This window comes from Crocuta crocuta, unplaced genomic scaffold, assembly GCF_008692635.1.
Source record: "Crocuta crocuta isolate KB4526 unplaced genomic scaffold, BGI_CrCroc_1.0 scaffold175, whole genome shotgun sequence".
Lineage (NCBI taxonomy): Eukaryota > Metazoa > Chordata > Mammalia > Carnivora > Hyaenidae > Crocuta > Crocuta crocuta.
In genome coordinates this window covers 509800-577412 of record NW_027530988.1, presented here as the reverse complement: position 1 = coordinate 577412, position 67613 = coordinate 509800, and the positions used below count along the sequence as shown (strand labels likewise).

Below are 67613 nucleotides of genomic sequence, written 5' to 3'. Positions count from 1 at the left end.
ACAAAAGGGATGTGTGGGGAAGGGAGGAGGCCTCGATGGTATGTATTTTCTGATTCCAGCAGGACCTCTCTGCCAACTCAACCTGCAGCCACTGTCTCAAAAGACTCAGCCCTGCTTCCTCTAGATTTGCCTCCCTAGGTGAGTCAACGGGTATCTTTCTCCATTGCTTACCCTAAACAACCACCCCTCAGGCTATTCTTTTGCAGACTAACTTCTCTTTCAAGATGGCTTTGAAGTTCTTTTTATCAAATTTGTTTGCTGTAAGTGGACCAGGGGATGCTCACTGCCGTGTTCATCTAGTTCTCTATGTCCACCCCCCACCCCCAGTCCTGCTTTGCCCTGCAGACAAAACTGCATATTTTATCAGTTGCCCATTTGTACTGACCCTCTGAGAAGCTAGGGCAGCCAGTCCAGAGAGGACATTCAGTGCGTCAGCGCCGAGACCCAGCCCCAAGGTGTGTGGGCGAGCAGACAGACCCCCCAGTGTTCCGGGGACCGGCTAGCGCAGAGAGGGGCGGGGGGAGAGTGGAGAGGGGAGGGGGTGAGGCAAAGCGGGCTGTCCGGAGGCCAGGAGGGGGTAGCTAGAGCTGGAGCAGCGAGGCAGCTGCAACCCATTAGGGGCGGTGAGCTCATGGCTGAACGAGAGTCTCAGCCACAGGAAACTGCAGCGGCAGGAGGGGAGGAGGGGTCTGGGGTGGGAGGCGGCGGGCAGGAGCACAGAGACCGGCCCTCCAGTCGGCCAGTACCAAAAAGGAGACCAGAGAGACTGAGTCAGCTCTCCCTGGCCCAGTTCCTCTTTTTTCTTGCTCCAGCTTCCCTGCCAGGGGGTGCCCTTCCTCCTGTAGGAAAGCAGCCCCGGTAGTGCTCCTCCCCCTCCTCCTTGCAGTGAGCGCCCCCTGGCAGGGCCTCCCCCCTCCTCCACTCTGCAGTGAGCGCCCCTTTAGCCTTGTACCCCCCCATCCTCCTGCAGTAGAGTGGGCGCTCTCTCTGGCAGTGCTCACTCCTTGGGATGATTCTTCAGAGAGAACTTCTGCAGTGAAAGTTTCCAGAATAGTGTCCACTCCTGTTGGTAGGGGCTCCCCCTTAACAGTGCCACCCTGCTTCCTGTGTCTCAAATTTCTGCTTCCAGAGTCCCTTACCTCCTGCGGGGAGCTAGTGTTCCCTCCCTTCTGCAGCCGAGGACTCTGAGACAGTGCTTCTGTTCCCGGCAGAGAAAGCTCTGGGGCACTCTCCCCACACACCCCCCCCCATCTCTTGTCTGCTCTGGCAGCGTCACGCCCCCTGGCACTGTGAGTCCCCCTCCCCACTCTGTCCACTATCCTGAAGCAGTCCCTCTTTCTCCACGGGAATTTCCCTCTTTGGCCACGTCCCTGGCCCCAGCCCAGCCACAGCTGTGGCCGGTCCCCCAGGGCCGGATGGGTGGGCCCAGCTCACCGGGCTGGGGACTGGGATGGAAAATGGTGGTTCCAGGCAGGTCAGTTCTCATGACCCGAGGCCGGGCCCCTTCCAGGGCCACTGCAGCACCAACCCGCAGGGGTCTCCCGCGGGTAAGGAGCTGGGACCCGGAGGGGGATGGAAGATCCTGCAAAGGAAGGCACGGGTCGGGACAGAGGAGGGCGGGGGTGAGGTGTGTGGACAGGGGGAGCGACCAAAGGGAGGATGGGGGAGGGGGCGGAGAAGAAGGAAAGAAAGAGCAATACCCGGTGGGGACAGAGCCAGACAGTGGGGCAGACAGACAGATCAAAGAAAAGAAGGGGGGGGGATGGGAGGGAGGAGAGTCCCAGGAGCGCTCGACAGACCGAGGCAGGCGCCGGAGNGGCCGCGGGGCCCAGCCAGGGAGGGCCGAGACGGCCGCCCCTCCCCGCCCCGCCTTTCAGTGCCCGCCTCCGCCTGCGCGCCGGACCCCCTGCCGGGACTCCCTCTCCCGCGTGGAGCCTCTCCGCAGCTTCCCCGACGTCCTCAGCAGACCTGTCTCCCTCTCCCGCAACCCGCTTCCTCCTCCGCCCCGCCTTCCAGTGGGTAGCCTGGACCCTGGCCCTCGGATGCCCGCCGTGCCGAGGATGCCCCCTCTTTTCCCGCCAGCGCCTTGCTCCCTGTGGGATCAGTTTAGCTTCCGCAGGGGACACTCCAGAGGGCGGAGCGTGCGCGAATTTTCTGGGGTACCCAGCCTAGGACTGGGGTCCTTTGGCGGGCAGAAGCCTCCCGTCTGTAACTCGCCTGGGAACCTGTTCTCGTGGTTGCCAGACTTCGGCAGCACCTGGCGCTCAGAAAAGACCCCCAGGCCCCTGCCAACTCGGGTGGAGTTGAGGGCAGGGAAATCAGGGGATTCCTTCCACCCTCCAGGGGCTTGCCCGCCCTCTGTCCCTCCCTTCTCCTTCGGCCTCGAGCCTTCTGGCTCCGACAATGGGCTCCTCTGTGCGGCCTGGGGAGGGCGGGGAGGGGGGGTAGGCGGAATTAGGGAGCTGGGAAGGCTTATGGTGGGGGCTGGGGGGTGAACATCGTGACGGAAGGGGGGTCTCCAGGGTCTTGGGATCAGGATTCTCCTGCAGGGATGTGCACTTTGGAAGACGTTTTCTGAGTTCTTTCCTCGCTGCCCCTTCCCCTCCGCATCGTGTCTCTCCATTTTTGGCTGGCAGAGGGAAGTCATCAGACACCCCGCCCCTTTCAGATCCCATGATTCAAAAGACCCTTCCTTCTTATGGGGTGGCGATATGAGTCTCCCAGTGTCGCTAGGGCTCAAGACAGTGAGGATGGCTATCTGACGCAGCAGACAAAGAGGGGTAGGCTAGTTAAGAAAGTACTAGTCTCATCCATCCTCCACTGCGTCTGAGTGTGAAATGAAGCGCCTGCGAGGGCTTCCCAGGAGAGCTGGGGAGGCTTAGGCATAGAAGGGAGGTGCTTTGTTCTTCCTGTGAGCAGGCACAGGGGGTGGGAGTGGACATTTGAGAGAAGGTCGGAAAGCCAAATAGTCCCCAGAGAGGGGCATGAAGGCATGTGCCACTACGGTTGGGGTCTGACGTTTGGAAAACGTCCTGCCAGTGGATGCAGCACCTGTGAGGCCAGGAGGCTGGAGCCTCTGGGTAGTGGTTGGAACCGCTGGAGAGGAGGGCGTCGCCTAGGTGATGAGCTCTTCTTTCACCTCCTCAGAAAGCTAAACTCCATCCTCTCTCCTTTCCACTGCGTCTGGAAAAGAAGAGAGAGAAATTGTTCATTCTTCTTGGGGACAAGATGATCCCTCTGCTCCATAGTGTCAAAGAAAAAAAATTGAGGGCAGCAAACTTCAGTGATCATCTTCCCAGTAGAGTTAGAGGTAGGGAGCTAGAGTTCATTTCCATCAATGGGTTATCAGCCCTGAAGTCAAGGAGACACTAGCTTTCTTGTAATTAGTGCTGGGGAACTGAGTGAGATTTTGCTACCCCCTGGTGTCCACTCTATAAATGCTGCCCAGTAGCTAGTTACAGAGGCCAGCACTTGGGAAACTTTCATAGAGAACATATTACGAACCTTATTCACTTGTTTCAAATTCAACTGACCCATTTCCAGTGTTGGGAGAGTCTGAACTTTCCCTTACAGGGTCTTACATTCCTTATACTCAAGCAATTGTTTGGGAAACATTTGGTAGAATCCAAGGTTCCCACAATTACAAAGTGGAATATAAATTAAGCTGGCTCTGGAAGTCCATGCATTCCTGGAAAAAAACAGGGGTGGATCATTTTTTTTCTATGGAAAAATGGGAGCCATTAAAATTTTTTGAGCCTGTGGGATGATGGAGTTTGGATGCAAGGTCTGAGATCCAGTTACTCCTTTCCAGGAGGGTTTTTTTTTTAATGTTTGTTTATTTTTGAGAGAGATCGTAAATGGGGGAGGGACAGAGAGAGAAACAGAGACACAGAATCCGAAGCAGGCTCCAGTCTCTGAGCTGTGATCACAGAGCCTGATGCAGAGCTTGAACTCAGGAGCTGTGAGATCATGACCTGAGCTGAAGTCAGATGCCCAACTAACTGAGCCACCCAGGCACCCCCAAGAGGCGTTTTAATCTGTACTAAATGAGAAAGGTTTATTTTATTAAGTAAAGTGAATTTGCTTATAATGGTTAAATACCCTTTCTCCACGAATGCAAGCTGTCATCTAAGTGTGTGAATGTGTATGGTATGCATGTGTGTCTGTGCAATAGAGTGTACATTGATTGTTGATGTGTATGTTTTCGGGAGATATGAAGGGGACAGATGATGGGTGGGGGGAGAGGGGGAGTTTGGAAAAGCCCAGGCTTCGAAGCCTTCTCTTGCATTCACAAACAGTTCTCATCATATTTCACCAATTTCAAAATCTTTGGAGCTTACCAAGCTTCCATTTTACAGATGAACTTCTGGCTTATTGAAGTTAAATAACTTGCTGGAAGTAGTAAGTAGAAAAGCCAGGATTTGAGCCCAGGCAGTCTGGCTCCAGAGTCTTCACTCTCAACCACTAAGTTATAGGGTTTTATCTATGCTGTCAGAGTCCATAAAAGAAGCACGTTGAACACTACATCACTTTTTCTACCACCTAACCATCAGCTTAAAAGGTGTTGATTTTTGGGGCGCCTGGGTGGCTTAGTCGGTTGAGTATCCAACTTTCGCTTAGGTCATGATCTCGCAGTTCGTGGGTTCGAGCCCCGCGTCGGGCTCTGTGCTGACTGCCAGCTCGGAGCCAGGAGCCTGTTTCAGTCTGTGACTCCTTCTCTCTCTGACCCTCCCCTGCTCACGCTGTCTCTCTCTCTCTCTCCTAGAAATAAATAAGACATTAAAAATAATAAAAATAGGGGCGCCTGGGTGGCTTAGTCGGCTAAGCATCCGACTTTCGCTTAGGTCATGATCTCGCGGTTCGTGGGTTCCAGCCCCGCGTCGGGCTTTGTGCTGGCTGCCAGCTCAGAGCCTGGAGCCTGTTTCAGACTGTGACTCCCTCTCTCTCTGACCCTCCCCTGCTCACGCTGTCTCTCTCTCTCTCTCCTAGAAATAAATAAAAATATTTAAAAAAAATAATAATAAAAAAAATAAAAGGTGTTGATTTTTGTAATAGCCAGTGCTGTAAGAGTGTTTAAAAGTGACAGATACGTCTCTGTGGGTCAGAGAATAAAAATCCTTTTTTCCTATTTGTTATAGAATAATAGTTAAAATAATCCTCAAGAAATTTCCAATATGGTTTTTATAGGGAAGTAGTGTTATAGAAACATGAGAGAAAATGGAGGAAACATTTGTATCTGTAATGTTTAATACCTGCCTTCTGTGCATCAAGAGATGTAATTGGCATTCTAGGTGGGGTTGGGGATATAGACTCCTCACTCTTTGTCCACTTGGAGTGTAGCAGTGACCAGGGCTCTGCTTTGGTCCCATGCTTCCAGACAAGGAGGAGTTAATGAAGGACCACAAAGGGGGAATTTTAGAGACAGAAAGGGACAGACTTGAGAGAACATGTTCTTGTTACCTGTGCCTTCCAAGGAAACTGGGGCCAAGCTTTAGTTATTTTAGGATAAGAAATCTGTATAGTATATAGTACATATGTTAATTCTGTTTTTTGTTGAATTCCCCCTTAGTTTTGGCTTTATTTTATTGGTAATATGCCTTTAAAAAGTACAACTTGTTTTCTCTGAGCTAGGTGTCATCAAAGTCCACAACACCACCGTCTTGCCTGTGCTGGTAAATTGGTTTCCATATGGTTGACATTCTCTACTCTTACTTTCTAAGAACCATTCTCAGCACACACCCTCTCCCCAGGGCCTCTTCTAAAAACTCCAATCAGATCCCCTTAGCCCCTTCTAATGGTTTTCCACTTGTATATGGATCCTTTCCTGCCTATGTCTCTGGCCCTGTCTCTCAGAACTACCCTCATGTGGGAACCCACTAAGTGACCCTCCAGCCATAGTGGCCTTCTTCCAGTTTTTTAAACATGCCTTACTTATTCCTAATTTGGGTCCTTCTTATTCTCTTTTCCTTATACCTGGAGGCTTCTTTTCACAGTTCTAGGGGGCTGGCTCTCATCCTTCTGGATTTTACTGAAATGTTGCATTTTCAGATCTCCTCCATGACCACCTGGCCTAAGGTGGTCTCTCACCCATCTTCCCTCCCAATGATTTTATTTTGTTTTGTTTTCTTCACGTGGTATGTATCTCTCTTTAGTTATGTATTTATTTATGTCCTGTCTCTCACAATAGGTCGATCAGCATCACCACATATCATTTGAAAATAAGTTCCTCAAAGATAAGGACCTTTGTCTATTTTGTCCCTGCTGTATACTAGATTGTGTCTGACTAGGTCCCAAGAGATATTATGAATCCAGGTGAAAATGGTAAGAGGAGCAGAAAGACCCACAGGACAGGAACAGAGGTGGGAACCAGTGAAAGGTGAAAAGCATACCCAAGTGGTGCCTGAGGCCTGGAGTCTGCTGCTGAGTTTTCCTTTCTCCCTGGACTTGCCCCTCACAAGTTCTTCGTTCTGTGGTTAATATTTGCAAGTGGATGCACAGGACAGAATTAAAACCACATGTGGGATGCAGCAAACATCATGGAGGTTCCCCCAAAAATTAAAAATAGAATTAGCACAGAGTCCAGCAATTCCATTTCTGGGTATTTATCTGAAGAAAATAAACCCATGAATTTGAAAAGATACCTGTGTCCCTATGTTCATTGCAGTGTTATTTACAATAGCCAAGGTATGGAAACAACCTAAGAGTTCATCAGTGGATGAATGAATAAGGAAAATGTGTGTGTGTGTGTGTGTGTGTGTGTGTGTGTATGAATATTATTTAGCCATAAAAAAATGAAATCTTGCCATTTGCTACAACATGAGTTGATCTTAGGGGTATTATACTATGTGAAGTAAGTTTGAGAAGGTCAAATACCATGTGATCTCACTTATTTACAGAATCTAAAAAAAACAAAACAAAACACCACACACACACACACACACACACACACACACAAGCACACAAGCACACAGATAAAGAGAACACACTGGTGGTTACCAGAGGTGGGGGGTGGGCAAAATGGAGGAAGGGGGTCAAAAAGTGCAAACTTCCAATTATAAAATAAATAAGTAGTGGGGCTGTAATGTACAGCATGGTGACCATGGTTAATAATACTGTATTGCAGGGGCGCCTGGGTGGCTTAGTCGGTTAAGCGTCCGACTTTCACTTAGGTCATGATCTCGCGGTTCGTGGGTTCGAGCCCCGCGTCGGGCTCTGTGCTGACTGCCAGCTCAGAGCCTGGAGCCTGTTTCAGAGTCTGTAACTCCCTCTCTCTCTGACCCTCCCCTGCTCACGCTGTCTCTCTTTCTCCTAGAAATAAATAAAACATAAGAAAAAAAAAAATACTGTATTGCAGGGGCGCCTGGGTGGCTTAGTCGGTTATGCGTCCGACTTTCGCTTAGGTTATGATCTCGCGGTTCGTGGGTTCGAGCCCCACGTCGGGCTCTGTGCTGACTGCCAGCTCAGAGCCTGGAGCCTGTTTCGGTCTGTGACTCCCTCTCTCTCTGACCCTCCCCTGCTCACGCTCTCTCTCTCTCTCCTAGAAATAAATAAAACATTAAAAAAATAATAATAATACTGTATTGCATATTTGAAAGTTGCTAAGAGCAAATCTTAAAAGTTCTCACCACAAGAGGGGCACTTGTGTGGCTCAGTCGGTTAAGCACCCAGTTCTTCATTTTGGCTCAGGTTATGATCTCACGATTCAAGAGATGAAGCCTCATGTCAGGCTCTGTGCTGATAGTGTGGAGCTTGCTTGGGATTCTCTCTTCCTCTCTCTCTCTCTCTCCACCTCCCCCACTCGCACTGCCACTATCTCACTGAAAATAAATAGTTATACTTAAAATTTTTTTAAAAAGTTCTCACCACAAGAAAAAATTTTGTAACTATGTGTGGTGACTCGTTAACTAGGCTTATGGTGATCATTTTGCAATAAATATAAGTATGGGATCATTACACTGTATACCTGACACTAATATAACTATACTTTGGTTTAAAAAAATGGGGTGCCTGGGTGTCTCAGTTGGTTGAACATCCAACTTCAGCTCATGTCATGATCTCAGGGTTCGTGGGTTCCAGCCCTGACTCTGGCTCTGTGATGAGAGCTCAGAGCCTGGAGCCTGCTTTGGATTCTGTGTCTTCTTCTCTCTCTGCCCTACCTCTAATCACGCTCTATCTCTGTCTCTCAAAAATAAATAAATGTTAAAAAAATAAAATAAACAAAAAATAAATGTGGAATGTCTTCCAGATCACATTTAGGTTCACTGAGCTAGATGAATCTGGAGGAAACATGGCTTAGAAAGGATGTCCTGGAAGGACCCCAAATTCACTTATGGCCTTTTTTTGATGGACAAAGCCAGAGACTCTTTTATACAGTTGTAGTTCATTTGAAAGTACAGTTTTAAGGGAGCTTGGATGGCTCAGTCAGTTGAGTATCTGACTTTGGCTCAGGTCATGATCTCATGGTTTGTGAGTTTGATCCCTGCATCAGGCTCTGTGGTGATAGCCTGGAGCCTAGAGCCTACTTAGGGTTCTGTGTCTCCCTCTTTCTCTGCCCCTCACCTGCTCGTGTTCTCTCTCTCTGTCTCTCTCAAGAATAAATAAACATTAAAAAAAGTTAAAAAAAGAAAGTACAGTTTTAGGGGTACCTAGGTGGCTCAGTCGGTTGAGCATCTGACTTTCGATTTCAGCTCAGGTCATGATCTCACAGCTCATGTGTTCAAGCCTCACATCGGGCTCTGAGCTGACAGCGCGCAGAGCCTGCTTGGGATTTTGTCTCCCTCTCTCTTGTCTCTCCCCTGCTTGCTCTCTATCTGTCTCAAAATAAATAAAAATAAACTTTAAAAATCTCAAAATAAAAAAAAAAATTGTATATTCTGATTTCTTCAAATAGCATTGCGCATACACATTTCCCTGCATCAGTATGGTTTTTGTGTGTTTGTCTTTAGTCAGAGTGATGACTCTTGCTGCTTCAGTTAAAGCACTAAGTAGTTGCCTGTCATTTATTTAAGTCACTCTCAATTTTAGGAATTTGTATTATTTCTAACTTTTCTCTGTTACAAAAAGTATAAACAGATATGCACCAATTTCCTCCTCCCCACTTCAAGTTATTTCCATTGAGCATATCTTACTAAGTGGAATTATTGGATCAAAGAGTGGGAGCCATTTTATAGCTCTTGTTATTGTCTGGTGAGCCAATATTTGGAGGGCAGGGGTCATGAAACTCCCTTAAAATATTTAAGAGGTTGAGCATGAAGAACAATTGGATTCATTCTGTATGGCTCATAGTGACTGGGCATCGGCAAACTGCTGCAGCAACAGAGATACAGATTAGTTTCTATATAGGACCATTTAAAATATTTAGAGCTGCCAGAAAAAATGGCACAGGCAGTTTCCACAGGTAGTAGATTCCTCCCCTTGGAAAATGTTAGGCATAATGAGAGACTTTAAAAAAAATTTGTTTTATAAGCTTTCCAGATTTGCAATCTGTATATTTTCTTAGCCCCATTCCTTTGCTCTGAAAACAAGTTTTGTTAAACAAACACTTATTAAGACCGAATACGTGCCAGGTAGATCCAGGGGCAGCCCGAACCCTTCCGAGCAACTCCCAGCAGAGTCCTCCAGGCGCCCGCAATCTGGGAATTACAACAGCATGAAGTCATACATCCACCCCACCCCCAGCGTCAGAACTGCTAAGCAGGTGCATGCAGATTTCTCTCCAGTTCCTTGACATCTCCTTTCCTGTGCTCATTGTCTACTTCCAGGCCTTTGCCCATATGCCACCCATTCGTAAGACCCCTTATTACAAAACTTTCTCTCTATACTGTTTCATGCCTCCAAACCCACTACCTAACTGGTGGATTCCAAGTAATTGTTACATTGTCTTGTTTTTTTTTTTCAATTTCTGCCAAAAATATATCTGAATTTTAAATTGGGATTTTTTTAAGGAATGGGGAGTTTTTGTCCGCACAGTATCTGTAATTGGTGGACCATAGCACTCTTGAATCCACTCATATACCTTCACTTCATCATCATGAACATAATGGGTATTTTTTACACATACAAACTCTCTCTCTCTCTCTTCCAGGCAAGCAGCCTGATATATTGAAGGAACCAGTTGCTTAACAATCTGTTTTTTTTTTTTTTTGTCACCTTTATAATAAAATGTAGTCTTAAAATTCCAAATTTGGCCAAGAAGGAAAAACTCTAGTTGAGGATGAAGACTCAACCATAGTCTCTTGGGTTTTACTTTTCTGTGGAGTATACGTTGCTGTATTTCTCTGCCTGTGTCACACTGGCCTCAGGGGAGTCCTGCTCCCCTTTCTCAGTTTCTCCAGAACGCAAGTCTGCAGAGTGAGCCACAGGGAGGCAGCGCCGGGCAGAGGAGGAGGGCACTAAGGAGAGATACATTTCCAAATTTTGTTCTGGTGCCGACACTACCAGCTGTAGGCCTTGGGCCTGAGCCTCGGCCACTGCATCGTCGCTGTCCACCCTCCCTTTGAAAGGCTCAGTAAACCCACCAAACATGGGAACACCAGGAAACACAATTACCAAAGCTAACGGTTCACTGTGTAGATGAAAACTGCAGAAAATGGACGGTCCTGTAATGTCAATGTGAATTTTTAAAATGTCCTTTGGGTTTCCAGAAAAAAAAATCAGAGGGCCACTAGGGCTTTTTAAAATGTTCCCAGACGCCTGGGTGGCTCAGTGTTTAAGTATCTGACTCTTGATTTCGGGTCAGGTCACTATCTCATGTTTTGTGAGATTAAGCCCCACGGTGGGCTCTGTGCCGACAGAGAGGGGCCTGCTTGGGGTTCTCTGTCTCCCCTCTTCCTCTGCCCCTCTCATGCTCATGTTCTCTCTCTCTCTCTCAAAATAAGTAAACATTTAAAAAAACAATAAAAGGAGGCGCCTGGATGGTTCAGTTGGTTGAGCATCCGACTCAGTTTTGGCTCAGGTTATATCTCATAGTTTGTGAGTTTGAGCCCTGTCTGTATGGGGCTCTCTGCTGACACTGCAGAGCCTACTTGAGATTTTCTCTTCTCTCCTGTCCTGTGTGAGCGAGCTGTCTCTTTCTCTCTCTCTCTCTAAATAAATACACATTAAAAAATAATAATAAAATAAAATTTGTGTTCCTTATATTAAAGGTGCAAATTAGAAGCCCAGTTCTTCCTTAAGCTTTTCTGTTTAACTTATAAACAAATATAATTTTTAAAAGGTTCTTCAATTTTATTTATTTAGTTATTTATGAGAGATAGAGGGCAGGAGTGAGTGAGGGGGAGAGAGAGAGAATCCCACAAGGGGCAGAGAGGTGGGGGTGGAGAGAATCCCATACAGGCTCTGTGAGGACAGTGTGGAGCCAGGCTCAATCTCACGAACCATGAAATCATGACCTGAGCTAAAATCAAGAGTTGGATGCTTAACCAACTGAGCCACCCAGGTTCCCCACAAACATACATTTTAGTAATCACTTTATAAGATTGTATTTGATGACTATTTGGTACGATTTATACTTTTAATTAATAAGACTACTTTAAACATTAAAAAATATATTTTATACATTCAACATGTTCCATATCCTTATAAAGTAATTCAGTCGTCTGGCAAACCAACAAGGCATTCCTGCATACCTAAAACACTAAAATCTAAACAACTTATAAATATGTTGATTCAATTTTGTTTCCTTCAGTGTTCCAAAACTAATTTTATTTTATTATTTTTATTTTTACAGTTTTCCAAAACTAATTTTATTTATTATTTAAAAACATTTTTAATGTTTATTTATTTGAGAGAGAGAGAGAGACAGAGCGTGAGCATGAGCATGAGCATGAGCAGGGGAGGGGCAGACAAAGAGGGAGACACAGAATCCAAAGCAGGCTCCAGGCTCTAAGTGGTCAGCACAGCACAGCCTTGAATTCACAAACCACAAGATCATGACCTGAGCTGAAGTCGGACCCTTACGTGACTGAGCAACCAAGGCACCCCTCCAAAACTAATTTTAAAGGAAAGTTCTACTTCAAGTCACCCATCTAAACCAATGACATATTTTAAGTTAGAATTGTAAGGCCAATTTATTATTGTAACAGACTAAATTTTCTTAAATACTGCAAATACCTAAAATACCAAATATGCACAAATTACTTCATACAAACATATTAATGCTATGTGTTTGATTCTTTTAAATATTTTTATCCTTAATTTAAAAAGTTCTGGATGTTAAAACAAACTTACCCACTAAGAAGTAACTGTGTCGTCCCAGATGGCTGGGGAACTCCTTACCAAGTGACTTTTTGGAAACATGTTCTCAGTGGCCCAGGAGAGATTTTTGTCCCAAGACTTTTGGGCAGCTCTCCTCAGGCCCCAAACTGCTGCTCTGAGCCCTGCTTCATGGATGCTGTGTCATTACTCTCTGCATGGGCTAGTTTCACAGTCAAAGGCCCCCAAGGTTCAAGTTACACTTTATCTAACTCTTCAGCCTACACACGGAAGTCAGAAACTCCCACCCAGGTTGCTGTATAACTTGTTTGGATATAATGAAGCTACTGAAGGATTTATTCTATTCTGAATTCTTTCCACACTCTTTCCAGCTTCTGGGGCCTCCACTCTTAAAGATACTGAATAGTCAAATTTCTCCTAGTGTTGCCGGACTCTGGTTATAGCCTCAGTGGTATGCCAGAAACATGTAACAGGAGGATTTGTATCTAATAGAAATGGGTTTGCTTAGTTGGGATGAATGAGGGAAGTGGGAGGAAAATGTTATAGAATCTATTTGAGTCATTGTACTTTCTGTTATTGTTTGATGATGTTTCAAAGGTAGTGTTTTTATTCGCCTCCAAAGCTAGATAATGAATCCATGATTGCAACAATTTATGTGTGTTTGTCTAACTCCAAATTACAGCCCCCTTCAAAACCATCCTGTGTGTTGAACACATGTTAGGAACCCAGGATATTTGGGGGAAAAAAAAAACAAAACAAGAGCTTTTGTGCCCTCTTAAGGCAGTACCTGGGATAAGTGGTGAATTACCAGAGAAGGAAACAAACAAGAATGAGTTGATACAGGTGTCTCTTAGTTGAGGACCTTAAATGACTGAGTATGATTTTCCTACCAACCAAGACTGAGAGATTGCAGGAGGAGGGGCAAGTTTGGAAGCCAGGCAGATCGTGAGCTCAGTTCTGAGTGTTTTTCTTAAGATGCCTACAGGACACCGAGGGGGCTAGTAACTGCACATAGATGGCCTTAAGAGCCTGGAATTTGGGAGATTGGGGATGGAGGTAAGATTTTGGGAACAAGTAAGTGGTAGTTGAAGCCCTGGAAGTAGATCAAGTTACTCAAGAGAGTGCTGTTGTGAGAAAAGAGAGCTAAGAATAGGACCCTGAAAAACACCATCATTTAAGGTGCAGACAGGAAGTAGAGCCTGCCTACAACACTGGGGAGATGCCAGAGGGGTAGGAGAATGTTTTTCTCTCACTTCCAGTATGTCTTCCTCAGTCAGGAGCACAGGAGTGGCCAGACAGCGGTGGTGACGGGCAGAGTGTAGTGTGGCAGGGCCGCCTGGATGCTGTGAGGGGAGCTATACTTGGGGTGGACTAGCGTGGCTGTCGTAGGTCACGGGGAGCTCTGCCTTAAATCTCTTTTTCTAGAAAGCAGGGAAGGGGGCTGGGAGTCAGAACTGCTAGATCGTCTGCTTTCTCTGCCACTTCACATTTCTCCAAACATCCTTTGTTTGTTCTGAGCCCTAATCTGTGTAGGAAAGTCTTTTTCTAAATGTGAGAAGGAAGCAGAGTTGGTAGAGGGAAGGAGAGGGACTGCTTCCCTGTTCAGTGTTCATGTGTGTCAATGTGTGTTTGTGTTTGTCGTCCATACATGTGCACTTGTGTGAATATGTGTCCCTGTGTAGTATATGTGTATGGATGTGTATATATTATATTAGTATTTATGTGTACATATGTGTATAATATATATGTGTTTTTCTCTGAGTGTCTAATAGGAAAAGTATAGAAGTTAAGAGGAAGCATCCAGAAACTTTTGTGCCAATTTGATAGAATGATTTTATGTCAATTGAATCCAATAATAAGAAATTTGGCCCTGTGTTTTTTGAGTTTACTTATTTATTTTGAGAGAGAGAGAGAGAGATTAGGAGAGGGACAGAGAGAGAGAGGGAGAGAGAGAATCCCAAACAGGCTTTTTGCTATCAGCTAGGAGCCCGAGGCGGGGCTCAAATTCATAACCTGTGAGATCATGATTTGAGCTGAAGTCAGTAGCCAGTTGCTTAACCAACTGAGCCACCCAGGAGCCCTGTTGTGTTTTCTATATGTAAATGTTCTATTTCATTTTTTAGAAATTCACCTTACTGTATTTTATGAAAGCATTGGTCTGTAGCAGATTGTGTACAAAACTGCTGCTTCATCACGGTTAGAGAAGCACTAATTAGGACCAGATCGAGATTCCTGGAAGGTCCTGAGTCTGAAATTCCGAAGGGAGAGAGGCTCACTTCAGAAATCTGAGGTTCCTGCCCTGGGTCTTATCAGTGAGACATGAGCACAAACAAGGGGGTCAGACCTCAGGGCTGACTGGCTCCTGGGGGCACCACCTGCTCTTCCTCCCCTTCCTCTCCTTTACTCGAGATGGGACCCCCAGGCAGGTCTTGGTGGGTAGGAGACAGACCTGCTGCGCCTCCCAGCCTGAGCCTGCTCAGGATGCTGCCCGCTTTCCTGCCTGCAGAACAGGTACATCTGACGCCTGAGAGATAAGAAGGGGTTTCCAAACCTCAATACTTTCCCGGGATAGTAACACATACTCAGCGAGGAAGACCTGAATCTCCTATTGCAGCAAAACCAGGCACCTTTGTCCAATACAGGAAACCCAGTAAAGATTCTCCTGCCTTTTTTCCTGGGATAACCCACCCAGGATGGGTCCCTCTGAGCTGTCTAAACACAGCCCTTCTGAGGCCTGAACTTGGTTGGCATTTGTAACTTTATATTCCTTTTTTTAAAAGGGTCTTCAAAATTACACATGCCTTGGGCCCCACATAACCTGGATCCATCTTTACTGAGGTCCCCAGTGCTTGACCCTGGAAGGGCCACACGGTATCACACTCAGGAAGCCAGATAAGCAGCAGTGAAGGGCCAAAGACAATGACTCTTCTTTCCACATCATTGGGAGCATCCATAAAACCCCCTATGGAATTAAGAGTGCATGACGTTGGGTGTGTGGGAGGGAAGTGGACTTTGCCAAGAGGGTAAAGATCAGTAAAGAACTCGAGGGTAGGGGCGCCTGGGTGGCTTAGTCGGTTAGGCGTCCGACTTTCGCTTAGGTCATGATCTCACGGTTCGTGGGTTCGAGCCCCGCTTCGGGCTCTGTGCTGACTGCCAGCTCAGAGCCTCGAGCCTGTTTCAGAGTCTGTGACTCCCTTTCTCTCTGACCCTCCCCTGCTCATGCTGTCTCTCTCCTAGAAATAAATAAAACATTTAAAAAAAAAAAAAAGAACTCGAGGGTGGAAAAGTAGCAGTGATGTCCAGAGTCTACAGAGCTTGGGGTGGGGATGGGGGGTGGACACCAGGCTTTAGACAATATTAATCAAAGTGCACAGAGACCAGTTGATACCAGCTGGAACCAGGTTGTCCTTCTGTTATGGAGGGACACAGGCCATGATGTAAGGGGTGGCCAGTTGCTTCTCTTTGTACAGCAATCTGGGTACCTACTCGAGGTGAGCTCACATGTAGTTAAGGACACAGGCCCTTCCTTGGCTTAGGTGGCAGTTTTCATGGCCCTTCTCTCAGGCTACAGTGGGGGTCTGACAGCTGGCAGCTGATGAGGGAGCATGAGGCAGGCTGCGGGACCAAAGCACAAGCTAGCACCCCTCCCCCCGAGGTGGAACCTGTGTGACATTTCTCGGACACTCTTGGCTACCCAAGAACAAAGGAAACGGGTTTAAGTGCTTGCTATGGTAATGGGGGAAACTAAGGCAAATGGAAAATTAAATTCCCTTACTGCCTACAGGCCACTGGTAAGTCCTTGAAACAGGAGGGGTGACCTCCCTCTAGGAGCTCAGCTGCTTCAAAGATGACACTTTGCTGGGGCAAAAGAGAAAAGTCTTAGCTTAACATTATCCCAACCTCAAGGATCTTGTGAGTCTACTTCCTTTATCTCAACTGCCCCAAGATATATGCTGGCAATCATACTCCAAGTTTATAGCCCTCCAATAGACCTCGATATTCTATACCAAGGTACATAAAGGGTCTCATGACTGAGGTTTTATTAAACGGTAATAAATGGTGTTTCCCTTGCAACAGCTAGCCCCTCAAGGTTCTGGAAACCTTGCTTCCAAAATTCCTTAGAGACTTACTGTGTCCCTGACCCCCTCCTAACCTGAGTGGATCTAATGAGTTACCCGTCAGGACCCCCCAGTGCAGCTCTTCCTGCCCATGGTCCTGTCCCCATGCTTTAATAAAATCACCTTTTTGCACCAAACACATTTTCAAGAATTCTTTCTTGACCGTCGGCTCCGGACTCCATGAACCCCGCATCACCCCTAAACCTCATCAGCGGCTATACAGGCTTCATGCTGGAAATGATGGGGCCTTTGCAGTGTTGTGTATACTTGTGGATGATGCCCATTGCGGTGTTGCACCCTGGGGGTTTGGGCTGCGTGTGCTGAGTTTCAAACTTCTGAGCTGCGGTCTCTTCACTGGGTTTGGCGCTGACTGGGACCTCAGCCAGCCCCAGCCCCAGCAGCAGTAGAAGCAGCAGCAGAGGGGACGGATGGCATGGAGGAAGAGGACGACACCACACCATGGGGGCAGCCCTGCTAGCCCTTGCAAGAATTTCATACCCCAGAGCAATTACTGCAGGCCTTCTGCGGCAGACATTTAAGAACACCTCTGGAATTTTATTGTTCAGTCTCAGCAGATAATGTGCCTTTTTATGTCCCCCAATAAATACTTACATTGTTTATCCCTCTTAAGAGTTTCAGGAGGCGAGTATGATTACTTTTTAAAATACATGAGCAAACTGAGACTCAGAAAAGTTGAAAGAATTGCCCATCATCACACAGCTAAAGAGTGGCAGATACAGGATTTTAATCAATGCCTCTGGGTTTCCAATGCCCCTCTTCTTTCCATGTTCCCATGTTTCTTGTTTGAAACTCTGAGACATCAGACCACAGCGGAGACTAATCTTGGAAGAAAAATGGACCAAGGGTCCACACCCCACTCTCCCAGGTTAGCTCAGGCATTCCTGAAACAGTCAGCATTAAGGTTGTGGAGTGAGGCTAATTCCTTTCTGCTCTGTGGCCTAGTTTCTCAGTGCAGCTAGAAAAACAGTCACTTCCAGTAAGAGAATCATGTTCCAGCTGGCCAAGCAACATGGTGAGTGGAGCTCTTTCTGTTGTGGTCAATTACCCTGTTGGAGAAAGTCTTGGGGCAATAGAGGGTTAGAACTGGAAGAGTCCTTAGAAATATCTCAGTCAACTCCCTATTGTACAGACGAAGGAGCTGGAGTTCCTGAAAGAGCAAGCACCCTTCCCAAGTCCACCTAGTGAGTGGCAGAGCCTGGGGCCAGGAGCTTTCTGACTTTCAACCCTCCCCTTTGGGGTGGTGCCAGGCTGAAAAGGGAAGGAGAAAATTGTTCCCATGGAGGCAGAGTGCAGTGAGCGAGTTTCTGTTTGTAGTCCTAGGTGGTGCATGAACATGGCCTTCAATAATTCTCTTCTGATCCTTGTGATAACATTTAGGAGGAAGTCTCATATTAGAGCAAGGAGATAAATAAATTCTTTGTTTGTTTCTCCCCTTTTCCAACAGAGACCACAGACCTTAGGCTGAGTCTTCAACTGAAAACAATACCTGGGTAGAATTTTTAAAAATTGGATGACATTGGGGAAGCTGGCTGGCTCAGTGGGTAGAGCATGTGACTCTTGATCTCAGAGTTGTGAGTTCAGACCACATGTTGGGTGGAGAGATTACTTTAAAAAAGTTATAATTAAAAAAAATCAACAGTGCTTTAAAAAAAAAAACCAAAAATGGAATGACATTCATTAAGCTTATTTTTTATTTATTTAAAAAAATTTTAACCATGAGAAACTCTTGAATACTGAGAACAAACTGAGGGCTGATGGGGGTGGGGAAGTGGAGAAGGAGGGGTGATGGGCATGGAGGAGGGTACTTGTTGGGATGACCTCTGGGTGTTATATGGAAACCAACTTGACAATAAACTATGAGAGAAAAATAAATAAATAAATTTAAAATGTTTACTTATTTTTGGGAGAAGAGAGAGACAGAGTGTGAGCAGGGAAGGGGCAGAGAGAGAATCAGAAGAGACAGAATCAGAAGCAGGCTCCAGGCTTCGAGCTGTCAACACAGAGCCAATGTGGGGCTCGAACTCACAAACTGGGAGATTGTGACCTGAGTTGAAGTTGGACGCTCAACCAACTGAGCCACCCAGGTGCCCCTCATTAAACTTATTTTTACTTGTATTTATTAAATGACACTAGTATTCCTTGAAATAAGGTGCTGTACAATTTCATTTAAAAAGAATTATCTGAGGGGCACCTGGGTGACTCAGGTGCCTGGGTGACATCTGACTGCAGCTCAGGTCATGATCTCACAGTTCCTGAGTTCGAGCCCAAGTCAGGCTCTCTGCTGTCAGCACAGAGACCGCTTCAGATTCTCTGTCCCCCTCTCCCTGTCCCTCCCTGGCTCTCAGGCACACGTACTCTCTCTCAAAAACAAACAAATAAAATATATGAGTACATATATATATATATAATAAATTATACTACTGACGGTAAGGGGATAGTGCAACAATTGTCAAGGGACCGAGCAAATGACTGCAGTTGGGGCACTTGCTCTGGGCTACAGCTTCTCAGGTCCTTGTTGCTGTGTCGGCCCCCACCCAGCATCTCAACCTCTGGTATTGGTGTGACTTCACTGGCTTTGAGATAAAATGCTCCTCACAGTGGAAAAAATCTCCAAGGCTCCTAGGATCTGCATTGTCAGAGGGGAAACTTCTGAGACGTTTGTCCCTCTGCCTCCCAGGCAGATGGAGCCTGGTTCACCTTTTCCACAGCAGGGATCCCTTCAGGCGCTCCTCCCCACAAAGCTAACAAAACATTGACTTTTGTGCCCAGGAGAACGTTATCTAGCGAACAGTTGACTTGGGGCCTAGGGAACAAATGCATATATACATATTTATTTATCCAGGAAGTCATTTCTCTTTTGCAGGCCCTCCGCTGATGGGAGGATCACCAAGTGATTAACAGTTCCAGACCCAAGAATCCTGGGTGGGGATGCTAAGGGAGCCAAGGACTGGTCTTAACATTTCGCGCTGACAAAGATGGCTGACCACAAACTTTGCAAGCCCCGAATCCAATTAAGTTGCAAACATGCTTGCCCTCAGGTAGGTGCTGACCCTGCAGCTGGCCAGCCCCATCTAGGGAAGCCTGGGGAAGGGCTTCCTTTGATTGTGTGTTTGATCCTAGTCATTCATCACAAGTCTTCCCAACTGTCACAGGCTCAGGGCCCTCACGTCCATTAAGTGCTAGAGGCTCAGTGCCCAGGGTCTGGGAAGTTTCTAAGGGCCTATACTGTGCTGTTCGAGACTGGGAAAAAAAACTATCTGGGCCCCAATACAGGCAGAGTCCACTGCAAAATCTCAGATTTAAAATATGTATTTACCCACCACCACAGGAACAAAGTCGACTTCATCTACTTTGAAATTTGGCACTCATAAGAAGTTGATCACATTGCAAAACAATCTTAGGTTAGACTTTCTTATTTTATAGGCATTCCCAGGTACCACAATGGCAGAAAGGGCAGTGCCAGTTACAAATCATTTGTAGTCCATTTCAAAAGTAGAGCTTTAAATATCATTTCAGATCCATTTCTGCAAGAACGATGTTGACTTAGGGATATGTATATCAAATATATTCAATGTGACACAGTGTTAAGGTGCCTAGGTGGTTTGAAACACAGGCCTGCGTAAGGGTCAGGTCAGCACAGGGCTGACACCACCAACAGAAGGAAAAGGATGCTATTAATCACTGTTTTGTGAAGGTCTGCTGCGTGCTTGGCATAGTGCGAGGTACTTCGTGAAGAATGATAGCTATCATTTAAAAAAGTGTTGGGGCACCTGGGTGGCTCGGTCGGTTAAGCATCCGACTTCGGCTCAGGTCATGATCTCGTGGTTCATGGGTTTGAGCCCTGCGTCGGGCTCTGTGCTGACAGCTGGCTTAGAGCCTGGAGCCTGCTTCAGATTCTGTGTCTCCCTCTCTCTCTGACCCTCTCTTGCTCACGCGGTCTCTCTCTGAAATTAAAAAAAAAAAAAAAACATTAAAAAAAGTGTTTACTGGGGCACCTGGGTGGCTCAGTCGGTTAAACATCCGACTCTTGGTTTCGGCTCAGATCATGATGTCAAGGTTCATAGGTTCGAGCCCCATGTCAAGGCCTGGGTGGGGCTCCTCCTGCCTGCTTGGGATTCTCTCTCTCTCACCCCCCCTCTGCCCCTCCCCTGTGTATGTTCTCTCTCTCTCAAAATAAATAAACTTAAAAAAATGAAAATAAAAAGTGTTCACTGTGTCCAAAGGCATTGCACTTTATATACAATTTTATCTGCAAAGCAATATTATGTGTTCCATATTAATATCCCCATTTTCCAGGAAAGGAAATTGAGGCTTGGAGAGGTGAAGGTCACAGATTTAGTAAGTGGCAGATGTAGTAAATGGAATTGAAAATGAGGCAAGCCTGGCTCCAAAGTTATGTTGTCTCTTTCTGCCACACTGACTTCCTGTTTATTGAACTTATCTTATGGGCTAACATTGGTGACCAAATTTCTATGCTAACAGACTTGTATTCTTTTTGTCTCCTGAACATGTTTTGCTCTTTTTTTTTTTTCCCTCTGAGAGCCCTCTCTCAAATATTATCCATCATTCAGAGCTCAGCTTGATCACCTGTGTGAGTCTTCCTGTTCGGTTCCACCTGAGGCCAATTAATCCCTCCTGAACCTAACCTTCTTCAACAGCACTTCCTGGTACCACTCATCTGGGTGCCTGATTGTGTGCTACCTTGTTTTGTTATTGGATTCTTACAGGTGTATCCAGTCTTCACACCTAGATGGAAGATGTCCCCTAGTGCTTCGCTGGCCCACAGGGACACTCAGGGATTGTGCTGCCTCTTGGAATCCACATCATTTCTTTTTGTTTTTTAGTGTTTATTTATTTATTTAAAAAAATTTAAATCCTTATTTATTTTTGAGAGAGAGTGTGAGTGGGGGAGGGGCAGAGAGAGAGGGAGACACAGAATCGAAAGCAGGTTCCAGGTTCCTAGCTGTCAGCACAGAGCTCGATGTGGGGCTCAAACTCAGAAGCCACAAGATCATGACCTGAGCCAAAGTTGGACCAACTGAGCCACCCAGGCGCCCCACTTTTTGTGGTCTTTGACCTACTACAAGCCTGTGCACAGCATTTGGACCTCCCAGGGATGACAAAAACAACAGTGATAAAAGTGATCGTAGCTTGTATTTACTGGGCTGGGGGTTTCTATGTTCCAGTCACTGTTCCAAATGTTCTATGTCTGTTTTCTTTCTCCTTTTCTTCCTTCCTTCCACACGTGAAGGACCTTCCTACTGCCCTTGGCCCATAACTATCTTGTCTTCCTCTCCTAGTTCTTGAAGAGAAATACTGGTCAGAGACTAAGATCCATGGAGAGCTAGTTAAGAAAAACCCCATTAAGGCCAGTGTACTCCTACCCTTGACTGAATGCAGATGTGTGCTGGGTATACAAAGACACAACATAAATGTCTTCCTTCCTAATTTTTCTGAAATTATTTTGGGGGGAAAGGAAGTAATTCAAAACATTATTTTTACATAAAATAAAACCATATGATGGATAATGTTGAAAAATTCAAATAAATTACAGAGGTTTTTTTTTCAATTTAAAATGTTTTTGCTTTGAAATAATTTCAAATTTATATGTAAGTCTCAGAAAGATTACACAGGGCTCCCCTATGTGCTCCAACCAGATCCCCCAATTATTAACAATCCTGAACTATTGAGAATAGGTTACAGACATGATACTCCATTACCCCTTCATACTAGAGTGAGTATTTCCTAATTACAAGTACCCTGGCCCACATAAGCACAGCACAGCCATCAAAACCAGGAAATTAGCCTTGATCTATTACCCACAAGTGAAATTTTAAGATAACATATAAAACATCAATGCATATGGCAATTCTGTTAGTTAAGTGAAAGGAGGTTTCAGAGAAGGCTCCCTGTTGCTGGGCACGACTTCAGGTATTTTAATTAATTCTCCACTGCCATTTCTAGCACTTTGGGGAAAAGTCTGAGAAACATTGTTCTGTGGGCTCTAGCTGACCATGAAAGCGCAGCCTGGGTGTACCAACTCTGAAGGAATGGTGACCTTTACCAAAGAAAGAATGTTTGGGGATGTCTCAGGCCCACCTGGAGGTCCACCACATGGGATCTCCGCAATGTTTTTCACCCTGGACTCAACTAGCAGATAGGAAGTGAAGACCTTTGTCCTTGCTGCATGCCCTTACTTATGTGTCCAATAGCTAGTGGCATGGCCCAAGGACATGCTTGACTGGTTTATAATCAAGCTCTTGGGTACAATGTTATTCCCCATCTCACTGACACAGTATGAACATTCAGGTGAAGGGGATGTGGTCCACAGGTGAGAGGCAGAAATGTAAACATGTCAGGATTATGGACACTGAACACTTTTGGATGAACACGCTTTTGTCTCAAGTCCAGGATTCTGCCCATTTGCAGATTCATTTGCCAATTCATGGGTAGTGAATTCGACCTTGGGAACTGTCTAAGATCCATTTGGGAGAATTAATTAGAATGTCATTTTGGAAGTATCACTGGACTGGTTCAAGAAACCTGAGTACTTACTTAAACTAGCCATGTGATCTTGAACGAGGTGTTTAAGTCCTTTGGGTCTTAGTTTTCTCATTTGCAAAATGGGGAAGGCTGAAGTAGATGATATCTGAGGTCAGTGGATACAATCTCTTATAACATAATTTTACGAATATCTGCCGAAAGAGTCTAAAGCTATGCAGACATATAGATATATCTTGTGCTAAATGCCATCGCCTGAGCAGGAATTTGTACTAATTTACACCAGGTCAGTTTATGTTTTAAACATGTAAGCTCAATTGAGTTTCTATATAGACCATAGAAGACCATATAGAAGACCATAGAAAGTGACAGTTATGATCCTTTCCCATTGGAAGTCCACTGGAAAGCAGTGGCGGACCATGACCCATGGGCATCGGTGGCAGTTTTGAGTAACAGAAGACAAAGTAGGAAAGGGAGCTGAATCAGAGAGTGGGAAAAATGCAAGAGGTCTTCCATGATGGTGAGGTCATACTAAGCTCACCTGAGGAATGATTTGAATGTCTCAGGAGGGGAAGTTGGAAATGTCACTAGAGCCATTTCTCTCCATCAATTGCTATGATACTTGAATCCTCAAGAGGAGAGGAGCTGGAGTGGTGGACACCCTCAGAAATTAGTGGCCCTAAATCTTCTGCTTTCTTTTTATATTTTTTGATTCATAGAAGGTAGAGTTGGGAAAAAAGAAAAAAAATCCCTAAATAAAGTAGTCTTAACAGAAATACTTGATAGCCCCCTCCCCCTCTTTTTTGGTTCCAATTGAAAGCATTGCTCCCTACCCCACCTCACTCCAAATTACTTTACCCAGAGGGATGAATGCATATTGTCCTTTTTGTCTGACTTTGAGCCTTACTTTATCCACTCTTGGCTAGGAACTACTTTTGGCAAAGGAAGGCTGAGGAGGAGTTTGGCCTTTGTTGAAATCCTTTGTTCTTCTGTCACGGAAGTCACGCCTGCTACATCCATCACAGGTTTGGCCACCAAACATTTGACACCACAGTAATAAATATGATAAGACCTCTTGCACTTTTCCTACATGCCAGCCACTGTACTAAGTGCTTTAAATATATTGTCACATTTAATCTCCCTGATACTCCCATCTAGTAGGTTACCTTTATATAAATAGGAAATTCCCATCTCCCTAAGTCAAGAGGATTTTCATCATAGTATGTATTTCCTTTATGAGTAGCCATCTTTCCTTACCTCCCCTCTTGTGAACCAAGGGTTTCCTACACGGCCCTGTTAGCGATGTCTTCTCAAGCTTCTGTGGCTTCATGGATGCTCCTAGGCTTACTGGCTTTGGAGTCCTGTACAGGTAAACATCCTGACAAGAATTGCACCTGCTCCTCTTTCTACCTTCCCTGGTGGGATGGGGGTAGGAGGAGACCTTTAAAAGAGCGAGTATCTAAAGTCTTCAAAGTCCTTTTGGAAGCTGCAAGAGCATAAGAATGGGCCAAGGCTCTCTCAAAGGAGCATCCCTGAATGTTAATGCCATTGGTGTATTTCTTGCCATAGCACTAGGGTTATTCCCTTAAAGCCATAGGTTCTATGAAGAAGGCCATTGACAATATAAATCAATGTGTGGAGAAGGGGCTCATTCAAAGGTATTTTCTCTTTCCTACATTCTGCCCTTGAGATCAGGACCCTCCTTTTAACATTGACTCAGCTGGCCCTCTTTGTAATGTCTATGAGTCATTTGCTTCAGTGTATGGAGACCTTGGGGAACCAGGGTGATGTAGAAAAGTTTCCTACCTATCTACCTCAGTTCTTACTTGTAGGAAAGTGAGTGAGCTCTAGCACCAGTTTTAGGGTTATTTTCTTTTTCTTTTCTTTTTTAGAAAGAGAGAAAGAGTGAGTGGGGGAAAGGGGCAAAGGAAGAGAGAGAATGTAGCCTGATGTGGGGCTTGATTCCATGACTCTGGGATCATGACCTGAGCTGAAATCAAGTCAGACACTCAACCAACTGAGCCACCCAGGTGCCATTGGGGTTACTTTCTTTAGTGGACTCCTTAGGTCCAGGTTGAAATAATTTTCTTTTTCTTTCTTTTCTAAAAATTTATTTATTTTGAGAGAGAGAGAGAGAGCGAGCGTGTGAGTGCATGAGCAGGGTAGGGGCAGAGAGAGAGGGAGAGAGAGAATCTTAAACAGGTTCTGCTCTGACAGCATGGGGCTTGAACCCATGACCTGTGAGATCCTCACCTGAGCCAAAATCGAGAGCCAGATGCTTAACTGACTGAGCCACTCAGGAGCCCCAAAACAATTTTCTTTAAAGCCACCTACGCAAGGCTGGGAAACATTCCCCTACATACTCTCCTCCCCTCTCCAAGCTCCTACACCCAGAAACAGAAATGTTTAATAACTAATCAGCCTCCTTTTCCCATTCTTCAACCACCAGGTAGGAATGCATCAAGCTTCAGCCAGCCTTGGTAATTGGCCCAAACCTGTTATTCACTTTGGACCTCACCTTTGACCTTTGGAAAGTTGAATAGTCAAAAGCTTATTTCAACATTATTCTTGGCATCTCTCAACATGTCTGTGATCAAAGTCATGTGAAGGAATGGGTGACTGTCAAACCTAATCAGTTAAATCATCAGTGATGAGAACAAGCAAGTCATTTGAATTCGTTGTTAATATCTGAATCACTTTCAAATATTAGTGGGCATTCTAAATGTAATTTAGAGTGAAATTTTCCTTGTGAACTTTTTTAAGTGTTGAAATTCTGTCAGTCAGTAGAAGTATAAATGTACATTTATTATTTTAAGAAAAATGCTGTAATAATTAATGATTGTAAAAGTTTATATTATACATAAAACAATGAAGAATTTTCACATAGAATAGGAAAATCAGTTGACAGTTAATATATGATAAGAGATAGTATATTAGCTGAACAACTTTAAGAAGAATGTCGTATACTTTTTGAGCCAAAGTATTTATAACAATTTAATAAATAGTATAAGTACTATTCAATTCAAAAAAATAGAACAGAACAACAGAAATTCATTTAGATCATAATTCCATCTATGATTCCATTATATCACAATCTTTATAGAATTGATTGGTGTATTAGCATTTATCATATTAAATAAAATAATTCTTAAGAACTATATATTCAGGAAGATATTTTTATTGAGGTGTAATGTACATACAGTTGACTATACACATCTTAATTGTACAGCTCAATGGGTTTTCACATAGTAAACATATCCAGACCAAGAAAGAACATTTCCAGATTACCTCTTACCCCTTCCCAGTTAGTATTCCCCAAGATACCATTATTCTGAACTCAACCACCACAGATTACTTTTGAATTATGTTTGATTTTTAGTTACTTAGTACTATTTAGGTCATGAATCTTTTAAGAAAAAGTTTTATCTGGAAATTCTTCTCATTTTGAGAGGATGCATTAAAAGCATCATTATAGCCACTTCAACATTTTGTGAGGAGGATGTCTTCAAAACCATAATATCCATAAGAAAAACATCAATATATATAACTTATATTTATATGATATATGTCAATTTATACAATTTATATTTATATGAATATATAAAGAGTTGTGAAAAAAATAATAAAGGGAAAAAATCAATACCCCCAAGTATCTTGCTTTTCTATGCACCTCATTGAAACCATCTATTTAAAGTGATAGTTGTATGGGGTGCCTGAGTGGCTCAGTTGGTTGAGCATCTGACTTTGGTTCAGGTCATGATCTCAGTTTGGTTTGTGATCTCAAGGTTTGGCTCACAGTGAGTTCAAGTCCCTCATGGCTCTCTGCTGTCAGCACAGAATCTGCTTTGGATCCTCTGTCCCTCTCTGCTCCTCCACCACTTGTGCACTCTCTCTCTCTCTCTCTCTCTCTCAAAAATAAATAGCATTAAAAAAATAAAGTGATAAATGTAGAGTATAACGACCATAGGATATATAGATTTACATTTAGTCATTTGATATTTGGCCACAATGTGTATTTAGTGCACCTCTACTTCCAAGACTCAGCAATGTATTGCCCCACACTCTGCTTGAATTGCTCAATGTCTGCTCTTTCTTTTGATCATCTCCTCCCTATTGTAGCTCCTCCTCCTCTCCAACCACCAGCCCACCCAGCAGGACTCTGCAGACTTGTCCTCTAGCTACTCATGAACATCACTCTAGCAGAAGAAAACCCTCAAGGAAAGTTGAGTGGGGTATTTGCCTTCATTGGCATGTTTGCCAAGGTGGATTTGACTGGACAACTATCTGCTACTACTAGTGATCATTATTAAATGCCTACCAGGGCTGAGAGCTGCTTAAGGCATCATAACAATCATTTCTAAATCTTCCTGCAATCCTGTTGTGTAGGTGGTATTACTCCCATTTTGCTGTGTGGAAGCACAGCTGCAGAGAGGTTCAGTAGTTTGCTGGAGGTCACTTGGCCAGGAATACTGAGCCAACCAAGATTTACACCCAATTTTATCTGGCTCCAAAGATGACTCTGACTCTGGTAAGGAGTAAAGGAGCACTGGTGGTGGCAGGGAGGGACAGGTAGGGATGACTGTCCAGTTGGGGAGGGAAGGTCTAACAAGGTAATTGGGCATTGAAGTAGGGTGTCCATGGGCATAGTGCAGTTTGTCTGGGACTGAAATAGAGAACATGCCAGTGATGGTTAGGGCTGCGGGCAATGGGGGGGGGCACTATCAGAGCCAGTGGGAAGCCACAGCTTCTCTAGTTCTGCTCACTAGAGAGGGAGAAGTGGTACCTACACCCTGGGAGGACAGGGAGATGGCATTTCCACATCTCAAGCCCTCCGGCCTGGGCAGACTGCCAGGGAAGCACCGAAGCAGGAGAGATCATTATCAGAGGAAGGAAGCTCTGGCAGCTCCCACCAGCCTGTTTGTGACAAGCAGGCTCTGGGCCACGGAAGTCCCTTGAGGTCAAGGGAAATGTGATCCTGGAGCAGGGGGATGAAGCTGGGACACTCCCCTGACCCAATGCCTTCAGGCCAAAGGGATTTAGCCACAGCCAAGCCCAGGGGGCTGGGTCAGATGAACAGTGGGCTGGAGAAGGGGGAGCTCAGTTAGAGAGGCAGAGAAAGAATGAATTAAGATCCCTGGAGCACCTCATAAACAGCTCTTGGCTGGAGAGGTAGTGACCTTTATTGCAGCCAGCACAGGATAACTGGCTCTTCAGAGCTCTCAGAGTACATGGGTGAACTCTTACCTAGTTCTCTTGTGCCTGCAGAGGTCTCTCCTTTTTTTGCATAATGGTCAAGTACAAAGTACACCGAATTTAGACTAAGGAGTCCTAAATGCAAGTCCAGGTTCTGCTACTAACTAATTTGACAAGCTCTTTAATGAATTACACTTTCTGAAATCTCAATTTCCTCCCCTAAAGAAGGCAAGGAATCCCTCTCAAGTCTATCTCACAAGGAACTCATGTGGCTACACCATGAAAAGCCTAAAATGCTATATAAATATGAAGTGGTACTTTGTTTTCTTTCTTCCCAGCTGCCTCTGGCCCAACATAACACGGGCCGTGTCACTACCACATTGGCTGGGGAAGATTCCTAGTTTAAGAACAGGAACAGTTCTGTCCATAAATCCCATATCCTCCTTGTCCCTTTATTAGGGGAGAGATGTACAAGGCACAGGCCAGAGAACCCATACTCCTAGCTTGTTCAGCCCCTCTCTTGGGGGTAAGCTTCCGGGAAAACAGCAACAAAGAGATGAAAGACCATCACTTCTGGAGCTTAGCCCACCAACCTGTCTACCTCAGCTCACCCTCAGCCTCTCAGACGAGTGAGAACAGGCCCTAACAGAGGAGAGGAAAAGAACCTTATGGGCGTATGAAGAGTAGGATAGAGGGGCGCCTGGGTGGCTCAGTCAGTTGAACATCCGACTTTGGCTCAGGTCATGATCTCAAGGTTCATGAGTTTGAGCCCCGCATTGGGCTCGCCTCTGTCAGTGCAGAGCCCACTTCGGATCCTCTGTCCCCCTTTCTCTCTCTGCCCCTCCCCCCACTCTCAAAAATAAATAAGTATTAAAAAAAAAAAAAAGAGTTGCACAGAGGCCTGGAGAGGGAATTAAGGCACAGCCCAAGAGGGAGAAAGACTGAAAACCTAAACGACGTTGTCCAAGTGCACAGGGACCAGCTTGAATTTCCCAGAGTCCCCTGGCTGGGGAGGGTCACAGGCTACAATGTAAGAAGCGACCAGTGGCTTCTCTTTGTACTTGCAGTTTGGGTACTTCCCCGAGGTGAGCTTACATGTGCTCAGAGACACAGGCTTTTGGCTCTGGTGGCAGTTTTTACGGCCCTTCTTGCAGGCTGTGGCGGGGGTCTGACAGGTGGCGGCCACCCTGGAGAAGGATTCATGCAGGAAGGTGTTGAAGTCTTTGCAGTGTTTCGTGTATTTGTTGACGTTGCCCATCGCGGTGTTGCATCCCCGGGGTTTGGGTTGCACGTGCTGAGTTTCAAACCACTGAGCCGCAGTCATCTTGCTGGGCTTGGCACTGACTGGGACCTCAGCCAGCCACAGCCCCAGCAGCAGGAGCAAGAGCAGAGTGAGGGATCCCGCTCTGGCTGCTGCCATCTCTCTTAGAGGAACAGTCAGGATGGAGGGCGAGGGTTGCTGAGGACAGAGAGCAGGAGGTGAGAAATTCATCTTCCTGTACGAACTCCTTCTCTCTCATCACCGTTACCCTCCCCGACTGCCTCCTTCTTTCCTCACCGGGGGTCTCCTCCCTTCTTCCCTGCTCTGGGTGCCCTCCTCACTCACTGTGTCCCCATCCCCTTCACCTTGTACCCTGTCTTCCCTCATTCTGTCTTCCTACTCTTTGTTCTATTTCCTCTCCCTCAAGCCCCATCCACTTTGTGCCCTTATCCCCTGGCTCTGTGTCTCATCCACTTCATGACACCCCCTGGCCCCCATGTCCCCACGCTGTGCCTTCATCCTGGCATCGCTCTCCTCTCTCCCCTGTGTGTGTCCTTATCGCCTCCTCCTTCATCTATCTCATCCCTCACCTGCACCAGAGCCCATTCCTTCTCTGTCCTGTCTCCTCGCCCAGGTCCCTCCATGGGTCTCACCTCCTCACTGAGTCCTTGAACGGGTGTCTGCAGCTCCCGCTTAGCAGACTGAGGCTGCCCCTACCTGCCTCTGGCCTCAGATCACTTGCCTTTTAACTCCTTAAGAGCTGGCCTGAGCTTCGTCGCTTCTGTTTGGGGGCAGGCTCAAGAGTCATCCCGGATCAGGAAATGAATCAAGGTCATGCGTCTCCACCTACGTGTCCCAAGTAAGTGGATACCTATGGAGCGAGTGTACCCACCTAGACAGGTTCAGCAATGAGGAAGCTTCAATCCTCATGCCCAAAGAATAGATTTGGTCCCCAGCCACATAGTTTTCATGACTCTAATAAAGCGCCTGACCCAGGTGTCAACCCCAAGTGAATTTCAGGAGAGTTGCCATTTATCCCCTATATACACCTTTGGTTCACAGAATCTGGGAAGATCCAATCTCTGCGGTGATAAGGATAGCTTTTCCTGTGGCTTGAGGAGATGCAGAGAAAATAGCCTAGAATATTGCTTTGTAGGATTTCTTGTCATCAGGACTTCCTGCTTATCTTTTGGAGGAGATGGAGGAGACGGAAGTGGATGAATCGGCACAGTCACGATGCCCAGCACCACCCGACTCAGGTCTTCTGTGGTGATTCAGTCCTCGGGGCCCCTCAGTGCCAGGTGCTGAGCAGCCACCTGGCTTTACCTGGAGAAGGCCCCCAACACCTTTCGTCCTTTACTCTTTCCCTCCTTACTTTATTAACATTTGTAAAACCTAAACATTATCCAAATGTGAAAATGCTGTTGGTGGTGGTGGTTGCCTCTTTCTGCCTTAGGCCTTGATCTTGCAGGCCCTGTCCCTTGTGGTAGTTCTGTGTGGAGAGCCTCAGGTGGAACTGGTCTGGGGGCTCTAGTGAGCTTGGCACAGGACACTCAGGAGAACCAAGACACTGAGGAATAGAAGCATCACCATCTGTGGGTGGGAAGGCCTGGGAAATCGAGATGAACAGCAGTAAGTAGTAGTTGATCTCAGAACACTGAATTCATGTTCATCCATGCAGTAAACATATTTATTGAGTGTTATGTGGCGAGGTGCATAGATCAGTGAATAAGAGAGACAAAAATCCCCACCTTTGGTGGAGCTTATATTCCACTGGGAGAAAGATAGTAAAAATAAATAAATAAATAAATAAATAAACATACATTTTTCCTGAAGTGATAATTGCTAAAGAAAAAAGGTAGAACAAGAAGGAGGTTGATAGGCAGTGATTGTTTTTCCTTATTCAACAAAGTTTAATTCTTTTAAAATATTTAAATAATTCAAATCCAACTTAGTTAACATATAGTGTAATAATGACTTCAGGAATAGAATTTAGTGATTCATCACTTAAATATAACACCCAGTGCTCATCCCAATAGTGTCCTCCTTAATGCCCATCACCCGTTTAGCCCATCCCCCACCCTCTTCTCCTCCAGCAACCCTCAGTTTGTTCCTTGTATTTAAGAGTCTCTTATAGTTTGTCTCCCTCTCTGTTTTTTTTAAATTTAAATTTTTATTTCTTTTTGAGAGAGACAGAGATGGCGTAAGTCAGGTAAGGGCAGAGAGAGGGAGAGAGAGAAAATCCCAGGCAGGCTCCATGCTGCCAGCACAGAACCTGATATGTGGCTTGAACTCACAAAACTGTGAAATGATGACCTGGGCCAAAACCAAGAGTCAGTCACCTAACCAACTAAGCCACCCAGGAACTTGCCCCTCCCTCTCTGTTTTTATCTTATGTTTGCTTCCCTTCCCCTTTGTTTATCTGTTTGTTTCTTAAATTCCACCTATGAGTGAAACTAGATGTTTGTCTTTCTCTGACTGAACTGACTTATTTTGCTTAGCATAATACACTCTAGTTTCATCCACATGTTGCAAATGGTAAGATTTCATTCTTTTTGATCGCCCAGTAATATTCCATTGTGTGTATACACCACATCTTCTTTATGCATTCATCTGTCAATGCAAGTTTGGGCTCTTTCCACACTTTGGCTATTGTTGGGGGTATAGCTCAGTGGTTCAGCATTTGACAGCATACTTTGGCTATTGTTGGTAGCACTGCTATAAATGTTAGGGTGCATGTGCCCCTTTGAATCAGCATTTTTTATCATTTGGATAAATACCTAGTAGTGAAAGTTCTATTTTTCAATTTTTTTGAGGAACCTCCATACTGTTTTCCAGAGTGGCTGCACCAGTTTGCATTCCCACCAGTAGTGCAAAAGGGTTCCCCTTTCTCCGCATCCTCGCCAACATCGGTTGTTGCTTGAATTGTTAATGTTAGCCATTCTGATAAGTGTAAGGTGGTATCTCATAGTGGTTTTGATTTGTATTTCCCTGATAATGAGTAATGTTGAGCATTTCTTCATGTGTCTGTTAGCCATCTGGATGTCTTCTTTGAAAAAAAATGTCTCTTCATGTCTTTTGGTTAGGCAGTGATTTTAAATAGGGACATTAAGGTAGGTGATGCTGGGACAAAGACCTGAAGATGAGAAAGTGAATTTGTGTTTATGTGGGGAACAGTGGTCCAAACAGAACAGCGCTGCGAAGGCCCTAAAGCAGACAGACGCTGGGGTGTTGGAACAGCAAGGAGGTCAGCATGGCTGGAGGAGGTGAAGGATGATGGCGTCAGAGAGGGACCAGCAGCCAGACCATGGAAGGCCTCAGAGACCAGTAAAGGGTTGTGACCTTTACTCTGCTCACACTGCGGAGGTCTGGGATGGGGGGAGGGGGTTCTAAGTAGATGAAGTGAAAAGCCCTCATGTAGATTATAACTGTAGAGAAGCCATGTGAACGGTCTTATTGTAAAGTTTGTGTTCTGGTCTAGAAGTCAGAATTTCGAGTCGGGAAGAGGAGCTTTTTGTTTTGAGGCCAGGGGAACATGATTTTAGTAGTTGGAGTGCCCCCGCTGAGGGACAGGATGATTTTTGGAAGAAAAAGTGGTGTTGGAGATGGGAAGCACCGCTAGATGGCGACAGAGAACCAGGAGCAAGTTCACACAGGCCTCTGGCTCCCGCGCTCTGCCCTCAGCGAAGCCTTGGCTGTGGGAACAGCATTCACTGCTTTGTTAAGGTGCCTGACTCTTTTTGCAGTTTGAACTTCTGGATAGAGAATTATGCCTCTACTGCTGTAGAAATGCAAATGTTTGGAAATAAAATCCATGGTTTAAAGCAGACTGTGGACAGAATGTGGATCAGCACAGGCCTGTCCGGCCCTGGACCGGAGGCAGGAGGCAGGGATGTTAGAGGAGGCGAGGAAGGGGGACAGGGGGAAGGCCAAGAACTCATTTGAATTCCTAGCCAAAACTCTTCACTTCTCATTATTCTAGAGTGAGATGTTTCCAAACCACGATTTGCACTGCCCTGTGCTCCTGTGTTTTCCTGTCATTATAAGTATCTCAGTTTGCTCTTCAATACCATTATGCTGGTTTCTCCAGAAAACCACCTTAGTGCTGCGTGAAAGTAAAACACAGCCCTACTGTGTCTCAGGCCGAAGGGGAGAGGGAGTAAAGGTTTAGGTCTGCACCCAAAAATTAAAGGGTTGAAACCACCATCTGCACAATTCAGGTCGAAACCTCTACTTTGCCTCAATTATTTGGAGAAGGCAGGTGATTTTGTTTATTTGCCCAAACTATTCAGCTTCCAAGATCTGCTTCACTTTGCAGTCAGCGGGATAATTTTGCCAGTTCTCCTCCACCACATGTAAGGGGCAAGAGAAAAAAGATGGAGGAAGGCGGATAAGATTAGGGAGAATAAAAGGGGTCAGGCATCAGGCCAAGGACTGATCCGAGAGTCTGGCAGAAGGGAAAAGAGAAAAATTAGAAAGGGGGGAGCAAGAAAACAAAATGGAGAGAGAAGATGGGAGGAAAGACAGCCCCTCACACAAGCAGCCTCACCCCAGGGTTATGAGGCAGCTACCCTCTGCTTTCTCATTCTATCGCCATAGTCACTGCTCTTGGCCCAAACACGCCCAGGCCAATGCCATGCTGTGCGTGCGCGCGCGCGTGCGTGTGTGTGTGTGTGTGTGTATGTGAGTGTGTGTGTGTGTTTAAAGTCACTAGGGCGGGTGCTGTGAAAATCCCAGCAGTGCCAGGTGGACCTCTGCCTGTCTTCCCCACAGGACAACAGCTGCCGCTTCCTCTCCTCTGTGCTGAGAGGGGGTGAGGGGAGCTGGCTGGGAGGAGGGCTGGACCTGGATTGGTGCCCACCCTTTAGAGCCAGGCCTCTCCCCCTTCCGGAGTTCCACACAGCCTCTGGATACCGATGGAAAGCCCATGAGAGTTTCCCTACAAGCAGGAGCAGATCCAAGTTCTGTTATCCTAATTTTGTTTCTCCTATAGGATAAATAAAGGTAATGGGCTCATTTCTGTAGACAGGGAAAGTGAAACAAACAGCAAGTTAGGGTCATATGTGGGACTTGCTTTGGGTCTTTGAATTCTCACGACCTTTCCTGGAACAGCTGTGGGTCTAGAGAAGGCACAGTACTGACAGAAGGTTGGAATCCTTATAGCTCCCAAACCAATGCCTTTAGACAAGCTGGGATGTAGGAGGAGGAGACCTCCTTCGGGGTTGAGAGGCCTCTTTAGGTCACTCTATCTCGGAAGCCATGGTCAGTTCCCCCTTCATCTGCAGAATAAGATTCAAATTCCTTAGCCTGATATTCAAGGCCTGCCACAGTTTGGCAAACCTGTCTTTCGAACTTTGTCTCTGACTTCTCTTCCACCGAGTGCCTCAATTCTAGCCAAGCTGGTTCTATTTTCTTAAACATACCTTTCATAATCTTCTTTATCTTGGTTTAACTCTTGACTGTTCCTTGAGATCCGTCCCAAGGTCCCAGGATGACTCTCCCCTCACACAGAAAATTTGCTCTGATCTTCCCAATTCAGAGGGATCTTTTTCACCTCTAAATTCCTACAGTTAGGGGCACCTGGGTGGCTCAGTTGGTTGAGCTTCCGACTTGGGCTCAGGTCATGATCTCAGTTTCGTGAGTTTGAGCCTCGCATCAGGCTCTGTGCTGACAGTGCAGAGCCTGCTTCAGATCCTCTGTCTCCCTTTCTCTCTGCTCCCCTCTCTCTGCTCCCCTACTTGCTCTCTCAAAAATAAATAAGTAAACATTTAAAAATAAATTCCTATAGTTCTTGTCTTCAAGTTGTATAATTTTCTGCCTTAAACCATTGGTTATTTCTTCATATGTATTTATCATTCTCCTCCAATTTAGACTATCAATCTCCAGAACACAAGGACCGTCTGTTATACTTCTTTTGTACTTCTCACGGGGTATAGCTTAGCGTCTTGCATATAAGTGATCTTAACTGATTTAATTTCTGGGTTAGAAGGCATTCATTAGGCCCTTGGATGACCCCAGTCGTGGGTGGGACCCCCAGCAACCTGAAGCACTGGCTTGGCAGATGGAGGAACTGACAAGGCAGCTCCTGGACTTCAATCCTGGGGTTGAGGTGAAGTAATGACAAGAAGGTGGACATGCATGAAGCAATCCCTTTGGGTTCAAGGACAACCCAGGAAGTGTCCACAACCCTGTCTGCTTGTTGGAGGAATTTGGGTTGGACAGGGCAAACATTGACACTACTGAGATTGTGGTAAGCTCACTCCAGGCAAAATCTTAGGGTTCCCCTCGATCCCAGGGAGTCACTGCTGCACCTGCCACTCTAGCCAGCTGTTCTAGCAATGCTTACCATTAAGGAGGGGAGGTGGAAGAGAATGTCTAGAAGACTACAGGCAGAGAGTCACCTTGAGAGGAAAAATGACTCAAAGTTGTTTCAGTGGTGAACTCTCAGTGCCCCTTTTGCTGGCAGAAAAACCCAGCACCACTAAAAGCAAAATCTAACAAAAACATTTCCAAAGTCTGCCTATTTGCTGACCCTTTTCAATAAATGAGGTACAAGTAATTCTGCCCTTGTTAGAAAATCTGGTTCACTCATTAGATCAAGGTTTCCTTTTCTATTTTTTTTAAGTTTATTTAGTTATTTTTTTTAGTGATCTTTATACCCAATGTGGGTCTTGAACTCAAAACCCCAAGATGAAGAGTCGCATGCTTTTCTGACCGAGCCAGCCAGATGCCCCAGACAAGGGTTTCTCAACCTCAGCACTATTTACATTTTAGTCTAGATAATTCTTTGTTGTGGGAGCTGTCTTGTGCAACGTCGGATGTTTAGCGGCATCCCTTGGCCTCTACCCACTAGATGCCAGTAGTCCCTTTGAGTTGTGTCCCCCCAAATGACCAAATTGCCCTCCCTCCATTGAAAATTACTAAATTAGACGTGACGTTGAGCAAACTACGGTCTCTCTCTCGAACTTAGTTTCTTCATCTCTACGGTAATTCTCGTGGATGTAAAGCCCAGGGTACTGAGTCAATGAATTCCATGAATCTTAGGCTGAGGGAGCAGTTGAAACCACGATGAGGATGTCAGCATGGAAGGAGCAGGGCTATGGATAAGCACCTCAAGGACAGGATTTTAAAGACTGGGCCACTAGAACTTCAGTCTGGAACCCAAAGGCCCATCATATGTTCAGCCCCTTTCTGAGGCCTTTGTAACATATGCTTATATAGGTGTCTTTCCTGCTGCATTATAAACATAATCTGGGCTGGAGCTTTTTAATTTACCTTTTTGTTTTGTTTTGTTTTTTGTTTTTTAAATGTGTTTTTAATGTTTTATTTATTTCTAGGAGAGAGAGAGAGAGACAGCGTGAGCAGGGGAGGGTCAGAGAAAGAGGGAGTCACAGACTCTGAAACAGGCTCCAGGCGCTGAGCTGGCAATCAGCACAGAGCCGACGCGGGGCTCAAACCCACGAACTGCGAGATCATGACGTAAGCGAAAGTCGGACGCTTAACCGACTAAGCCACCCAGGCGCCCCTTAATTTACCTTTGTATTGCCCCCAACATTTGTCATAGTACTGGAGATGGAGAGCGTGTGGTGTCCAGGAAGGGGGAGAGCCCGAGGAGGGGAAGAGGTAGGGATGGAAGACACAGGTTCAGAAACAGCTTTAGGTAAGACTGTCAGGGCTGTGGGACTGATGGACTCATGCTCATATTAAGCACTCACCATGTGCCAGGCACTGAGCTAAAAGCCCTTGATATACATCTTAATGAATTCTAATACTGCCGTGAGGTATATAAAATATTACCCCTATTAATAGATGAAGAAATGGACACTGATAGTGTTTTAGCAAACTTAGATTGGTGATACACAGCCTAGAAGCAACAAAGCAAGGATTCAGCCGGGTTTTCTTGTCTGTTTTACTCAAATGCTTTGCTCTTAACCACCTTGCAACCACAGGTGGGATCAGGGAAGGGGGTGTCTAGGATCGCATGTAAATGAGGAAACAGACAATACAAGAGAAGAAGCGAGTTGTGGGGAGGATGGGTTCAGTTTTGGACTTTAGTTCATGTTGTCAGGAAGAGCAAGATTAAGGGGTACATGAACGAACAATGCCAGTACTCCAATGCCTCCAGGACTGTGCACCACCCCCAAACTACACGTTGGCATTGGAACACTCAGGGGTCTGTGTTCTGACTCCTTGATCCCATTCTTCCTTCTAGGAGGCCCACAACCCGGACGACACCATGCAGGGAGGCAAGGCTGAGAGACACGCAGAAGCCAAGGATGGTCGCTGACAGGCTCTCGAGAGCTGACTCTTTTCGTTCTGACGAAGGGGCAGGTATTGACGAAAAGGGGAGTCTGGCCCTTTCCCAGCATGACAAACTACAATGAGAGTCTGATTCTCTGGACTCAGGTGGCCCACACTTCCTCAAGTCCCAGCTATGCTGTGTAACCCAACCTTACAAGCCTGAGGCTTCCGGGTCAGCGTGCTTAGGTTTCCAGGAGGGCCCTGGGTCTGACAGGGCCCGAGGTTACAGGTGAGGGAGTCAGTGTGACAGTGTGGTTGTGGCCGGTGAGACGGTAATGATGGGGACTGTGGGGGTCCACAAGGAGGTCTCTGATTCTCAACCCAGCACTCTCAGAGGAGGCCCTTGAGTGCACGTATGGCCTCCAGGGCAACGGTGAGTGGGATGAGTAGCAGACCCTCCGTTTTCTGAGGGTCAAGAATAAGCAGCACCTTGTTCCTCAGAAACATGACAGTGTTTTCCTTCTCACCTTTCTGCAGGAGCGGGTCTATGGACCAGAGAAAACATCAAAGAAAGGCCTTTTGGCAAGGAACTGGAACTAAGTGTTCTGATGGCAGCAGAAAGGAGGAGACCAGACAGCAATGTCCCTATCCTCCCACCCACCCAGCCCCCTCAGTACAGGGGCTCTTCAAACTCAGGGGACGTGCCCTTCTCCCAGACTGGTCTTTACCCAGAAAGCTTTCTGGCCTCTTCTCCCCTTTGGGCCGTCTTTGGCCCCAGGCAAGAATAATTCCTGCTCCTGCCTCCCTGGTCTTCCAGCTCCTGCCCTTTCCCCAGAGCAGCCAGAGAACTGTGCTTCACCCTGTTCCTTCTGTCCCCTTTGCATTTTTTTCTTTTTTTTTTTACTGGAAAGGTTGACCACAGCCAGGAATAATTGGGAAGAGTCACTCACACAAGGAGCAGTTGGACCTCCTCTTCTGTAAGTGTTACAGCTCACAGACTGGCTGAGGCTGAGGCCCTGAGGTGGACCAAGGGAGTGGAGGGAATGGCTAATATAAGGTGAACAACCAGCAAGTGTCTCCTCTCTCTGGGGCATGAGGACTTGGGCTAGGTGATCTCTGAAGTACAGTCCAGCTCTTAGGGGATAGGGGAAGGCACACAGGGAAGGCTGTGGGGACTCTGGAGGCTGTGGGAAGGGGTAGACAGCCACTCTAGGCCACCTCTGCCTCCAACCACCTTAACTCTACCAGCAGGAGGAATGGCACCAGCTGTGGCCTGGCTCTTGTTTCTTCAGCTTGTTTTAGGGCCAACTCTGGTTGTGGACATCAAGATGCAGACTGCTATCAAGGACTTCCGCATGTTACACATTGACTACCCCAGGGTGCACTACCCACCGGGTTTCCAGGGCTATTGTAATGGTATCATGGCCTACGTGCGGGGCAGAAGGCAGAGCTGGTATTGCCCCCAAAACCATTATATGGTGCATGCCCCCTGGATAGAAGTCCAGAAGTTCTGCAAGTCCAGTGAGAGTTTCTGTGAGAATTACAACGAATACTGTACATTCACAGAGGACTCCTTCCCCGTCACGATCTGCTCTCTGGCCTCTAATCAGCCGCCCACCAGCTGCCACTACACGAGCACCCTAACCAACCAAAGGCTCTACCTGCTCTGTTCCGGAAAACGTGATGCTGAACCGATAGGTATCATTGGCCTCTACTAACAAAGGGAGGCTTTCAATCTGAAACACCCCCTACTGCCACCATACACCAGCCTGTTCCCATTCCCAAACCTCTGATTCCTGATACACGGCTTCCTCCCTGACTTCAAAGGCAGGCAGGGTCCCCTCCCAAGAGACCAGTGAGGTAGGACAAATGTCCAGAGCTTCGGTCACCATGCAGAGTCATACTGCCTTGAATGTTCTTTCCAACTTGTTTACCTCCTCTCTTCCCTCATCATCTTCCTTCTCCCACAGACAGTCTTACCCACCCAAGAAGCTGACTGTGTCCAGTTGGCAGTGACTGTCCATCCACTAGGCCAGATTCTGAATCCTGGATGGAGGCCCAGAGCCTCAGCTCACACCATGGCAACAGGCACCCAGCTCTGTCTCAACTCCCATCCCCACTACCCTTCTCTCCTCAGCTGTCCCCACCTCTCTTATGATTCTCTCCACTCACTGACCTACGTGGTAGGTACCTCTAGCTACAGGGACCTCCCTGAGACCCTTAGACTCTTTCTAGCCTCACTTCTCCAGAACCCCCTCATTTCCCAGTCTGTTCCTCTCTACGAAATCATTGTTCTTCTCTCCATGTAACCTGTTCTTTCTTCTCTCCTTCTACCACAGAGCCCAGGGCAGTCTCTCCCTGACACTCCCTTCCTTTAGTCTCCCTGTCTTCCTCTCTCTGACTTCTTTTCCTTCCATTCTTCTCACTGTGGCTCACTGGAGTTTCAAGTTACCTTCTCTGAACTGTTACCCCCAAGATGACTGTATCCCTTTCCTTCCCAAACTCCTCCTGACAACAAGCTCCTCCCTGCCCCCGAACTCCAGATCTGCCACTGACAAGACAGGCGCGAGGTGAGCCTAGCTGTGGTCACAGAAGGGTTTTATAACCACTGAATGAAACTGGGTGAAGGGCATGTGGGACCTCTCTGTACTATTTTGGCATCTTTCTGTGCATCTATACTCATTTCAAAATAAAAATATAAAAATACATCTAAAGCCATTCTGATTTCATTCCTTTTTCCTCAGCACACCAGCACTCCTACTCTGGGAGTCCTGGCGGCCACCCACCTCTGGCCATCCTCCTGGGCTACTCTTAGCAGTCAGTGGGACCTTCTGTTCCATATGTACCATGTTTCCAACAACGCTTAGGCTGCAACAAGGGAGGATGAGTGCAAGGAGCAAATACTTTTGCCTCCACATCTGGGTTATCTCTTATCCCCAAATATATTCCTTTTTAATAAAAATTTTTAAAAAAATTTATTGATTTTTGAGAGACAGAGAGAGACAGATCATGAGCAAGGGAGGGGCAGAGAGAGAGGGAGACACAGAATGGGAAGCAGGCTCCAGGCTCTGAGCTGTCAGCACAGAGCCTGACGCGGGGCTCGAACCCACGAACTGTGAGATCATGACCTGAGCCGAAGTCAGACGCTTAACCGACTGAACCACCCAGCTGCCCCCCCCAAATATATTCCTCTGCTCTGTTCTTAGAAGCAGTTGCAGAGGGGAATGCTACCTTAGGGCTGGGAGGCACGAGGCTAAGTAGAGAAAGGACGCAGAACTCGAAGCCTTGACTCCTGGGCCTTTCTCTTCCTTCTGTCTACACCAGTGGGCCTATCTATCCCTCTCCCTGATGGAAGACAGAGGTCATTGGCTGCTGCACACACAGATGTTTATTGTTCGCTATGCTCCCTGGTATGTAAGATGCTGGATCGAGGACTAACTGACCCTAGCTGTTGAGGCCACTTCTTATTTGCTGCTCTTCTTATCATAGGTGCCAGCACCCTTGTAGCCACTCACATAGCCTGAGTTGTCGGTTGTCTCTTCCCGTCCTGCGATGCCTTTGCCTTTGCCACTCTCGTCAAAGCGCTCCTTGTGGGTGCCGGTGTACTTGCTGGTGTCCGTCAGCCGGCTCACCCCACCCACTGTCGTTGCTTTCTGCAAGCCAGAGGATGAGGGTCTGATCCCTCTCTCTCCCCCTTTGCTGTCACACCCCTTCTCTAAAGATGGCCTTTGGTTCTGCTAGAACCCAGCGCTCTATTCTACTGTTGGCATGGGGCTGCCTCCTTTAGGGCCCAGATGCAGCCACGGGCAGGAACTGTGACAAGAGCCATCCACTCACGAGGGTGGAGGAGTCTAGTGTATGGGAGCGAATGGGGTGTGTGTGGGGTTTTTTTACTTCTGGAGGAGTTATTTTAACCAGGCTGCAGTCAGAGGACTTCAACCCCAGACCCGATATGCAAGGTCCCTCTTATTGGGAGGGCCCTATTTGATACCAAGAGTAGAAGGAACTTTAAATAGAGAGGGGAAAGGGGACACCTGGGTGGCTCAGTCCGTTAAGCGGCTGACTTTGGCTCATGTCATCTCACAGTTCGTGAGTTCAAGCCCTGCATTGGACTCTGTGCTGACAGCTCAGAGGCTGGAGCCTGCTTCAGATTCTACGTCTGCCTCTCTCTCTGCCCCTCCCCCACTCAAATCTCTCTCTCTCTCTCTAAAAAATAAACATTAAAAATATAGAGACGGGACAAGTAGGGAACAGACAGCGGGTAGGAGGCAGGAGGGTAGAGATCACATCTTATACAAGGGCGGGAAGAGGAGTGGGGATAAGATAACTAAGTCCTCTGCACTCAGTTACCCCAGAGCCCTCTGGACACTTGGGAACAAGTCTTAACTTTACTATTAAAATAGATGTGGACCCCTCTCTCAGCCATAATTTCCTCATCTCTGAAACTACTGGATGATCTCTAAAGTCTGTTCCAATCCCAACAGTGCCTCAGAGGCTTTCTGCTTTGTCTCCCTACAGTATTACTAAGGGCAGAGGTTAGGGACATTGGAAGGGGGAGGGGAGACAGGAGCATCAGGGATTTAGGGAAGTAGAGTCAAGGGTCAGGGATGAAGAATGTCACTCACAGTAACACCAGTGGTAGCTGGATCCTTGCCTTCCATGAGTTTATAAATGTTCTCCAGAGCTTCATCCGGCTTCTTGTCTTTGAATCGTTTCTGGCCTAGCTCTTTAACTGCTTCCTGGAACTGTTGATATGTGATGGTTCGGGCATTCTTGGCCCTGGTCAGTTGGACAGAAACCCAGGAATTCTGGAACATGAACTCATCACCTTCCAAGGCCCAACCCTTTCCTGGTTCAGATTTGGCCTCTTGACACTGAGTGTCCTGAGGACAGGAAATAGCACAGGGCCAGGTATCGAACAGGTGCTCAGTAGACCCATTATCATGTCCTACCACATGAACCCTTCCAGGCCCCACTGCCTTGTTTGCCTTGCCACCACTGCCCCCATCTCTGGCCCCTTACTTGACTTTGCTGAATACAATGTCCACATCAGTGGAGGTGACTATCTTGCCATCCATGATGCCACAGTCTTTGCATAGCTTGGAGAAGTTCTTGTTGTTCATTTCAGTGCCACTGCTTGAGGAATCTCCGAAGACAGCAAACCGCTGGAACGTTTTCTCTGCTTCGGATGCCATGATCAGCTGGAGGCGGGGGAGGACTGCAGGGAGGGAGACTTGGAGGTGAGGGAGGAGGGGAAGGGAGGACTGAGGAATAATGAGGATGGGGGTTATGACAAAATCAGAATCAGCAACAGGAACAAAGTCCCTCCTCCCTGTTCTTCTCTTTCCTTTTCNGCACAGTTCCCAGCACTAGGGATACTAGCATGGATCCTACATACTGAATAATCACCACTACCACCCACTTCCTCACTTTTGTGCACCTGAGAGTACCCGGATGGTGTCTGCCCCTTCCCAGTCTTTGTTTGTAAGTGTGTGCAGATATGTGGGAGCCAGCTGGCTGGGGAGACTATGTGGCAATGGGGAAACAGGGGAGGAGAGGGAAGTTTCTATGACCTCAGCAGTGTTTATGTGACATCACCTTGGTGACAGCCCTAGTCTTGAGAGAGGGGTCCTTCATTTCCCCACTTTGTTATTGAGCAAGTTGCCAACTTTCTGATCTTTCCAGCTGATCAAACTTCCCTCATCATTCCAGCCCAGCCTGATCCATTCCTCTGGGTCCTGGTCCAATTGGTTTATAGACTGTCCCACAATGTTGAGAGGAGCCCAGGGAAGGGGTTAATGGAAACAGGTTGGCATCAGTGCAACGATGCCCTCCTTTCTAGTCTCAAGCCCAAGTTAGTGACCAACATGGAGAATTCCAGTGGCTTTGCCAGACCAACCTCTGTAGGAACTTTAATTTTTTTTTTAGTGTTTATTTTTTCAGAGGTGGGGAGGGGCAGAGAGAGAGGGAGACACAGAATCTGAAGCAGGCTCCAGGCTCTGAGCTGTCAGCACAGAGCCTGACTCAGGGCTTAAACCCGGGAACTACGAGATCATGACCTGAGCTGAAGTTGGGTGCTTAGCCGACTGAGCCACCCAGGCATCCCATCATTCGGAATTTTAAATGGCTTCCAATGTTGGGCCCAACATGGAAAGAGCACAAGCCTTGAATAATATTTTAAATGTCAATTTATTTGTGAGAGAGACACAGAGTGTGAGTGGGGGAGGGGCAGATAGACACAGAATCTGAAGCAGGCTCCAGGCTCTGAGCTGTCAGCACAGAGTCGAATATGGGCTCGAACTCATGAACTGAGAGATCATGACCTGAGCCGAAGTCGGATGCTTAACCGACTGAGCCACCCAGGTGCCCCGCATAAGATTCATTTTCACAAAACTATTTTTTATCTGTTAATACTGCTCAAGAACGCTCTAAGGATCTTCAGTGCCAAGACTTTTTGCCTGTCATTTGAGGACTTTCATACTTGGCCCACACTTTTATCAAACATTACCTACCTCTCATCCATATTATTCTTCATCTGGGGCCATAATGGCTTGAGAGGTTAGCTACCTCATGGTTTAAAGAGAATAGCCTTGGAGTGGGATGAATCTGGGTGGGGATTTGAGTCCCAGATTTGTCATTTACAGCACTAGTTGGTTGGCCTTGGGCAAGTCACTAAAGCTTCTGTTTCAGAAATGTCTGAGCTGCAGTTCCTCACCTGTACCATGAGGACAATAAAACTTACCTTGTAGTATTGCAGGATGGTATGTGGGAAGTACCTTGCACATAGTAGCTACTATTCAATGCTTCTGAGTAACTTGTGTATTTCTTCCTCCAAATGTTCCCTCTTGCTCTTTCTTCCTGGATAGAACATTCCTTTCTCCCACTCACATACTCTGTGGTTGTACTCCATAGGGTAGTACACTCTAGGAACAAAACCCTTTTCCTCTGAATTATAGCAAAGTAATGATTCCTAGTCTGTGGGCTGTAGTCTCCTGGGAAAAGGATTTCTGATTTATTGCAAGGGACCCTGGAATTTCTATGTACAGAGAGTATTGACTGTCAACTGAATAAATAGCATGCTTTGCACATGTAGGCATTACTATACACATAGGCATTAGGATTACCAGAATTCTCTACAAACTGGCGCTAGTGACTGGCTTGGTGGGTAGAGCACGTATGTGACTCTTGATGTTGGGGTTGTAAGTTCTTTGTAGTTTAAGCCCCACATTGAGTGCAGAGGGTACTTAAAAATAAAATCTTAAGAAAAAAACAACCTTATTTAAAAGTATCCCTGAATTCATCATTTGTCTCCAGCAGGGGATACTAAAACCATCAAGTGGGAATGGAAATTTCTCGTCTCCCACTTGAGAAGGGTGGGAAATGCTTGCCACAGGATTTCTTGTCCCAATAATTAATCTTCTATAGACATCATTTTTCTTAACTTTCTATCTTTATGCCTTCTCCCACCTACTCCATCATAAGCTTCTAGAAAGGGTAGGACTACCCTTCACCCTTCTTTGAATTGCATCTATACAGTGGCTGGCATACAGCAGGTTCACAAAACTGTGGCTTAATGGATGGTACAGTGTGAAGCAGCTTCTGGCCCAAGAGAAGGAAGTTAGAAAGAGATTACCCTGATTGGGCTACATATGGCTGGGTTGGGACCTACCCTGACAAAGAGAAACCCTATTTTCGGGCAGAAGCAGCCTCATTTCTGCCTACTGGAGCTGAGACCCCTAGGCCCCAGAAGCAAACAGATCCCCAGTGGAAATTTCCCACCTCCTGCCCGGCCCACGCCCCTGCGTAGGCCCCTTATCAGGTTCCCCCTGAGTCATCCTGACCCAGAGACGAATTTAGATGCTGGAACCTCCAGATCCTTCCCTCCCCCACTCCAAGTAAGACTACTTTAGAGGCATCAGAAATCACTGCAAGCGGAAGCTCTAGGCATTCTTTCTTCCCCAGCACCGGGAGGGCTGGTGAGATCCCTCTCCTGTCCTACACAGCTCTGTCTATGATCCTAATGCCAGCAAGCTTCTCCTAGTCCAGGAGAGTGTTAAATTGGGGAGTGTCCAGAGGGGAGAGGGGACTAGGCAAGCTGCCAGGGTGCCCAGCCTCTGGGCCAGTTTCTGAGGGAAACAGTTATTAAGAGAGTAGGGGGAGGGAAGAGAGGAAAACTTCGGTGCTCCAAATTGGGAGAAGGTATGGGGGTCCTTTAGATAAGAGGTTGTTGAGAGCCCGGGTTTGATCCCGACCAGTTCTCCTACTCCGGGTCACCTCCTCTCTCTTGGCCCCTCCTTTTTTCCAATAGACCCTGCCAAGTGGGGATGAAAGGGGCATTGATGTTCCTTGGAAGGGAGGGGGTTGTGGGTGGTGANTGGAAGGGTGCAGGTGGGGAGAAATTCAGTCTGGCTTCCTTTTGCCTAAGACAACTTAGGAACCCCTCAGCCACCTAACTATCCCATTCCAAGTGGCCTTCCTCTAGGGGCACAGGGAGGGTGCATTTAGGGGAAGGAGGATAGGGCGAGAGAGCAGTCTAGGACGGCAAACCCACCCCGGGCCCTGAAAGCGACACGCAGCAGTCTCAGAAAACACCGCCTGGGCACTGAGATACAGCCGAGCGGAGCTGGTCTCACCGTCCTTCTCCCGGCCGGACTAGGAGGGGTTACCACCCAAGCCACAGGGTCTCTTGGGTTCCAGCCCGGGACACAGCGTCCTCCCCAAGCCCCTACTCCACCCCCGCAGAGTTAACTCCGCCCCCACGCCTGTTTACCCTGGAGTCAGAGCCCCTGGGGGTCCCTGGCCCCGCCTCCGTCCCCCCTTGGGGCCTTGACCCGGGAGGCCNGGTAGCAGCCGAGAGCTGGCGTCGGGACGCAGCGGAGAGAGGAGGTACCAGGACCCTGGGCACCCAGAAGTTGAAACTCTTGCGCCCCCGACGACCCCCACCCCATCCCTGTCCGTCGGTGCTGGCACACCTGCCCCTCCCAGCAGGAGTGACCCTCGCTTCCTCGGGGGCGTTCCCGCCCACCTCCTCCTTCCTTAACTTAGTTTGTGTTTACAGGCAAGAGGAGTCGAAATCGTGGGGTGTCGGCACCCCGGGTTCGTCTCCCCCACTACCAGTCCTCACTACTGGGTCTGGGGGCGAAGGAAGGAACCACAGTGCGATAGGCAGATCCAGGTCACGGGTGGGGGCGGTGTTGAGGGCGGGCGTGGGGATCCCCCGCAGGACTAAGGGATCCCCCGCACACCCCACAACCGCTTAGTTGAAAGGGGATGTCGTGGGGAGCGCGAGCGGAGCTCGGAAGCACCCAGCAGTTTGCTTCCCTTGGGGTACCCCTCGGGTTCCCAACACAGCCCCTTCCTGAGCGGCAGACAGCCNGCCGGGCTGGCGCCAGCCAGGCCGGTGGGCGGTTTGATCCCATCCCCTCGGAGCTGACTGCTCGCTGGAAGGGGCCCGCAAGGAGGGGGCGCTGCGTTGCGGCGCACAAAGGCGGAGGCTCTGCGAGCGGCAGGGCGTGTTTGGGGCGTGCGCGAGGTTGTGTCCAGGGTCCAGGGCGCTCCGCGCCGGCCGCGCGAGGGTGTCGGTCCCCACGCGGACGGGCAGCGTAGGTGCGGACGGGTGCAGGTCCGGGCCAGTCCCATCCTTCCTACCCATCCCTTCCCAGCTGGCGCTCGGCCCTTGCGGGTCGTCGGGGAGGCTGGGAGGAGACTGTGGGGCTGCCCTCCCTCCTCTTCCTCCGCTGGGGGCACCCACACCGACACTGGGTGGAGGGGAGACGCGACGGCACGAGGCTTTTTAAATTTCGTTTTTAAACGTTTAAATGGGAAACAGTCATGCTCAGCAACCCTCATCTCACTCGAGAGCTGTCAAAAATCTTGAGGATCCCCTACTCCCCCCTTGTAGTTTGCAAATAGGAAATTGAAGCCAAGAGAAGTAACTGGGCCAAGGTCACACCCTCAGCGACAGAGCCGGGACTAGAATCCAGAGGTTCCGACACAAGCCACGCTCTTTCCTCCACATCAGCACTTCCTTCTCTCCTCCCCCAGCCTGGGCTGGTACCTGTTCTCCATGTTGCCCCGCGGGCCCCTCCAGCCTGTATTGATTCTAGCTGAAGCCTAGAGAAGATGTGTTCGTTGGACTCAGGGGTACAGATTAGGGAGGGTTAGTGACCTGGGGAGGGTGGGTGACCCAGGTAGTCTAGATCTTGGCTGAGGCTTTATGTCCCTAAAAGACCCAGCGTCTGTCTCCCGTGTCATTCACCTCATTGCCTTGTTTTCTCAGACCCCAGAGCCAGGAGGGGAGAGAACCCTGACCCCTGACTCCTCTGCATCCAGCCAATAGGAGCCCAGTAAGTGACCCCACCCCCAGGCCGCACAGGTGTTCTGCTCCTCACCAGCCCCTCTAATGTTGAATGTATGCTAATTTATTCACACTCGGGAGGGAGGGAGAGTCTTGGGAGAAAGGGAAGCGTTGGGTCAGTTGGACACAGGTGCCGCCTTGTTCTTCTTTTTTTTCCCCCTCCTCCTCTTGGTCATGGTACTTGGGCCATTTTTAGCCCCATTCCCTTTGAGCTGCTGACCTTGAGGCTTAGTTGAAGGTCATAGTTAATTGTGAACTCTCACTACTCTGCTCCTTAGTATCATTGGAGTACCCAGTCACTGAGCCCTGAGTTTCATCCCTATCTAACTCTGGGAGTGTGGGGTGGCCCCTAAATATAGCCTGGGAAACCGGAGCTGCCCTCCTGCCCTACCCTGATATTTCTTCCATCCAGGACAGGGGAAGGGGGTCTGGAGGTGGGGTGTTGAGGGGCAGCCGGGGGGACAGCCAGTCTGAAGCGACGTGGCATCCAGGGCCCTCTGCCACAAGCCCGCCTTTCCCAGCAGCCTGGACCTGGAGGTGGGGACAGGAAAGGCTCTGTGTGTGCTCCAACTCGGGGCTCTCTGCACTCTGCATTGTCCTGGGCTGAGAGAGGGAGCCATGTGTACAAGATGCAGGGGTGGGGGGGTGGAGGCAACCTCCCCAGTCTTGGTGTTTCCCCATCCGGCCAGGCCACCATGGCGGAGCTGCAGAAGGTGCAGATCACTGAGGAGAAGCCGCTGTTGCCGGGGCAGACGCCCGAGGTGGCCAAGGTTAGTAGAGACCCTCGGACTCCCAGGCCCGAAGTCCAGGCCTGCAGTCATCCCCCTCACCTCCTGCCTTCCCAAATCCATGATCTCATCCTAACCTACACCCCTGTTTTCTCCACCTGTACCCACGTCTCTCCCCCATACACCACAGTGGGAGTCAGGCCTTCGTCCTGTCACTGCACTAACCCTCATCCTCTCCATGTCTCTCTTTGTCATCTCTTTTTGTCTTTCGTCTGGGTTGGTCTCTTTGCCTACCTTTCTTTATCTGTGTCTGTTCCTCCATCTGTGATTCTACATGGCTGTGTGTCTCTGCGTGGATCTGTCCGTGTGTGTCTCTCCAGGAGGCTGAGTTAGCTGCCCGAATCCTCCTGGACCAGGGACAGGTAACAGCTTGGGGGCAGTCCCAGGGCGGGAGGAGGGGTTCTCCTGTCTCCCAGGAGGTTGAGGGCAGCTACCTGGCTCTTTCTTTCCTCACTGCTCCCTTTCCTTCCCTTCCAGTCCTTTCCCTTTTCCATCTCTCCCTTTCCTTCCTTTCTCCTCCTCCTCAGAGTTTATTGGTGCTCTCCCAACTTTTAGGATTCTTTTCCATCCTCAGAATCATCTTCTGCTGTTGTATTTACCTGAACCAAAGTCTTACTGATCCTAGTTTCTAAATCTTTGTTCCGGTCTCCTCGATTTGCCCCTCCCCCACCCCAACTCCCTGACTTTTTACTTTGACTTTTGTGGGCATTCTTCCCCTGCCTCTTTCCTCCTCACAGCCTGACTCCTCCCTGATGGTGACCTCTTTTTCTGCAGACTCACTCTGTGGAGACACCTTACGGCTCTGTCACTTTTACTGTCTATGGCACCCCCAAACCCAAACGCCCAGCGATACTCACCTACCATGATGTGGGACTCAATTGTAAGGACCTTTCCTTACCCTCCCATTCCTTTCTGGGAAGAGCCTGGCGGGAAGAGTAAAACCCCAAGGCAAGGGGAAGGGTCAGCAGGGCAGGAAGGGAGCCATGTGGCATGTCAAAGAGAAGTCCTGTTCTCTAACTATGGCATGAAAGAAGGAGGGTGGGTTCTGACGTGGGGTTGCTTTTCCCTGGCTGATTCTACTGTCGGGGTGATGGGGATTCTCTTTAGACAAATCTTGCTTCCAGCCGCTGTTTCAATTCGGGGATATGCAGGAAATCATTCAGAACTTCGTGCGGGTTCACGTGGATGCCCCTGGAATGGAAGAGGGGGCTCCTGTGTTCCCTTTGGGGTGAGAATTAGCTCCCTCCCTCCTCACTGGGCTGTGAGTCACAGGGGCTGTGGGGAAGAGTGGCCCCAGGGGAGGAGGAAACAGTGCAGATTCTGGGAGAGAATAAATAGGACACCCTGAGGTGTGGGGCAGCGGGGGCAGGTTGGTATTTTCCTCAACGTTCTTCTCTTCCCCAGATATCAGTACCCATCTCTGGACCAGCTGGCAGACATGATCCCTTGCATCCTGCAGTACTTAAAGTGAGAAGCCTGGGGATTGCCCCAAACCAGAGTTCTCTGTCTGGCATAACGGGGCCCTTAGAACTTCTGTGTCCATCCAGGGTTCCTGGACGGGCTGTGGCCTCTGCCCTAGATGTATATTTTCTTCTCCATGCCTCTACATGACTGTTGAGAGGAAGGGGGTAGGTTTGGAAATGGACTTGAATCAGCTGAGTAGCCTTCATGGATAGAGGCAGGAAAAAGGAGGGTCTGTGTGTGGCCCTGCCTTGGGCTGAGGAGGGGTTTCTCTGATCTGGAAGGTTGGGAGGAAGTGGAGGGGTGACATAATCTCAAGGAGCCAGATAGACTTGTCTTTCCCTCCCACTTCCCCTCCTCCACACACACACCTGGTGACTGGTAGCCCTCACACCCTGAGAGTGAGTGAGAGTGGGAAGGGAAGGGAAAGCCAGGTGAGCCTCCGTGGTATGCATGCTAAGTGCTGAGGACTCCTGGCTTGGCTTTTCCTTGGCACCCGGGCCCTGGGCAGCTCCGGTTCACCTTGTTGGCTCTGTTTCCCCTATTCTCCCCGTTGTTCACTGAAGTTGTGTCTCTTTTTTTTTTTTTTTTTTAACATCTTGCTTCAAGTTCCCTTCTTTCCTCACAAGGAACCAGGAACTAAAACAGAACAAGTTGAACTAGCTCTTGAGAATTGAGAGTGGACATAGAGCTATGTAGGAAAACAAGTATCTGGTTGGTTGGGGGATGGGTGTTTCTTTTCAAGACTCTGGCTCCCCGAGAGAGCTGAAGATGGACTTCAGGGACCTACAGTGGTCACTTGTTATCTCCGTGGCACCTTCCCTTTGAGCACTGCTCAGGGGAAGGCTGTGTTCCATCCTTTGTGCATGTGGCCTTGGGAGAGAGGGTGAAGGGTTTGAAGAGCCAAAGTGTTGGACACCAGGGCCCATTAGACACGCATTTCTCTTTCACAGTTTCTCCACGATAATTGGAGTTGGTGTTGGAGCTGGGGCCTACATCCTGTCACGATATGCTGTAAGAAAAACAAAGACACAAAAACAAAAGCAACCCAGACAAGGTTTAAGGCCCATGGCAGACTGATTAGGAGAGTATTGTTTAGTGTGTGTTCCTGGAGAGGGGGTGGGGGTGGGGGAGAGGTCCCACAGGACCCTAAGACTGGCTGGAGCTCAGTGGGAAGGGGGTGAGGCCCTGCACAGCCTCTGATTTCCCTTTCTCCTGCTCCTTCTCAGCTTACCCACCCGGATACAGTCGAGGGTCTTGTCCTCATCAACATTGACCCCAATGCCAAGGGCTGGATGGATTGGGCAGCCCACAAGGTTTGGAGGGGCCTGTGTGTTGATGTCTAGGGTGGGAGGCTCCTCTTGTGTGGGTCCAGTTAGGCTCTAGCAGTGTAACTGGTTGGCCTGTGAATGTCAAGGAAGGGGAGTGGAGCAGGGAAGATGTGTGTGTCACTTTGTAGCCTGGGTCTCTTCTCATGGTATCCTGAGCTTACCCACCTGCCCTTTCCTTATAGCTAACAGGCCTCACCTCTTCCATTCCGGAGATGATCCTTGGACATCTTTTCAGCCAGGCAAGTGGTTGTGGAAGATGGAGGAAGTAGAGAGGACCCCAGGGGCTTGAATGCTTGGGGTGACTTCCTTAGCTGGCACGGGATCTGGGGAGGGAAGAAAGCTTGGCTCTTGTCATCCGGTAACTGTTGACTTCTCAGTCCTAATTTTTCACCCCTTTCTTTCCTTCAGGAAGAGTTGTCTGGAAATTCTGAGTTGATACAAAAGTACAGAAATATCATTACACGTGCACCCAATCTGGAGAACATTGAACTGTACTGGAACAGCTACAACAAGTGAGTGGGTGGTGTGTGCATGCACATGTGAGACAAATGTGGAAGCAGCAGCCAGGGTTGTGGGGAGACACAGAGGAGGAGAGGGAAGTCTGGGATGTACACAGTGCAAGGAAGGCAGATCTGGTGTGCAGGTGGGGCAGCTGTGGGCCAGACTCCGTGAGACGAATTAGAAGGAGCTGTCCCTCTTTCTTCTGTTTACTTCCCTTGGATTTTTGGATTCCCAGAAGTGAGATAGGTGGTGTCTTGTCCTTGTGCCCTTCCTCCCCCTTCACTGCCCTCTGGCCAGGGACCTGGGGCACAAATGACCATAAGGATTGTGTTTGAGGCCTGCTTGCCACTTTACCCTTTGGTTCCCACTTTTTTTTTTTTTTAACTTTATTTATTTATTTTGAGAGAGAAAGAGAGAGAGAATCCCAAGCAGGTTCTGCAGTGCAGAGCCCGTCGTGGGACTAGAACTCACAAATTGTGACCTGAGCCAAAGTCAAGAGTCAGGTGCTTAACCAACTGAGTGACCCAGATGCCCCCAGTTCCCACGTTTAATTATTAATATTTGATTGTAATTTCTGGGAGGAAGAGAGCTTCCTCAGGGGGGAGATGGCTTCCATCTGGATGGACAGTATTGCCTGCCTAACATTCCTGCTCCTCTTTGAACTCCTCTCTAGCCGCCGAGACCTGAACCTTGAGCGTGGAGGTGCTGTCACCCTCAAGTAAGATGTTAAGAGATAAAGCTCTGCCTCTCTCCCTGGATCTTCCCTGGGTGTTTATATTCTTTAGAAGAAGGAGAGTCCTTTAATAGGGAGTTTTCTCATCACCTTCCACCCTGTCCTATGAAGCAAATTGCACCCTCTAGGTCCATCCCCCTTTGAATGGTCTTGGTAGGGTCGGTGGGATTCAGAAGACTGTCTCCTCTTTGGAGTCAAACATTGTCCAGCTGGTCTTCTGGGAAAAGGCAGGTACGGGAGCACCAGGGCCTCACCCGCTTCTCCTGACACTATGCCTCTAGGTGCCCTGTCATGCTGGTGGTAGGAGACCAAGCACCCCATGAAGATGCAGTGGTCAGTAGGGAGTTTTGGGGTGGGTGAGGGAGGGTTGCAGATCCAGGGTGGTGGTCAGAGGGATATCTTGCCAAGAGGCCAGCTCTGTTTGGAACAGGGAGAGTGACTGTGGGCATAAGAGGTTGATTCCTGGTAAGAAGGAAATGGGTATGGGGCTGATGGGAACAGAACTGGGATTTGGGTCCCTGGGTCTCTTGGATGCGAGGGGCCACAGGGAGTATGACCTCATTCATTCAGCCTCCCGCTTACTCCAGGTGGAATGTAACTCAAAGCTGGACCCCACCCAGACCTCTTTTCTCAAGGTCAGTAACCCTACTCCATGCCCCGCCTGACTCCCGGCCCCCTGCCCTGCACAGGAACAAGTGGGGTGGGTAAAGAAAGCAAACCCTGAGGGCCTGGTGTGGGGAAGCTAGGGTAAAGAGAATCTTTTCTACCTTTTGGCATGACTCCATTTATTTACGTCTGTATCACTTCTTCTGGATGGTTGTCTCCATCTTCTGAACAGATGGCTGACTCTGGAGGCCAGCCCCAGCTGACTCAGGTGAGTACCCCTGCCCTCCGTGGGATGAGATATTAGTGCCACTGAACTATATATACACTTTACCACTCACTCATTTGCCACTCACCGCCTACCTAACCCACCATGGCTTGGGGCTCCAACTTGACTTCTTTTTCTTTTTTCAATGTTTATTTATTTTGAGAGAAAAAGAGAGAGAGAGAGAGAGAGAAAGATATCATGAACAGCAGCAGAGAGGCAGAGAGAAAAGGAGAAAGAGAGAATCCCAAGCTGTAACAGTTGGGAACCCAGCACAGGGCTCAATCTCACGACCCTGGGATTACGACTGGAGCTGAAATCAAGAGTCAGATGCTCACCAGCCGAGCCACCCAGGTGCCTCTCCAGCTCGGTTTCTAACCTTACCTCACTGTCTCCCTCTCCTCATCTTACTTCCACAGCCAGGCAAGCTGACTGAGGCCTTCAAGTACTTCCTGCAAGGCATGGGCTATAGTGAGTATGGGGGTCAGAGGCTATCATGAGAACAAGAGATTACTGCACAGGAGGAGGGAAGGGATGGGCACTGAGCGGGGAGGAACCACTTCAGGCTAGTTCTGGGACTTACCATCATCTGCCAAATAATTGACCTCCCACTCCAGCCCCATTTGTAGCTCTCGTCTCCACCCAAGCACCTGACTGAGTTGCCAGCCTCTCTGTCCCACCTCCTCTATGCCTGACTGCTAATCCTTCTGTCTCCACAGTGGCCTCATCCTGCATGACTCGCCTGTCACGGTCGCGCACAGCCTCCCTGACCAGTGCAGCATCCATTGATGGCAACCGGTCCCGCTCTCGCACCCTGTCCCAGAGCAGCGAGTCTGGGACTCTGCCTTCAGGGCCCCCGGGGCATACCATGGAGGTCTCCTGTTGAGTGATCTTTGTCGCCCTGGTGTAGGACCCAGCCCTCACCTCCCCCAGCACTAACCTGGGAGGTGCATAGGGCACTGGGCCAGAGTAAGGGAAGATGGGCAGATCATGTGGGGAGATGACCTTGATCTTTGATTGCTACCCTAACTTTGACCTCTAACCTGTGATTCCCCTCAGCTCCTGGGAGAGATATCCTAATATCTTTTAGGGACCCAGACCCCCAAATTATCCCTCTCCCTCATTGTGGTGGTAAGGTGGAGAGGGCATGTACCCCTCTCCCTAATCTAGGTGTCTATAGATAAGGGACAAGGGTTGTTGTAGTTGCCCATGTGCCTCCACCACTCTCCCTACTTATCCCATTGCAAGGGTGGGGGACTTGGGGCTGGGACTCCATTCACCAAAGCTGATACGGCTTCTCATGAACCCTTCAGATCTCTGAAGGGTGTGGGCCTAAATGAATGTGTGTCAGGGGAGGCTTGCTGGTGGGTTAGTGGTCCTCAGGATGGTATAGAAACATCCAGTGTGTGAAATGGAAGTTGAAATGGGAGGTGGTGGGCATGAGCAAGTATGAGGGAAGGATCGGAGCTGGGGCTATAGGAAGGGGCCTGGGGCCATTGGCTGCACTAACTTTGGTAGCTGTCTAGACAGTGTGTGTCTAGAGTGGGAGGGGGAGGGAGCTAAGCTGGGGCAGGGCTGCTTGGGGCTTGGCATAGGGGTGGGAAGGGCTATCTTGGGGCTCTGACCACACTGTGTTATGTGTGGAGGATGCCCTCCTGTGTCCCACAACTTCTGCTGTAACAATAAACTGTAGAGGAACTGAGTGCCATTCTTCTTTGTCTGAATGTGCCCACATCATGCCCCTGTTCCTGACTTACCCCTCCCCAACTCACATTCTCTTCTCAGATACAGCATGGACACTCACAGAATGTGACTACATGGTCACTGGCCCCTATTCCAATAGGAGGGTGTTGTCCTTGATATTGATAGTATTTTCAAGTTTTGGGAGAGAGGAGCTACGTAATAAGTCTTAGGAGACTTCTTCGTTATGGATCCTTGAGAAATGCCATAGGATTTCAGAGATGTCACCAACATCATGATCTTAAGCAGGAAGTACAGAAGGCTGACTGAAGTGTCCAAGGACATCTTGTGACCACCTTCCTGTAGGATCCTCCCTAGGGGTCACCTAGATTCCATTTTTTAAAAATTTTTAAAAAGTTTATTTTGAGAGAGAGAGAGAGAACTTGTGCAGGGGAGGGGCAGGGAGAGAGAATCCCAAATCGATGCAGGGCTCGAACTCACAAACCATGAGGCTGTGACCTGAGCCAAAATCACGAGTTGGATGCTTCACCAACTGAGCCACCCAGGTGCCCCTAGACTCCACTTTAGATAGTTCAATAGAATGCGTACGCCAGGCCTCATGCAGTTACTAGAGGGGTTGGGTTGGTCCTAGTTGACTCCAATCTAAAGACTCCTTCAGGGGAGTAATAGCACAAAGGAGGACTTCCTCTCAGGAATCATCCTCCCCCATGAATCCAAACTTCAGGGAGTTTTAGACTGTGGTTCTCCGAGAAGCTTTTAAACAAGTATGAACAATATTCAGCAAATGGACTTCAGATATTCTGTGGTTGTTGCAGGCTGATTTTGGGCTCTTGGGGCACAAGAAGTAAAAAATGGGAAGGTTAAGAGTACTGTGGATGGAATATTACAAGGTCACTTGCTGGAGTATTTTATAGAAACTCCACAGAAAATTACGTGCTTTCCTCAATGAAACTGAGCTGAGGACTGATGTGGTTGATGTCTGGTGCTGACACACCGACATGGAAGGGAGGCATGGAATATGTTACTGACTCTTGAGCATTTCGTCACTCTCTCATAGGACTGAGACTACTGTAAATGCAGGCCAGGAGTGGAAGGAGACTGGGGTCTCAGGTGACTCTCAAAGAGCTAGCTGTTGATGGCAAGGGCATTGGGTGACCTCATGCCAGGCAGGCAGCAAAGAGTGCATTAATTCCACCCTAAAGAAATAGCACAATTGGAATCACTGGACCAACTAGCTCCTAGGTAAACAAGACATGAGGAGAAGGCAAAGAACTCCAACCAGCATCAGCCTTGCCTGGTAAGAGGTGCTACAGTGCATTATGGAAGCGAAGGCAGCTCTTCGCAGCTCATTTGCCTACACAGAGAACACCCTTAGCAAGGTAATCTTCAGAAGAGGGAGGAAACTATGTGTACACGTGTCAGTGCGTGTGTATGTATCCGTCATGGAGGTGGTGTGTGACATGGCTGGTGACTGTGTGTCTCTCCCCCATAGACGTGTCAGCATAAGAAACCCGAGTTAGGAAGAGGGAGAGATGCTCTCTGCTTGGAGCAAGGGAAGGGGGGTTGCTGTCCTTGTCTGACCTCTTTGCTTTGTTGGTCCCAGACATTCCAGGCTAGCCCATGGGGACGCAGTGCCCTCCTGTGGTTGGCATGGTTCTTCCTAACTTTCTTCAGGTCTCGGTTCCCTTCCCCAATCTCCCAGTGTTCTTTGTGATTCTGTGCAGTAGCTATATAGGCAAAGCCTGATGCCATGGTCTGGGGCTCCTGCCTGTTCTCAAGATCAGAGCTCAGGAGATGTGAGGTGACTTCACAGAAGGCTCAACCACAAACTCCCTACTTTTTGTCTCTGCTTCAGGCAGAGACTCCTGTTTCTCTCTTCCTCTCATTCTCAAGGGATGTGTTTCCCTGATTTGGGGGACAGAAGCCCAACATAGCTAAGAGAGGGCTTACTGGGAAAGAGAATAAAATTAGAAGACTACGGTGATGAGAGCCTTGTGGGTCAGCTTGGAGAGTCTGAAATTTATGAAGAGACTTTAAAGAGTGAGTCTCTGAAGGTACACACAAAACAGTGACCCTGTAGCAGGAGGGACAGATGTGAAACTTTAGAGAGCACTCCTTTACAGAGTTAAGGGAGATGCCAGAGTGGGAGTTGCCACCTTCCTAGAGATTTTGGTACTAAATGGAAAGTGAGAATCCGTTCTCTCATTTGGTACTAAATGGCCAGGGATGTGGTCAGGGTAAATGGTGCCCAGAGCAATCAAGTTGTTTGCACCCTTTCTCCTTGCCAACATCAGAATTTCCCCCACATTGGCTAAATAAATAGTAAAAGTAGAATGTATCTGATATTTGACATTCAATGCATCTAAAGATAGTAATTCTGAATAAAACTGAAATAAAAAGGAAATAGTCAACAACTGGCCTCTTTAAGCCTCCCCGCAGAGTGGGGCCTGGGGGTGTACCACCTGTCTACACACCCCTTTTGCTTCACCTTTGCCAGTGGCCACAGGCTCCTCCCTCAGGTACGGGGGTGGGGAACATGAGGGTGCCTGGCCAGTTGGCACACTCACATTCACACAAACCAACCCACTTTGATTCTGACCATCATTCTTTGTACTCTGAAGCTGGGAGCCAGGGACCGTTTCCTAGGGGCACTGTCTCCTGTGAGGGAGGCAAGATGCTGGCAAACCATCCTTCAGGGGAGGAGTGGAGTGGCACGGACTGTCTCACAGGAGTTAGCCTGGAGCTCTCTGGTTTTGTTCCTGGGGCATCTTGTTCACAGGTGCTGGTCTTTGGCTGACCTCCCATCCTGCTCCAGAATATTCACTAACCTCCCTTCTCTCTGATGCTGTGCCCCGTCTCCTCTCCCTTTCTTCGCAGACTGTCAGCTTACAACTGTAAAAACCCAAGCCTTGGCCTGTTTGCAAATGAAAGGTGCGGGAGCTCCCAAGGGTTACTTCAGGGAACCCTTTATTGGTGCGAAAGTGGAAAGCTGGTTCTAGGTGGGAGGGTGGTTGGAGGTCTCATTCTTCCAGCTTTTTTTCCCTTTCTGTTTAAATATATTAAAAATACATGTGTAGGGGTGGAGAAAGAAGGATGGGGAAAGGGCACAGGGGTTCAGGAGACCAGAAAAAAGTTCTACATAAAGTCTTTTGTGACTATTCCAACTAGCTTCTTCTCTATCTTTTCTCCCAACCTACATCTTTCCTCTGTTTTTTTTTTTAATGTTTTTATTTCTGAGAGAGACAGCGTGAGCAGGGGAGGGTCAGAAAGAGAGGGAGACACAGAATCTGAAGCAGGCTCCAGGCTCTGAGCTGTCAGCACAGAGCCTGACATTAGGCTCAAACCTACGAACCGTGAGAACATGACCTGAGTGGAAGTCGGGCACTTAACCGACTGAGCCACCCAGGCGCCCCTGTTGTTTTTGTTTTTTTAAACTCTCATGATTCTAATTGTTTTTTTTCAGTTACAACCTATCTGTCAAGGCTGAGTGAAGCAGATCAAGATTTACCCCTGAATTTGGCTTCCAATCTCCAGGGCCCAGCTACCTTAGCTCTCACCCCTGCCCCATGGCTCTCATGCTCCTTCTCACTCCACCCTTCCTCGCTGCAAGCTCATTTAAAGTCACCTTCATCTGCTCCCTTATAGCCCTCTCTGACTCCTTGCTGGGGATTCATAGCTTTTGGAGATGGTCTGATTGGTCCTTTTTCTGATCCTGATGTTCTCTCTAAGGAGCTGTTCCATAGCTCTATTCCAGCTCTTGATATGATATCGTTCCTGTCTTGGTGAGTAGGTCTTGGGAAAAGGAAAGGCAATGATCATGGGAAGGAAAGAAGGCACTGATGGCTGAACCCACAGGTGGCTGAAGGGCAACGTAAGAGCTCCCGGGATGGGAGGAGGCAAACTGTGCATGACTCACCTGTGCTTGAAATCTCCCAACCTCTGCTCATTTCCCTCAGAGGTTGATAGCATCAGTGACCCAGAAACATATGAAGAGCCCAGAGTCTCATGTCCTCAAGTCTCCATTCTGTAGTCCTGCCAATCCTCTATACCTGAAAGTAGCTAACATCCATACAGTTGTGTCCCTCCCAATTTAGCCTTGAAAAGTCCTGGCAAGACCACTCCAGTTGAAAGTAGCAGACAGTCTATGACATGCTGGATTTGACCCTCCAGATTTATGTGCTTCACAAGACTGACATACCTGCAATACACCAACAGGCATTTTTGGCCTTTGGCTTTGCTTTGGGCATGAGGAAAAGAGACACTGGTGGTAGATCACAGAGTAGAAGCAGAATGAGGGTGCGAGGGTGTTCCTGTGGTGGCCGTCTGGTCAGTCCCTGCAGGCTGGTTGTATCCCTCTGCCGAGGCCACAGCTCTTCCTGGACAGCCCTTTCTCGTTTCTGATAACTGCTCCCTTCTCTTCAGCTGGGGTAGCGGCATTGTTCTCGCTCACCCTATAACCCATACTTGCACCACCAAACACAGCATTGTTCTTTCTCGGCCCGAGGGGATTGCACCATCCGCTCCCTGCTCTGTTCAAACCCTGCCCACACTTTCCTACATACTTCCTTTATTAAACTTGCCTCAATTACCCAGTGAGCTCTCTGTTTTCTTCTGAGACCCTAACACATGGGATGGGGAGGTAAAGGGAAGGGAAGAGAAGGAAGAAATAGAGAATCTATATAGTTGAGCTTTTCTTAAAATCAGAGAAACATGCGTTGGAAGCCCACCTAACTATGTGATCAAGTTATTTAACTGTTCTGCATGTGCGTCTCTCAACTTACAGTGGTATGATATCGACCTCGCAGGGTTGGGAAGGTGAGATCACATCTGTGAATGGAATAGCACAGTGCCTGGCACATAGCAGGTGCTCTGTATGGAAACTATTATTATTACTACATCTGAGACACTGTTCTGAGTATGTATGACATTACTTAATACTGACAGGAAAACAGAAAAGGATGGTGTTTCAGGGAAATGGTTTCCTGTATCAGATGTTTTTATTTAGTTATGCCTGAACCTTGCCTTCTCACTCATCCCTGGGTGCATAAGCTGAGCTTGTGAGGAGGTTTGTGTATCTTAGTTTGTGGGGAGGGGAATGGAAAGGACAGGAGACAACAGTGACAAGAAGGAAACTCAGGAGACCTTGTCCAGGCAAAGGTAACTTGGCTTCTGTAACTGGAAACATCAGAAGGGGCAAAGTGGGGATAGTGAGCTCACAGGACTTAGTTTTCTCTCTTCCTCCTTTTTAAAAAATGTTCATTTATTTATTTTGAGAGAGAAGAGAGAGAGAGAGAGAGAGAGAAGGGAGAGAGGCAGAGAGAGAGAGAGAGAGAGAGAGAGAGGCAGAGAGTGAATCCCAAGCAGGCTCCGCACTGTCAGCACAGAATCTGATGTGGGGCTTGATCCCACAAACCGTGAGATCATGACTTGAGCTGAAATCAAGAGTCAGACACTCAACCTACTGCGCCACCAGGCGCCCCTTTCCCCCCTTCTCCACTAAGTCTGCAATACTCCTCCAATTCATGGGTGAAGGGGCTGGGTAACAGCCAGATAATCAGTTCCGTATTTGTCCTCGGTATTTTTAAGAGAAGTAACACATTGTAGGGACTCCTAGAACTGAAAGACAGATGGCCTAGTAGGGAGGGGCCAGAGGCAGAGGGGCAGGTAGAGCAGGCAGAAGGAAAGCCACTAAGTTGTGGCAAAGCCAAGTAATCGCCCTAGGCATTTATCTGGCGCCTCTCTTCCTCTCTAAACACTGCTTCTTAATCCCACAGCACAAGGCAGCTAGCTGGATGGAGACAGAGGCTCAAAGGAGAGCAATAGCATCCTTGAGGCCACACAGGGCTCAGTGTGAAAAATAAAAGCCAGATGAAAGGAGGCCCTCTTTAGCCTGATCTCAAGAGTCTGTTGAGACACACTGTGGTTGACTGATAATAGGTACTGGGAGTGAGGTGGGTGTGGCTAGTGTAGGAAAAAATCTAGATCCTGTGGTTTCTGTTTTTACACCTCTTCTCTCTAAATGCTGGAATTGTGGCTCAGTTTCTCAACACCTGTGAGGAAGGCAGGAGCAGGTTGTTGGAATTTCAGCAATGCTGGCATGTTTGGAGGGTATGGTCTGCAATTGACAGAATGGCTAGGGGCCCAGATTCCAGAAGAAAATACCCCATCCAGTGTTCATTCACCCTTTCCACTCCCCACTCCACTGCTTCCTGTACTGGGAAGTTCCTAGACAACCAGCAGAAATTACTACATGGCAATGAGAAAGAATGAAACCTGNATATGGAAACCAACTTGACAATAAACTATTAAAAAAAAAAAGAAAAAAAAATTAATGAAGTATAGCATGGCCGAAGGGGAAAGGTAAAATGGACATTTTATTATTCACAGTAATAGGGGCACCTGGGTGGCTCAGTCAGTTAAGCATCCGACTTTGGCTCAGGTCATGATCTCATGGTTTGTGGGCTCGAGCCCTGAGTTGGGCTCTGTGCTGACAGCTAGCTCAGAGCTTGGAGCCTGTCTTCGGATTCTGTGTCTCTGTCTCCTCTGACCCTCCCCTGCTCATGCTGTCTCTACCTCTCTCTCAAAAATAAATAAAACATTTAAAAAACTGTATTATTCACAGTAGCAAAAATGGGACAAGAGTCAAATCTAGAGTGATAGTCTTTATATCAATTCTCCAATTTTTAAGCACTAACTTAAACATCTTTTTCTCAGAGAAATGGGTTCTCATGTAGGAAAAAGCTGGGGTCATGTGGACAATTGTCATGTGGACAATGCCTAGTGAATGTCACTGTCTCCATGGAGAAATATCTGAGGGCCAAAGCCATCTGGGAAGTGTCTCCCAGGGGTAGGAAGGCCATTGTAGATAGGTCCATCAGAAGAGTAAGGAATCTCTCAGGCCCATAAGGCAATAAGGGCCATGAAGGCAAAACCAGCAGCTACACAGCCCCACTTGGCCAGAGGGGCCTCAGGGCCAACTAGGTCCCGGGGTAGGATTTCTAAGAAGGTAACATACAGAAAGGTGCCAGCTGCCACACCTTCTAACACAGCCTGGGCTAAGCCTCGTCCCCCTTTAGAGTCCCCCTGAGTCATAGCCAGCCCCAGGACCAGGCCCAGGGGGGACATGAGAGCCAATGACAGGATGGACAGTGTGGCCCATCGCGATCCAGTGCCTATCTGCACGAGCCGCAGTCCTACACCAAACACTATGAGCCCCTTGTGAGCCAGGACAGCGAGACAGAGCTGCACAGTAGCTGCTACTGTTGGCTGCAGCCCTACAGCCAGACCTTCAAACACTGAGTGGAAGGAGAGGGAGAGCAAGAGGACCAGGGCTCGCAGGGGGCCCTTTGAGAGGGAGGGGAGAGGCCCATGGCTGTGGAGTCCAAGGACGGGAGCCTCGCCCCACTCCTCCTGCACTGTGACTCCTTCGGCAGTCCCAGGATAGCACTGCAATGCCAGTGACTCCAAAAGGAAGACGAAGAAGAAGCCCAGGGAGATGATGAGCTCTCCATAGGGGTATTCCATCTAGGAACAGAAAGAGGGGCTGTGAGTGAGGGGGAAAGGAAGACAAGAAAGTATGCGGGGTGGCCAAGGGAGCGGGAGACCGAAGAGAACGGGAAATGCGGGGCTGAGCCCAGTTAGTAAAATCTGGCTGCCTGTTTGCCCGCTGGCTCTCACTCGGGCCTGTGGCTTTATTCCCATCTGCTTCGAATGCTTCCAGATTGATGCGGCCTATTGGGCATAAAGAAGGGCAGGGGAATGAAGCCAAGAGCAGGCATGGGCAGTGATAACAACCACCCCTGAGGGACTAGGGGACACAAGAGTGATAGGGTTAGAAAAATGGGAAAAGAATGTGAGGAATGTGAAAGGGTCCAGAGAAAGAATGAAAGAATGAAGCAGAGTGTTTTCAGGGGTCCTACAAACCCAAAAGGATTGGGTGGGTTCCTCTTTCGTCTGTGATGTCTGAGCTAAGGAGCAGAGGGTTCTCCTCACACACTGCCCTCAAAAGAGTCTGGCTGCAAAAGGAGTCTTGGCTCCCCTCCCTCTCCGGGCGGGACTGGTGGGAGATAACTTACCTGTGCTGAATCACTTCCCTCCATTTCTGTTCTGTTCTAGGGAGGAAAAAAAAAGCAGCAATCAGATGGGGGATGGAGCTCAGCTTCTTGTCCTGCCCCTTCAGCTCCACTGCTTTCCTTAAAGTCCAACCTGTTTCCACCATGCCACATGACAGCTGTCTTCTTCCCTGTGCCTTCCTCCTGGTCCTCGGCTCTGTCCCCTTTCCCCTGTCCTCCCTTGGTTCTGCTCATTGTTCTGGCCTCCCGGCCCTGCAGCTCACCATTTCTGCTGCTCACCTGCATCATAAACTTCTGGATCTCTGATTCAATTCCCTCCAGGGCATCAGCAGTCATGTGCATGAACCCCGCTCCCAGGAAAACACCTGCAGAAGTGCAGCCCAGGAAGCTGAGGACCCGGCGGTGACGACCTAAAAAAAGGAGAAGTTACAATCCAGTTGGCAATGAGATAGAAAAGGTGACAAGAGAGTCACAGGTGGCACCCGATACCCCAAGCTTGGGGATGGTGAGAGAATCAGAGCAAGGCATCAGGACAGGGGGATGGGGTTGTTGTCAGGATTAGGACATGGGGACACATGCTGCAGGGCCATACCTGTGGCTGCATCAATCTGGAACCATTTGAAGCAGATGGGAGTAAGGCCACAGACCAGAGTGAGAACCAGCAGGGCGAAGAGGCAGCCAATTTTTACTCCCAGTAGTTGTTCCATCCTTCAGGTACAGGATAAGCAGAGGCCTCAGGATGGCAAATGGGAGTTATAATCTTTGGAGGAGTGCTGTCTTATGTGGTCAAAGCTGGAGTAGCTCCTCTACTGAGCTTCAGGAGGCTGTTGGGATCCTCCTCCCATTCAGTGTTGCCTCTGCTTGCACAGCCTTACATAGCTGACTGGGGCCCTGCCCCAGATTCCCGCCCTCCCCCTACAAGGAGGCCCCTCCCCTGGCTCACGCCTTCCAGAACTTGGAAACCAGAAACTCCAGACTCCCTGCCAGGCACAGCCCGTGCTGTAGGTCTTCTTCTCTTTGCTGCCATGACTAATCCAAATGCCATGGATAGTCTTAGTTCATGCCTGGGGCTGGTCTAATCCAAAATGGGAGTTTGGGGAGGGCCTTCCCAGCTGTTTTGTACTGGGGGCACCTGGTCCTGCCTCATTCAAGACATTTCATCTAAGATTTCCATACCCTCCCAACCCTACCCCACTCCATGTCTCATGAGTTGTTATGCTGATATCTGAACCCTATCCTTTCAGAGGGGATTTGGGGCCACTTTCAGGTAAGGAGGTGGGGCTGAGCCTGCCACTCTGTGGAAACTAGTAGATGAGGAGATTCCTCCATCCTGTAATGTTGGGACCCATTCTGAGCCCACTAGTTGAGAAAGCTCCTGGTGAGGTTAAAGCAAGTTGTACCGTCTCTTGCCATCAGATGACGACTGATTTCCACCCCCACTCAATTATTTCTGCCTGAGCACCGACCCCCAAGGTACCTTGTTGATTGGTATCAGGAGTGACTTGTCCCCTTATTCTGGCCCTGATATGATGATTGCACCTTGGGAAAGAACTTCTTGTGGGGAACTTCTTTTGATTATGGGAACAGACATCGTGTCTCTGGCAGGTCCTGTTCCCCTTGATACTTCCCTTGAACTATATACAGGCTAATGACCCTTACTCATAAAAGATTGACCTTTATGTGTACAATTCTGCTTCTGCCATTGCGTTAGTCCAAGAGGTTCATACAGATCAACATGTAAATCAGCTAACCAAAAATGTCTCTCATGCCCTAGCTATTCAAGAAATCATAAAACTAGACACAAAGGTAAATGTACTCGAAGTGGCTATTCTATGTATTGGAAATGAGCTAAACTCTTTAAAGGTATGGTTGGCTCTCCGGTGCCATAAAGAATATAACTGGACAATTAAGTCTTGCCCAGAGACAAAGAGCCTAACTTAGAAGGAATAGATAAGAGCAGAACATAAGTTACTACATATACCTTTGCTAACTGGTGATGTATAGCAGTCCCTTCCTAAGGCCTACATTCCACAAACATCTTCCCTTACACTGGCAGCTATGATGAGGATGGATGAGTATCTACAACTTAACCTGACTTAATCTTAGTGTTATTAAAATGTGTATGTTATTCTGTTTTTCACTAAGAACACCCTGTTATTTTCTTAGTTACTCAGCCTCACTATAATTGGGGTAGTTCTGCAAGAATTCTTCTGTAAAACCTGTTTCTGTACATTTTCCAAAACATCTTATCACAGAGAACTATCCATTGTAAAAATTCCATTCTCTGATGCCATGTTGTTTGACCTATAAAGACACCAAAACTTACAGGACAGAGATGCCTGCCTGGTGATCAGAAAGAATCTCGGGGCTCTCTCATTCCCTCTGTCGCTGACACCATCCATCCTTCAGGGACCCCTGGACCTGGCTGGAGCTGGACTCCAACACTGTAACCCAGAAAAGTAGCTCTAGGCATGATAATGTCTAGTGTGGAAGTTGAGATTTTTGGTGTTACTACATTGATGCTGTTCTACCTTTTGACTGTGCCTGTTTTTGGATATATGCAGATCTTCCTTGATTTATGATGGCCTTATGTACTGATGGACCCATCCTAAAGTGAAAACCTCCTAAGCCGAAAGTGATTTAGTACACCTCAGTTACCAATCATAGAGTAGCCTACCTAAATGTGCTCAGAACATTTCTATTAGCCAACAGTTGGGCAAAATCATCTAACCAAAGTGTATTTTATAATAAAGTGTTGAAATTCCTTACAATTTACCAAATACTATACTGAAAGTGAAAACCAGAATGGTTTTAAGTGTACTGTTTACCCTCGGGATCGCATGACTGCCTGGGAGCTGTGGCTGCCCAGCATCACGAGAGATAATTGTACCACATAACCATTAACCTGAGAGAAGATCCAAATCCAAAATTCAAAGTATAGCTTCTACGGAATGTGCCTCACTTTCACATCATCTTCAAGTTGAAAACTTGAAAATCAAGCCATGGTAAGTCAGGAATCGTTGTGTATTGGGGAGGCAGGGGGTGAGAATATTAAGACAAGGAAAGTTGCTCTAGCTATGAAACAGCAAGGCCTCAGGGAAGGCTGAGAAATGAACCAAGCAAACTGAAGTGTCCTGCCTAGATCCACTGGGGTGGGGTAGGGGAGGGGGAGGGGGGAATGGAAAATTCAGTCTTGATGAGGATTGAGGATTAACACTTGAGGAAAATGTATCTAGCAAACTCTGGGGGAACTGATGGACCCGGAGAGAGACACAATAAAAGGAAGGAGAAAAACACAGAGGCGAGGCAGCTGCTGGCCCCCCTGTTCAGGTGGCCACCTAACAACCATGACATCTGCTGAGTGCAGCTTTCCCCACTCCCTTGGGTGACTTCCTGGTCTCTGGTACGACGAGCAGTACTCTTACAGGAGAAGGTGAACTTCAGATCTGTGTGGGAAGACAGGCACTGAACATCTGAGGATTCTCTCCGTCACAGGATAGGCTGTGACAACTGACCTCTGTCCCTTTTAAGAATCACAAGACCCATTTCTACTCTTTGAAAACTTTTTATTATTATTAAAACCTCAAACAAACAGATATGTAGGGCCGCCAGCACTCCCCTCCTGGATACCAGGTAGCTTCACCCTTGGCAGGTCTGTGTAAGCAAATACTTGTTACACATCCTCATCAGCTCCCAGGGGGATCTTTAGCAGGGGACGGAGGAAGCTCTGACTCTGAAGGTGTGATCACAGGTAAAAGGTCTCCCCAGGAGCTGACACGAGCACAGCGATACAAATCCCTATGGAAAAGAGAAGTCAGTGCGGGCTGCAGGGTCTTGCCTCCTCTCCCTAATTTTGGTCACACCCTTTATACCTGCCATGCCGGCGGGCCGTGATCACAGCATGCTGCATATTCCCATCTGGACAGCACAGGTGACAATGCACATGGCGTGGCCGTTTAAGGACAGGCTGAGTGATACGGGGCCAGCGATTAGCCTCTGCTGGAGACCCCCGGGCCAGAATTACCATGGAGAACTTTTCCTCTTTTAGNTTCCCCCCACCCCCCCACCCCATCCTTGCAGCCTTTTCATAAGCCATGCACATCCAGGCTTGTTTCTAACTTCTCCAACTCTTCCCACCTCTGACTCTTTTTCATCCTGCTTCCTCAGGCTAGTTTCTCCCTGCTACAACATTCTCAGGATACATACCCAGCTGAAGGGGATGGAGTGATAAGCCTGAGAAAAGCTACAGGCCA

At 47.9% G+C, this 67613-nt stretch overlaps 6 protein-coding genes across 12 annotated transcripts in view; 2 read left to right on the top strand and 4 right to left on the bottom strand.

Annotated features, from left to right (window-relative positions):
• Positions 1–25972: 25972 nt before the first annotated feature.
• On the bottom strand, positions 25973–30040 carry LOC144236648 (ribonuclease 7-like). 2 transcript variants are annotated; one of them, XM_077770270.1, is made up of 2 exons: positions 29961–30040; positions 25973–29505 (listed from the first exon to the last, which is right to left on the bottom strand). In XM_077770270.1, the coding sequence occupies exon 2, from the start codon at positions 29464–29466 to the stop codon at positions 28996–28998; it is 471 nt and encodes a 156-aa protein (XP_077626396.1). In that variant the 5' UTR covers positions 29467–29505; positions 29961–30040; the 3' UTR covers positions 25973–28995. The 2 variants fall into 2 exon arrangements, with proteins under 2 accessions (XP_077626396.1, XP_077626397.1); XM_077770271.1 differs by lacking the exon at positions 29961–30040 and adding an exon at positions 29898–29939.
• Positions 30041–38804: 8764 nt separating this feature from the next.
• RNASE13 (ribonuclease A family member 13 (inactive)) lies at positions 38805–39266 on the top strand. The gene has a single exon (XM_077770244.1). It carries the CDS (start codon positions 38805–38807, stop codon positions 39264–39266), a length of 462 nt encoding a protein of 153 aa, XP_077626370.1.
• Positions 39267–40918: 1652 nt separating this feature from the next.
• TPPP2 (tubulin polymerization promoting protein family member 2) lies at positions 40919–43088 on the bottom strand. Its single transcript, XM_077770290.1, has 4 exons — positions 42989–43088; positions 42571–42812; positions 42174–42327; positions 40919–41201 (listed from the first exon to the last, which is right to left on the bottom strand). Exons 2-4 carry the CDS (start codon positions 42741–42743, stop codon positions 41013–41015), a joined length of 516 nt encoding a protein of 171 aa, XP_077626416.1. The 5' UTR covers positions 42744–42812; positions 42989–43088; the 3' UTR covers positions 40919–41012.
• A 3300-nt stretch (positions 43089–46388) lies between these two features.
• Positions 46389–55289, top strand: NDRG2 (NDRG family member 2). 6 transcript variants are annotated; one of them, XM_077770324.1, is made up of 17 exons: positions 46389–46434; positions 47828–47894; positions 48595–48675; positions 49014–49055; positions 49468–49573; positions 49801–49921; positions 50098–50160; positions 51108–51168; positions 51384–51470; positions 51668–51724; positions 51894–51997; positions 52660–52704; positions 53001–53052; positions 53307–53354; positions 53558–53593; positions 54007–54058; positions 54307–55289. In XM_077770324.1, the coding sequence occupies exons 3-17, from the start codon at positions 48601–48603 to the stop codon at positions 54471–54473; spliced, it is 1116 nt and encodes a 371-aa protein (XP_077626450.1). In that variant the 5' UTR covers positions 46389–46434; positions 47828–47894; positions 48595–48600; the 3' UTR covers positions 54474–55289. The 6 variants fall into 6 exon arrangements, with proteins under 6 accessions (XP_077626450.1, XP_077626454.1, XP_077626455.1 ...); XM_077770328.1 differs by having other exon boundaries at positions 48591–48675; XM_077770327.1 differs by lacking the exon at positions 46389–46434 and adding an exon at positions 46624–46644.
• Positions 55290–61644: 6355 nt separating this feature from the next.
• On the bottom strand, positions 61645–64184 carry SLC39A2 (solute carrier family 39 member 2). Its single transcript, XM_077770295.1, has 4 exons — positions 63953–64184; positions 63640–63770; positions 63364–63399; positions 61645–62812 (listed from the first exon to the last, which is right to left on the bottom strand). The coding sequence occupies exons 1-4, from the start codon at positions 64065–64067 to the stop codon at positions 62183–62185; spliced, it is 912 nt and encodes a 303-aa protein (XP_077626421.1). The 5' UTR covers positions 64068–64184; the 3' UTR covers positions 61645–62182.
• A 2721-nt stretch (positions 64185–66905) lies between these two features.
• The window catches only part of METTL17 (methyltransferase like 17), a 6382-nt gene continuing 5674 nt past the window's right edge, over positions 66906–67613 (bottom strand). Inside the window, exons 12-14 of the mRNA XM_077770323.1 lie at positions 67567–67613; positions 67233–67441; positions 66906–67158 (exon numbers count right to left, since the gene is read on the bottom strand). The exon at positions 67567–67613 is cut by the window's right edge and continues 46 nt beyond it. Coding sequence (XP_077626449.1) covers positions 67047–67158; positions 67233–67441; positions 67567–67613 — 368 coding nt within the window. The 3' untranslated portion in view covers positions 66906–67046. The remainder of the gene's footprint in view (positions 67159–67232; positions 67442–67566) is intronic.

Bases quoted from the DNA above. Each gene is read 5' to 3' on its own strand.
- LOC144236648 (XM_077770270.1), bottom strand. From the start codon at position 29,466: ATGGCAGCAGCCAGAGCGGGATCCCTCACTCTGCTCTTGCTCCTGCTG.
- RNASE13 (XM_077770244.1), top strand. From the start codon at position 38,805: ATGGCACCAGCTGTGGCCTGGCTCTTGTTTCTTCAGCTTGTTTTAGGG.
- TPPP2 (XM_077770290.1), bottom strand. From the start codon at position 42,743: ATGGCATCCGAAGCAGAGAAAACGTTCCAGCGGTTTGCTGTCTTCGGA. The intron at 42,328-42,570 runs GTAAGGGGCCAG...CCAACTGACCAG, and splicing joins ATTGTATTCAGCAAAGTCAA to GGCCAAGAATGCCCGAACCA. The intron at 41,202-42,173 runs GTGAGTGACATT...TCTGGCTTGCAG, and splicing joins CAGCTACCACTGGTGTTACT to AAAGCAACGACAGTGGGTGG.
- NDRG2 (XM_077770324.1), top strand. From the start codon at position 48,601: ATGGCGGAGCTGCAGAAGGTGCAGATCACTGAGGAGAAGCCGCTGTTG. The intron at 51,998-52,659 runs GTGAGTGGGTGG...ACTCCTCTCTAG, and splicing joins TACTGGAACAGCTACAACAA to CCGCCGAGACCTGAACCTTG. The intron at 52,705-53,000 runs GTAAGATGTTAA...CTATGCCTCTAG, and splicing joins GGAGGTGCTGTCACCCTCAA to GTGCCCTGTCATGCTGGTGG.
- SLC39A2 (XM_077770295.1), bottom strand. From the start codon at position 64,067: ATGGAACAACTACTGGGAGTAAAAATTGGCTGCCTCTTCGCCCTGCTG. The intron at 63,771-63,952 runs GTATGGCCCTGC...TCCTTTTTTTAG, and splicing joins CCAGATTGATGCAGCCACAG to GTCGTCACCGCCGGGTCCTC. The intron at 62,813-63,363 runs GTAAGTTATCTC...TTCTGTTCCTAG, and splicing joins AGGGAAGTGATTCAGCACAG to ATGGAATACCCCTATGGAGA.